This window comes from Ambystoma mexicanum, chromosome 2q (genome assembly GCF_040938575.1).
Source record: "Ambystoma mexicanum isolate Mex_15411 chromosome 2q, UKY_AmexF1_1, whole genome shotgun sequence".
NCBI lineage: Eukaryota > Metazoa > Chordata > Amphibia > Caudata > Ambystomatidae > Ambystoma > Ambystoma mexicanum.
The window spans coordinates 721,513,176-721,584,609 of NC_090924.1; positions in this window are offsets into that span (position 1 = coordinate 721,513,176).

The window sequence follows — 71,434 nt, forward strand, 5'->3', positions numbered from 1 at the left end:
CATGGCAATATCAAAGGTGCTGTGATGTTTCACAGAGATGGGGTGCACCTTTCCAAAACAGGCATGGAGCTGTTCATTGGAAACATAATGGATTTTGCCCAGACGCTATTTTAGGGGGGGGGTTGCCCAGTGACTGATGGACGCACTGGAAGATGTGAAAAGTGAATAAAAATGGTAGTAAGTATGTTGGCAGTGAGACTTCCACTTTCTAGCAATTGTTTGCATTCATGGCATGTCAAAGCATTCAGTATGTTTCGGCTACTTATTTCTTAGGTACCCATCACTACTTGCTTCAGCCTACATCAATTTGCTTGGCCTTGCAATAATTTTGTCCTTGTGAGCTTTACCCTTACAATAGACACCCCTATGTGAATGAGCAGGTGTTTTTGTAAAAAGTGTGCCAGCAGTTGCCCGGAAGGGCCAGCCGTGTACTTTATTTATCTTCCCTTTCTGCTTCTTCATTGCCTATGGCTTTTCAACTCACCCAATCACTAATACGTTGCATGGTTCCTTCTCACCCCGATTTCCCATCCACAAGCATCCCATGGAGGAGGGCATGGTGCAAAGCATGTTGGCTATTTCTGAATAAGTAGTGTGGCTGAAATCCTCGTCCCCACGCTTGTATTTCTGTACAGTTTAGCGGAATAGTACATTGTCCATAGATTTTTTGTTCTCTTTCTTTTAGGTGCAGGTGTGTTGTAGCTGTCTACCCACTTGTAGGAAAGCAGTCAGCTGGTCCTTAGCATTTCACGTGAGTGTTTGCAAAGTACTACTCCGTTTATTGTAACGTGCAGGGAGTATGTCATATTGCAGAGGGCTGCTACAGTTTGTGAGCAAAGTCTGGACCTTTTGGTGTACTTGTGTGGAGTAGGTTTGTGGCACTGAATACCACTTACTGTGCTACGTTCCATACTTTCAGAAGCACACATACTTCTTGTTTCAGTCTTCATCTGGTCTTTGGGCAGTGAAGGGTTCCATAGCGAAGGTACTCATGGCTTCTCGGCGATCAATGTCTGGTGCGGAGGCATTAGCTGCAGTGATGGAGTCTGGCTCAAAGCAAGGCACAGATGTGTACATGCATTCTGAAACAGATAGTGCTTCTGAGGGGCAGGAGGGAAGTGATTGGGGAAGTGAGATGGCCATTGACGAAAGTCCCTCCTCCCACTCATCATCGTCATCATCTGATGATGAAGAGGAAGGAAGAGTGCGTCCACCTTTCCGCACACTTCCCACACGCAGGGGACCTGTAAGGGGGAGGGGACGTGCAAGACGGCCACGCAATGTGGCAGTTCCTGACATGACTCAAGAGTCGCTCTGGGTGCCTCCAGCAATGGCTCAGCCTGTTGTGCCCCCTTTCACTGGTATATCAGGGTGCACAGTGAATACAGAAGGTTTTAAGCCTATTGATTTTTTCAACCTTTTTGTTGATGATGGGTTCATTGCAGATGTGGTTCAGCAAACCAATTTAAACGCTGCACAGTTCATGAGGTCAAGGGGTCCCACTCTGAAACCCCACTCCAGAGCACAAGCATGGGTACCCACAAACGATGTTGAAATGAGACAGTTTTGGGGTCTCATTTTGCTCATGGGAATTGGACACAAGCCGTCTGTCGCAATATACTGGTCTACTGTAGGACCACTTTATTGCCCGTTTTTTTCAGCTACCATGTGCAGAAATTGCTTTCAAGCACTGCACCGTATGTTGCTCTTCAATGACAACTCGGCAGCATTACCCAAAACGGACCCAAACTTTGATAGGTTGTTCAAATTGAAGCCATTTCTGGACCACTTCACTCACCGGTTTGCAGAGGTGTATGTTCCTAGCCAGAACATATCCATTGATGAATCGTTGGAGTTGTTCAAAGGTCGCCTTGTATTAGGCAATACATTCCTAGCAAGAGATCACGATATGGGATTAAAATGTACATGTTGTGTGAAAGTACCACTGGGTATGTCAGCAGCATGAGAGTCTACACCGGTAAAGACTCTACCCTAAACCCTCCGGGCTGCCCAGCCCATTTAGGGACAAGTGAGAAGATTGTTTGGGATCTTCTCACACCATGACTCCACAAGGGACATCATTTGTAAGTAGACAATTTCTACACTGGGATTCCACTGTTCAAGGAATTGTTCAATGTGGGCACACTGGCATGCGGTACAATCCGCAGTAACCGCAAAGGCTTCCCCGACAACTTGTGTGTAAGAAGTTGGCCAAGGGACAATGTATGGCATTGCGGCAGGATGAATTGTTAGCAGTGAAATTCTGCGACAAAAGGGATGTGTACATGCTAAGTACTATTCATGATGAAAGTACTTCAGCTGTCCCTCTGCGCAGGCAGACTCAGCAAGTGTTGAAGCTCAATTGCATTCTGGATTACAACAAGTACATGGGTGGAGTAGACAAAAATGACCAAGTGCTTGAGTCATACCACGCTGAACGCAAGTCGCGTTTCTGGTACAAAAAGTTAGCCACACACACTGTGCATATGGCAACGTACAATGCTTATGTGGTGTACCGTGCAACTACTGCAGAAAACAAGCTCTCCTTTTTGGATTTTGAATTAGAAATTGTTCAATCGCTGGCTAATGTTCATGTACAAATTCCCTCCTTTCCAGAGGTCGAAGATGTGGCCAGATTGCAAGAGCGACACTTTGGTGATTATGTTCCTCCCACTGCCACGAAGGCACAACCGTACCGAAAATGTAAGGTGTGTACAAAACAAGGAAAGAGGAAGGATACTCGGGTGTACTGTCCCCAATGCCCTTCCCAGCCTGCCCTCTGCTTTCAGCCTTGTTTCCTTTTGTATCATACAAAGGAAAATTATTGGGAGATCGACTGATTTCCGAAAATGCCCATCATTCCTTGAAAGGGACCCTTAGCCACTGAAATCGTGCATGTCTTGTAAAGGAATGGCACTCTTGCACCCTGCCCTGGAGGTGTACCTTCAATGAAAATGCAACAGGATGTCAACTCACTTCACTTGATTTAGCGTGCATTCACGAGCATCGCTAGTCCTGCTTCCTCCACTTGAGGCCTGCCTTGGAAAGGCAACCACAGCCATAGCTTTCCCTTGAGGCCTGCCAAGAAAATGTACATCAGTCTAGATCCCTCAGCTCAAAGCGTGACTTGCAAAGGAACGCTAATCAGGCTCCTTCCATTGGAGGCGTGCCTACGAAATAGTAATCATTATGAGTCCCTGTACTTGAGTTGTGCCATGCGGGTCTTTCCCCTTTGGCGTGCTTTGGCAAGCAATGCTAGTCCTGCTCCCTCCACTTGAGGCCTGCCTGGGAAAGAGACATCACCCCCGGTACCTTTCACTTCAGGTCTGCCTCGTAAGGAAAAGGCAGTCTAGCTCCCTCTGCGCGTGGTGTGCCTTGCAAAGTAACGCAATGCTTGTTTCTTCCAAAGCAGGCACATCTTGGAAAGAAATGCCACTCTAGCTCCCTCCACTTGAGGTGTGCCTTGGAGTAGGTGGGGACAGCACTCTGCTTTACTCCCCCTTGGCGTGCTTTGGCAAGCAATGCTAGTCCTGCCCCCTCCACTTGAGGCCTGCCTGGGAAAGAGACATCACCCCCGGTACCTTTCACTTCAGGTTTGCCTCGTAAGGAAAAGGCAGTCTAGCTCCCTCTGCACGTGATGTGCCTTGCAAAGTAACGCAATGCTTGTTTCTTCCAAAGCAGGCACATCTTGGAAAGAAATGCCACTCTAGCTCCCTCCACTTGAGGTGTGCCTTGGAGTAGGTGGGGACAGCACTCTGCTTTACTCCCCTTTGGCGTGCTTTGGCAAGCAATGCTAGTCCTGCCCCCTCCACTTGCCTGGGAAAGAGACATCACCCCCGGTACCTTTCACTTCAGGTTTGCCTCATAAGGAAAAGGCAGTCTAGCTCCCTCTGCGCGTGGTGTGCCTTGCAAAGTAACGCAATGCTTGTTTCTTCCAAAGCAGGCACATCTTGGAAAGAAATGCCACTCTAGCTCCCTCCACTTGAGGTGTGCCTTGGAGTAGGTGGGGACAGCACTCTGCTTTACTCCCCTTTGGCGTGCTTTGGCAAGCAATGCTAGTCCTGCCCCCTCCACTTGAGGCCTGCCTGGGAAAGAGACATCACCCCCGGTACCTTTCACTTCAGGTCTGCCTCGTAAGGAAAAGGCAGTCTAGCTCCCTCTGCGCGTGGTGTGCCTTGCAAAGTAACGCAATGCTTGTTTCTTCCAAAGCAGGCACATCTTGGAAAGAAATGCCACTCTAGCTCCCTTCACTTGAGGTGTGCCTTGGAGTAGGTGGGGACAGCACTCTGCTTTACTCCCCTTTGGCGTGCTTTGGCAAGCAATGCTAGTCCTGTCCCCTCCACTTGAGGCCTGCCTGGGAAAGAGACATCACCCTCGGTACCTTTTACTTCAGGTCTGCCTCATAAGGAAAAGGCAGTCTAGCTCCCTCTGCGTGTGGTGTGCCTTGCAAAGTAACGCAATGCTTGTTTCGTCCAAAGCAGTTGCATCTTGGAAAGGAATGCCACTCCACCGCCTCTAGTTGAGGCGGGCCATGGAGAAGAAGGGTGGAGCACTCTGGGTCACTCCCCTATGGGAGTGCAGCTTGCTCCTGTTCGGAATTGCCTTACAAAAAAAAACGTCTGGAAAACCCCATCCGCTTCCGGCGTACTTTGGACATGGAACCGAAATCTGGCTCCTTCCACCTAAGGTTTGGCAAGCTAAGAAAGGCCAGTCCCGCTCCCTCTACTCAAGCCGTGCGTTGTGGAAGACCAGAACACCATTCAGGTTCCCTCCACTCAAGGGGTGTCTTTTCAAATAATATACGCCACTTTGGCTCCCTCCCTTGAGGTCTAAGTGTCATGAAAGTGGTACTTGGACACCAACTATATGGCAGCGGTGTCTTGCATACCTCGTAAGATCCTGCCTTGTTTATTGTTTTACTGCGAGTAATGTTATGTGTGGTGTAAGTGACACGTCTTCTGTAGGAATTAATTGGATATGATTGGTGTGTGAATTAGGTAAAGATACAAACAACATGCAGATGCAATTTCTGTCAATGGACTTTTCCAGCACTGCCGAAATGATTGTCATGTTGCAGGGTGGCTGTTTTGTGTGGGTACGGTGGAACATAAGAATGTTTCCCCATAGTTGCTATGGGCATACTCTAGCTGGTGTGGAATATAACGCCTATAGGGCAGGTTAGGGAATTGAGCCAGTATGCACTTGCTATCACTGTCCACATGTGATTGCCGGCACATAAAGTTTGCATGCAGACACAGTTGCTATGAAATTGATGCCAAATGATAGTTAAGATATTGCTAGAGACACAGTTGCATTGTACACACATGTCCACGTGGTATAAGTGTGTAGATATGCTCATGTGTAGATACACTTGCTCTGGTGCAACTGCTGAAATGGATGCCAACTGACTGCAGACACGAAAGGGATACGAATGGCCAGTGATCCGGTGGGTGCCTTGTCGTGGCATCACTGCTCACAAGGATAAACCTTCTTGAGCTACACAAGGAGGTTTGTCCTTGTGCTAAATCCCACCTTGCGTGTCTAACTGCATTGTGTCTGGTATGTATGGGAAGTGTGAGGAAAGGTGCATGTGAAATGGCTTACTACCAGTACTTTACTGTTTCCTAAGCGCACTACAGCGAAGTTACTATACAAAACATGTACCCATTGTCACTCAGGTACCACACCTGCACACAAGAGGTCAGCCTCTCATTGGGACACGTGTGGCGATGCAGGAAGGTAGGCCACGTGTTGTTGGCGGTGTGTTTCGGTGAGTGGCCAGAGGGAAATATCTGAGAATTGTCTGCATTTCCAGCCAATTTCAGATACATTTCCCTGTGTGCACTCAACGAAACACGTCGCCACCAACAGATGTCATACCTTCTCGTGTTCCCACAGGTGTCCCGACGAAAATGGTACCTCACATGTGTGGGTGCAACTACCGGGGGCGCAAAAGGAAAGGGTTAACCGACTGTGAACCCCAAGCCTTTCGCCACAGCACAATTTGTTCATGTGGGCAACCTACAGATTTGGGCCTAGGGTGTCGAAGCCAGCAAGGAAAACAGGGAACCCCATGCATTTCCCAAAAGAGGACACCCGTGGGAATGCACAGAGGTCTGACTTGCGCGAAGCGGCCCAGAAGTTTTTACCCAGAACCCCAGACAAAGTGAACATTGTGTTTTTTCCCCACCAAATATCACACTTTGTCGGGGATTGTGGCTAATAAAAACTGGGGCAATTTGCGCAAGGCAGACCACTGTGGATTCCCACAGGTGTCCTCTTTTGGGAAATGCATGGGTTTCCCTGTTTCCCTTGCTGGCTGCGACACCCTAGGCCCAAATCTGTAGGTTGCCCACATGAACAAAATGGGCAGTGGCGAATGACTTGGGGTTCCCAGTCGGTTACCCTTTTCCTTTTGCGCCCCCGGTAGGTGCACCCACACATGTGAGGTACCATTTTCATCGGGACACGTGTGGGGACGCGGAAAGGTAGGCCACGTGTTGTTGGCGGTGTGTTTCGGTGGGTGGCCAGAGCGAAATGTCTGAGAATTGTCTTAATTTCCGGCCAATTTCAGAGACAATTCCCTGTGTCCACTCACCGAAACACGTCGCCAACAGCAGGTGTCATACCTTCTCATGTTTCCACAGGTGTCCCGACGAAAACGGTACCTCACATGTGATGGGTGCACCTACCTGGCCGCCAAGGGGAAAGCCTAAAACACAAGTAACCCCAAGTCTGTTTTCAGAGGGAAATCTCAGACATTCTGCTGACCGGCACAATGTACAGATATGGGCTTTGGGTGTCCAAGCCACCGAGGAAAACAGGGAACCCCATGCATTTTCGAAAAGAGGACACCTGTGGGAATCCGCAGAGGTATGATTTGCGCACGTCACCCCAGATTTTTTTACCCAGACACCCCTGCAAAGTCCGAAATGTGGGGAAAAAAACACTTTTTCCGCACATTTCGCTCAACACACCCATGGAAACACGCCCCCAACAACACATGGCCTACCGTCACGCGTTCCCACAGGTGTCCCGATGAAAACGGTACCTCACATGTGTGGGTGCACCTACCTGGCCGCCAAGGGGAAAGCCTAAAACAAAAGTAACCCCAAGTCTGTTTTCAGAGGGAAATCTCAGACATTCTGCCGACCGGCACAACGTACAGATATGGGAATCCGCAGAGGTATGATTTGCGCACATCGCCCCAGAATTTATTACCCAGACACCCCCGCATAGTCCGAAATGTGCCCCTGACTTTGCGGGGGTGTCTGGTTAATAAATTCTGGGGCGATGTGCGCAAATCATACCTCTGCGGATTCCCACGGATGTCCTCTTTTCGGAAATGCATGGGGCTCCCTGTTTTCCTCGGTGGCTTGGACACCCGAGGGCCATATCTGTACGTTGTGACGGTCGGCAGAATGTCTGAGATTTCCCTCTGAAAACAGACTTGGGGTTACTTGCGTTTTAGGCTTTCCCCTTGGCGGCCAGGTAGGTGCACCCACACATGTGAGGTACCATTTTCATTGGGACACCTGTGGGAACGCGTGACGGTAGGCCATGTGTTGTTGGGGGCGTGTTTCGATGGGTGCGTCGAGCGAAATGTGCGGAAAAAGCGTTTTTTTCCCCACATTTCGGACTTTGCAGGGGTGTCTGGGTAAAAAAATCTGGGGCGATGTGCGCAAATCATACCTCTGCGGATTCCCACGGGTGTTCTCTTTTCGAAAATGCATGGGGTTCCCTGTTTTCCTCGGTGGCTTGGACACCCGAGGCCCATATCTGTACTTTGTGCCGGTTGGCAGAATGTCTGAGATTGCCCTCTGAAAACAGACTTGGGGTTACTTGTGTTTTAGGCTTTCCCCTTGGCGGCCAGGTAGGTGCACCCACACATGTGAGGTACCGTTTTCATTGGGACAACTGTAGGAACGCGTGACGGTAGGCCATGTGTTGTTGGGGGCGTGTTTCCATGGGTGCGTCGAGCGAAATGTGCGGAAAAAGCGTTTTTTTCCCCACATTTCGGACTTTGCAGGGGTGTCTGGGTAAAAAAATCTGGGGCGATGTGCGCAAATCATACCTCTGCGGATTCCCACGGGTGTCCCCTTTTCGAAAATGCATGGGGTTCCTGTTTTCCTCGGTGGCTTGGACACCCGAGGCCCATATCTGTACGTTGTGCCGGTTGGCAGAATGTCTGAGATTGCCCTCTGAAAACAGACTTGGGGTTACTTGTGTTTTAGGCTTTCCCCTTGGCGGCCAGGTAGGTACACCCTCACATGTGAGGTACCGTTTTCATCGGGACACCTGTGGGAAAGCGTGACAGTAGGCCATGTGTTGTTGGGGGCGTGTTTCCATGGGTGCGTCGAGCGAAATGTGCGGAAAAAGCGTTTTTTCCCCCACTTTTCAGACTTTGCAGGGGTGTCTGGGTAAAAAAATCTGGGGCGATGTGCACAAATCTTACCTCTGCGGATTCCCACGGGCGTCCCCTTTTCGAAAATGCATGGGGTTCCCTGTTTTCCTCGGTGGCTTGGACACCCGAGGCCCATAGCTGTACGTTGTGCCGGTCGGCAGAATGTCTGAGATTTCCCTCTGAAAACAGACTTGGGGTTACTTGTGTTTTAGGCTTTCCCCTTGGCGGCCAGGTAGGTGCACCCACACATGTGAGGTACCGTTTTCATCGGGACACCTGTAGGAACGCGTGACGGTAGGCCATGTGTTGTTGGGGGCGTGTTTCCATGGGTGCGTCGAGCGAAATGTGCGGAAAAAGCGTTTTTTCCCCCACTTTTCGGACTTTGCAGGGGTGTCTGGGTAAAAAATCTGGGGCGATGTGCACAAATCTTACCTCTGCGGATTCCCACGGGTGTCCCCTTTTCGAAAATGCATGGGGTTCCCTGTTTTCCTCGGTGGCTTGGACACCCGAGGCCCATATCTGTACGTTGTGCCAGTCGGCAGAATGTCTGAGATTTCCCTCTGAAAACAGACTTGGGGTTACTTGTGTTTTAGGCTTTCCCCTTGGCGGCCAGGTAGGTGCACCCACACATGTGAGGTACCGTTTTCATCGGGACACCGGTAGGAACGCGTGAGGTAGGCCATGTGTTGTTGGGGGCGTGTTTCGATGGGTGCGTCGAGCGAAATGTGCGGAAAAAGCGTTTTTTCCCCCACATTTCGGAATTTGCAGGGGTGTCTGGTTAAACAAATCTGGGTTGATGTGCGCAAATCATACCTCTGCGGATTCCCACGGGTATCCCCTTTTCGAAAATGCATGGGGTTCCCTGTTTTCCTCGGTGGCTTGGACACCCGAGGCCCATATCTGTACGTTGTGCCGGTCGGCAGAATGTCTGACATCTCCCTCTGAAAACAGACTTGGGGTTACTTGTGTTTTAGGCTTTCCCCTTGGTGGCCAGGTAGGTGCACCCACACATGTGAGGTACCATTTTCATCGGGACACCTGTGGGAAGGCTTGACTGTAGGCCATGTGTTGTTGGGGGCGTGTTTCGATGGGTACGCCGAGCGAAATGTGCGGAAAAAGCATTTTTTTACCCACATTTCGGACTTTGCAGGGGTGTCTGGGTAAAAAAATCTGGGGCGATGTGCGCAAATCATACCTCTGCGGATTCCCAGGGGTGTCCCCTTTTCGAAAATGCATGGGGTTCCCTGTTTTCCTCGGTGGCTCGGACACCCGAGGCCCATATCTGTACGTTGTGCCGGTCGGCAGAATGTCTGAGATTTCCCTCTGAAAACAGACTTGGGGTTACTTGCGTTTTAGGCTTTCCCCTTGGCGGCCAGGTAGGTGCACCCACACATGTGAGGTACCGTTTTCATTGGGACACCTGTGGGAACGCGTGACGGTAGGCCATGTGTTGTTGGGGGCGTGTTTCGATGGGTGCGTCGAGCGAAATGTGCGGAAAAAGCGTTTTTTTCCCCACATTTCGGACTTTGCAGGGGTGTCTGGGTAAAAAAATCTAGGGCGATGTGCGCAAATCATACCTCTGCGGATTCCCACGGGTGTCCCCTTTTCGAAAATGCATGGGGTTCCCTGTTTTCCTCGGTGGCTCGGACACCCGAGGCCCATATCTGTACGTTGTGCCGGTCGGCAGAATGTCTGAGATTTCCCTCTGAAAACAGACTTGGGGTTACTTGTGTTTTAGGCTTTCTCCTTGGCGGCCAGGTAGGTGCACCCACACATGTGAGGTACCGTTTTCATCGGGACACCTGTGGGAACGCGTGACGGTAGGCCATGTGTTGTTGGGGGCGTGTTTCGATGGGGGCGTCGAGCAAAATGTGCGGAAAAAGCATTTTTTTCCCCACATTTCGGACTTTGCAGGGGTGTCTGGGTAAAAAAATCTGGGGCGATGTGCGCAAATCACACCTCTGCGGATTCCCACGGGTGTCCCCTTTTCAAAAATGCATGGGGTTCCTGTTTTCCTCGGTGGCTTGGACACCCGAGGCCCATATCTGTACGTTGTGCCGGTCGGCAGAATGTCTGAGATTTCCCTCTGAAAACAGACTTGGGGTTACTTGTGTTTTAGGCTTTCCCCTTGGCGGCCAAGTAGGTGCACCCACACATGTGAGGTACCGTTTTCATCGGGACACCGGTAGGAACGCGTGAGGTAGGCCATGTGTTGTTGGGGGCGTGTTTCGATGGGTGCGTCGAGCGAAATGTGCGGAAAAAGCGTTTTTTCCCCCACATTTCGGAATTTGCAGGGGTGTCTGGTTAAACAAATCTGGGTTGATGTGCGCAAATCATACCTCTGCGGATTCCCACGGGTATCCCCTTTTCGAAAATGCATGGGGTTCCCTGTTTTCCTCGGTGGCTTGGACACCCGAGGCCCATATCTGTACGTTGTGCCGGTCGGCAGAATGTCTGACATCTCCCTCTGAAAACAGACTTGGGGTTACTTGTGTTTTAGGCTTTCCCCTTGGTGGCCAGGTAGGTGCACCCACACATGTGAGGTACCATTTTCATCGGGACACCTGTGGGAAGGCTTGACTGTAGGCCATGTGTTGTTGGGGGCGTGTTTCGATGGGTACGCCGAGCGAAATGTGCGGAAAAAGCATTTTTTTACCCACATTTCGGACTTTGCAGGGGTGTCTGGGTAAAAAAATCTGGGGCGATGTGCGCAAATCATACCTCTGCGGATTCCCAGGGGTGTCCCCTTTTCGAAAATGCATGGGGTTCCCTGTTTTCCTCAGTGGCTTGGACACCTGAGGCCCATATCTGTACGTTGTGCCGGTCGGCAGAATGTCTGAGATTTCCCTCTGAAAACAGACTTGGGATTACTTGTGTTTTAGGCTTTCCCCTTGGCGGCCAGGTAGGTGCACCCACACATATGAGGTACCGTTTTCATCGGGACACCTGTGGGAACGCGTGACGGTAGGCCATGTGTTGTTGGGGGCGTGTTTCGATGGGTGCGTCGAGCGAAATGTGCGGAAAAAGCGTTTTTTTCCCCACATTTCGGACTTTGCAGGGGTGTCTGGGTAAAAAAATCTGAGGCGATGTGCACAAATCTTACCTCTGCGAATTCCCACGGGTGTCCCCTTTTCGAAAATGCATGGGGTTCCCTGTTTTCCTCGGTGGCTTGGACACCCGAGGCCCATAGCTGTACGTTGTGCCGGTCGGCAGAATGTCTGAGATTTCCCTCTGAAATCAGACTTGGGGTTACTTGTGTTTTAGGCTTTCCCCTTGGCGGCCAGGTAGGTGCACCCACACATGTGAGGTACCGTTTTCATCGGGACACCTGTGGGAACGCGTGACGGTAGGCCATGTGTTGTTGGGGGCGTGTTTCAATGGGTGCGTCGAGCAAAATGTGCGGAAAAAGCGTTTTTTTCCCCACATTTCGGACTTTGCAGGGGTGTCTGGGTAAAAAAATCTTGGGCGATGTGGGAAAATCATACCTCTGCGGATTCCCACGGGTATCCCCTTTTCGAAAATGCATGGGGTTCCCTGTTTTCCTCGGTGGCTTGGACACCCGAGGCCCATATCTGTACGTGGTGCCGGTCGGCAGAATGTCTGACATTTCACTCTGAAAACAGACTTGGGGTTACTTGTGTTTTAGGCTTTCCCCTTGGTGGCCAGGTAGGTGCACCCACACATGTGAGGTACCGTTTTCATCGGGACACCTGTGGGAACGCGTGACGGTAGGCCATGTGTTGTTGGGAGCGTGTTTCGATGGGTGCGTCGAGCGTAATGTGCGGAAAAAGCATTTTTTTCCCCACATTTCGGAATTTGCAGGGGTGTCTGGGTAAAAAAATCTGGGGCGATGTGCGCAAATCATACCTCTGCGGATTCCCACGGGTGTCCCCTTTTAGAAAATGCATGGGGTTCCCTGTTTTCCTCAGTGGCTTGGTCACCCGAGGCCCATATCTGTACGTTGTGCCGGTCGGCAGAATGTCTGAGATTTCCCTCTGAAAACAGACTTGGGGTTACTTGTGTTTTAGGCTTTCCCCTTGGCGGCCAGGTAGCTGCACCCACACATATGAGGTACCGTTTTCATCGGGACACCTGTGGGAACGCGTGACGGTAGGCCAAGTGTTGTTGGGGGCGTGTTTCGATGGGTGCGTCGAGCGAAATGTGCGGAAAAAGAATTTTTTTCCCCACATTTCAGACTTTGCAGGGGTGTCTGGGTAAAAAAATCTGGGGCGATGTGCACAAATCTTACCTCTGCGGATTCCCACGGGTGTCCCCTTTTCGAAAATGCATGGGGTTTCCTGTTTTCCTTGGTGGCTTGGACACCCGAGGCCCATATCTGTACGTTGTGCCGGTCGGCAGAATGTTTGAGATTTCCCTCTGAAAACAGACTTGGGGTTACTTGTGTTTTAGGCTTTCCCCTTGGCGGCCAGGTAGGTGCACCCACACATGTGAGGTACCATTTTCATCGGGACACCTGTGGGAACGCGTGACGGTAGGCCATGTGTTGTTGGGGGCGTGTTTCGATGGGTGCGTCGAGCAAAATGTGCGGAAAAAGCGTTTTTTCCCCACATTTCGGACTTTGCAGGGGTGTCTGGGTAAAAAAATCTGGGGCGATGTGCGCAAATCATACCTCTGCGGATTCCCATGGGTATCCCCTTTTCGAAAATGCATGGGGTTACCTGTTTTCCTCGGTGGCTTGGACACCCGAGGCCCATATCTGTACGTTGTGCCGGTCGGCAGAATGTCTGAGATTTCCCTCTGAAAACAGACTTGGGGTTACTTGTGTTTTAGGCTTTCCCCTTGGCGGCCAAGTAGGTGCACCCACACATGTGAGATACCGTTTTCATTGGACACCTGTGGGAACGCGTGACGGTAGGCCATATGTTGTTGGGGGCGTGTTTCCATGGGTGCGTCGAGCGAAATGTGCGGAAAAAGCGTTTTTTTCCCCACATTTCGGACTTTGCAGGGGTGTCTGGGTATAAAAAACTGGGGCGATGTGCGCAAATCATACCTCTGCGGATTCCCACGGGTGTCCCCTTTTCGAAAATGCATGGGGTTCCGTGTTTTCCTCGGTGGCTTGGACACCCGAGGCCCATATCTGTACGTTGTGCCGGTCGGCAGAATGTCTGAGATTTCCCTCTGAAAACAGACTTGGGGTTACTTGTGTCTTAGGCTTTCCCCTTGGTGGCCAGGTAGGTGCACCCACACATGTGAGGTACCGTTTTCATCGGGACACCTGTGGGAAGGCGTGACGGTAGGCCATGTGTTGTTGGGGGTGTGTTTCGATGGGTGCGTCGAGCAAAATGTGCGGGAAAAGCATTTTTTTCCCCACATTTCGGACTTTGCGGGGGTGTCTGGGTAAAAAAATCTGGGGCGATGTGCGCAAATCATACCTCTGCGGATTCCCACGGGTGTCCTCTTTTCGGAAATGCATGGGGTTCCCTGTTTTCCTCGGTGGCTTGGACACCCGAGGGCCATATCTGTACGTTGTGCCGGTCGGCAGAATGTCTGAGATTTCCCTCTGAAAACAGACTTGGGGTTACTTGCGTTTTAGGCTTTCCCCTTGGCGGCCAGGTAGGTGCACCCACACATGTGAGGTACCGTTTTCATTGGGACACCTGTGGGAACGCGTGACGGTAGGTCATGTGTTGTTGGGGGCGTGTTTCGATGGGTGCGTCGAGCGAAATGTGCGGAAAAAGCGTTTTTTTCCCCACATTTCGGACTTTGCAGGGGTGTCTGGGTAAAAAAATCTAGGGCGATGTGCGCAAATCATACCTCTGCGGATTCCCACGGGTGTCCCCTTTTCGAAAATGCATGGGGTTCCCTGTTTTCCTCGGTGGCTCGGACACCCGAGGCCCATATCTGTACGTTGTGCCGGTCGGCAGAATGTCTGAGATTTCCCTCTGAAAACAGACTTGGGGTTACTTGTGTTTTAGGCTTTCTCCTTGGCGGCCAGGTAGGTGCACCCACACATGTGAGGTACCGTTTTCATCGGGACACCTGTGGGAACGCGTGACGGTAGGCCATGTGTTGTTGGGGGCGTGTTTCGATGGGGGCGTCGAGCAAAATGTGCGGAAAAAGCATTTTTTTCCCCACATTTCGGACTTTGCAGGGGTGTCTGGGTAAAAAAATCTGGGGCGATGTGCGCAAATCACACCTCTGCGGATTCCCACGGGTGTCCCCTTTTCAAAAATGCATGGGGTTCCTGTTTTCCTCGGTGGCTTGGACACCCGAGGCCCATATCTGTACGTTGTGCCGGTCGGCAGAATGTCTGAGATTTCCCTCTGAAAACAGACTTGGGGTTACTTGTGTTTTAGGCTTTCCCCTTGGCGGCCAAGTAGGTGCACCCACACATGTGAGGTACCGTTTTCATTGGGACACCTGTGGGAACGCGTGACGGTAGGCCATGTGTTGTTGGGGGCGTGTTCCCATGGGTGCGTCGAGCGAAATGTGCGGAAAAAGCATTTTTTTCCCCACATTTCGGACTTTGCAGGGGTGTCTGGGTAAAAAAATCTGGGGCGATGTGCGCAAATCATACCTCTGCGGATTCCCACGGGTGTCCCCTTTTAGAAAATGCATGGGGTTCCCTGTTTTCCTCAGTGGCTTGGACACCCGAGGCCCATATCTGTACGTTGTGCCGGTCGGCAGAATGTCTGAGATTTCCCTCTGAAAACAGACTTGGGGTTACTTGTGTTTTAGGCTTTCCCCTTGGCGGCCAGGTAGGTGCACCCACACATATGAGGTACCGTTTTCATCGGGACACCTGTGGGAATGCGTGACGGTAGGCCAAGTGTTGTTGGGGGCGTGTTTCGATGGGTGCGTCGAGCGAAATGTGCGGAAAAAGCATTTTTTTCCCCACATTTCGGACTTTGCAGGGGTGTCTGGGTAAAAAAATCTGGGGCGATGTGCACAAATCTTACCTCTGCGGATTCCCACGGGTGTCCCCTTTTCGAAAATGCATGGGGTTCCCTGTTTTCCTTGGTGGCTTGGACACCCGAGGCCCATATCTGTACGTTGTGCCGGTCGGCAGAATGTCTGAGATTTCCCTCTGAAAACAGACTTGGGGTTACTTGTGTTTTAGGCTTTCCCCTTGGCGGCCAGGTAGGTGCACCCACACATGTGAGGTACCGTTTTCATCGGGACACCTGTGGGAACGCGTGACGGTAGGCCATGTGTTGTTGGGGGCATGTTTCGATGGGTGCGTCGAGCAAAATGTGCGGAAAAAGCGTTTTTTCCACACATTTCGGACTTTGCAGGGGTGTCTGGGTAAAAAAATCTGGGGCGATGTGCGCAAATCATACCTCTGCGGATTCCCACGGGTATCCCCTTTTCGAAAATGCATGGGGTTCCCTGTTTTCCTCGGTGGCTTGGACACCCGAGGCCCATATCTGTACGTTGTGCCGGTCGGCAGAATGTCTGAGATTTCCCTCTGAAAACAGACTTGGGGTTACTTGTGTTTTAGGCTTTCCCCTTGGCGGCGAAGTAGGTGCACCCACACATGTGAGGTACCGTTTTCATTGGGACACCTGTGGGAACGCGTGACGGTAGGCCATGTGTTGTTGGGGGCGTGTTTCCATGGGTGCGTCGAGCGAAATGTGCGGAAAAAGCGTTTTTTTCCCCACATTTCGGACTTTGCAGGGGTGTCTGGGTATAAAAAACTGGGGCGATGTGCGCAAATCATACCTCTGCGGATTCCCACGGGTGTCCCCTTTTCGAAAATGCATGGGGTTCCGTGTTTTCCTCGGTGGCTTGGACACCCGAGGCCCATATCTGTACGTTGTGCCGGTCGGCAGAATGTCTGAGATTTCCCTCTGAAAACAGACTTGGGGTTACTTGTGTTTTAGGCTTTCCCCTTGGTGGCCAGGTAGGTGCACCCACACATGTGAGGTACCGTTTTCATCGGGACACCTGTGGGAAGGCGTGACGGTAGGCCATGTATTGTTGGGGGTGTGTTTCGATGGGTGCGTCGAGCAAAATGTGCGGAAAAAGCATTTTTTCCCCACATTTCGGACTTTGCGGGGGTGTCTGGGTAAAAAAATCTGGGGCGATGTGCGCAAATCATACCTCTGCGGATTCCCACGGGTGTCCTCTTTTCGGAAATGCATGGGTTTCCCTGTTTTCCTCGGTGGCTTGGACACCCGAGGGCCATATCTGTACGTTGTGCCGGTCGGCAGAATGTCTGAGATTTCCCTCTGAAAACAGACTTGGGGTTACTTGCGTTTTAGGCTTTCCCCTTGGCGGCCAGGTAGGTGCACCCACACATGTGAGGTACCGTTTTCATTGGGACACCTGTGGGAACGCGTGACGGTAGGCCATGTGTTGTTGGGGGCGTGTTTCGATGGGTGCGTCGAGCGAAATGTGCGGAAAAAGCGTTTTTTTCCCCACATTTCGGACTTTGCAGGGGTGTCTGGGTAAAAAAATCTAGGGCGATGTGCGCAAATCATACCTCTGCGGATTCCCACGGGTGTCCCCTTTTCGAAAATGCATGGGGTTCCCTGTTTTCCTCGGTGGCTTGGACACCCGAGGCCCATATCTGTACGTTGTGCCGGTCGGCAGAATGTCTGAGATTTCCCTCTGAAAACAGCCTTGGGGTTACTTGTGTTTTAGGCTTTCCCCTTGGCGGCCAGGTAGGTTCACCCACACATATGAGGTACCGTTTTCATCGGGACACCTGTGGGAACGCGTGACGGTAGGCCATGTGTTGTTGTGGGCGTGTTTCGATGGGTGCGTCGAGTGAAATTTGCGGTAAAAGCGTTTTTTTCCCCACATTTCGGACTTTGCAGGGGTGTCTGGGTAAAAAAATCTGGGGCGATGTGCACAAATCTTACCTCTGCAGATTCCCACGGGTGTCCCCTTTTCGAAAATGCATGGGGTTCCCTGTTTTCCTCGGTGGCTCGGACACCCGAGGCCCATATCTGTACGTTGTGCCGGTCGGCAGAATGTCTGAGATTTCCCTCTGAAAACAGACTTGGGGTTACTTGTGTTTTAGGCTTTCTCCTTGGCGGCCAGGTAGGTGCACCCACACATGTGAGGTACCGTTTTCATCGGGACACCTGTGGGAACGCGTGACGGTAGGCCATGTGTTGTTGGGGGCGTGTTTCGATGGGGGCGTCGAGCAAAATGTGCGGAAAAAGCATTTTTTTCCCCACATTTCGGACTTTGCAGGGGTGTCTGGGTAAAAAAATCTGGGGCGATGTGCGCAAATCACACCTCTGCGGATTCCCACGGGTGTCCCCTTTTCAAAAATGCATGGGGTTCCCTGTTTTCCTCGGTGGCTTGGACACCCGAGGCCCATATCTGTACGTTGTGCCGGTCGGCAGAATGTCTGAGATTTCCCTCTGAAATCAGACTTGGGGTTACTTGTGTTTTAGGCTTTCCCCTTGGCGGCCAGGTAGGTGCACCCACACATGTGAGGTACCGTTTTCATCGGGACACCTGTGGGAATGCGTGACGGTAGGCCATGTGTTGTTGGGGGCGTGTTTCAATGGGTGCGTCGAGCAAAATGTGCGGAAAAAGCGTTTTTTTCCCCACATTTCGGACTTTGCAGGGGTGTCTGGGTAAAAAAATCTTGGGCGATGTGGGAAAATCATACCTCTGCGGATTCCCACGGGTATCCCCTTTTCGAAAATGCATGGGGTTCCCTGTTTTCCTCGGTGGCTTGGACACCCGAGGCCCATATCTGTACGTGGTGCCGGTCGGCAGAATGTCTGACATTTCACTCTGAAAACAGACTTGGGGTTACTTGTGTTTTAGGCTTTCCCCTTGGTGGCCAGGTAGGTGCACCCACACATGTGAGGTACCGTTTTCATCGGGACACCTGTGGGAACGCGTGACGGTAGGCCATGTGTTGTTGGGAGCGTGTTTCGATGGGTGCGTCGAGCGTAATGTGCGGAAAAAGCATTTTTTTCCCCACATTTCGGAATTTGCAGGGGTGTCTGGGTAAAAAAATCTGGGGCGATGTGCGCAAATCATACCTCTGCGGATTCCCACGGGTGTCCCCTTTTAGAAAATGCATGGGGTTCCCTGTTTTCCTCAGTGGCTTGGTCACCCGAGGCCCATATCTGTACGTTGTGCCGGTCGGCAGAATGTCTGAGATTTCCCTCTGAAAACAGACTTGGGGTTACTTGTGTTTTAGGCTTTCCCCTTGGCGGCCAGGTAGCTGCACCCACACATATGAGGTACCGTTTTCATCGGGACACCTGTGGGAACGCGTGACGGTAGGCCAAGTGTTGTTGGGGGCGTGTTTCGATGGGTGCGTCGAGCGAAATGTGCGGAAAAAGCATTTTTTTCCCCACATTTCAGACTTTGCAGGGGTGTCTGGGTAAAAAAATCTGGGGCGATGTGCACAAATCTTACCTCTGCGGATTCCCACGGGTGTCCCCTTTTCGAAAATGCATGGGGTTTCCTGTTTTCCTTGGTGGCTTGGACACCCGAGGCCCATATCTGTACGTTGTGCCGGTCGGCAGAATGTTTGAGATTTCCCTCTGAAAACAGACTTGGGGTTACTTGTGTTTTAGGCTTTCCCCTTGGCGGCCAGGTAGGTGCACCCACACATGTGAGGTACCATTTTCATCGGGACACCTGTGGGAACGCGTGACGGTAGGCCATGTGTTGTTGGGGGCGTGTTTCGATGGGTGCGTCGAGCAAAATGTGCGGAAAAAGCGTTTTTTCCCCACATTTCGGACTTTGCAGGGGTGTCTGGGTAAAAAAATCTGGGGCGATGTGCGCAAATCATACCTCTGCGGATTCCCATGGGTATCCCCTTTTCGAAAATGCATGGGGTTACCTGTTTTCCTCGGTGGCTTGGACACCCGAGGCCCATATCTGTACGTTGTGCCGGTCGGCAGAATGTCTGAGATTTCCCTCTGAAAACAGACTTGGGGTTACTTGTGTTTTAGGCTTTCCCCTTGGCGGCCAAGTAGGTGCACCCACACATGTGAGATACCGTTTTCATTGGACACCTGTGGGAACGCGTGACGGTAGGCCATATGTTGTTGGGGGCGTGTTTCCATGGGTGCGTCGAGCGAAATGTGCGGAAAAAGCGTTTTTTTCCCCACATTTCGGACTTTGCAGGGGTGTCTGGGTATAAAAAACTGGGGCGATGTGCGCAAATCATACCTCTGCGGATTCCCACGGGTGTCCCCTTTTCGAAAATGCATGGGGTTCCGTGTTTTCCTCGGTGGCTTGGACACCCGAGGCCCATATCTGTACGTTGTGCCGGTCGGCAGAATGTCTGAGATTTCCCTCTGAAAACAGACTTGGGGTTACTTGTGTCTTAGGCTTTCCCCTTGGTGGCCAGGTAGGTGCACCCACACATGTGAGGTACCGTTTTCATCGGGACACCTGTGGGAAGGCGTGACGGTAGGCCATGTGTTGTTGGGGGTGTGTTCTGATGGGTGCGTCGAGCAAAATGTGCGGGAAAAGCATTTTTTTCCCCACATTTCGGACTTTGCGGGGGTGTCTGGGTAAAAAAATCTGGGGCGATGTGCGCAAATCATACCTCTGCGGATTCCCACGGGTGTCCTCTTTTCGGAAATGCATGGGGTTCCCTGTTTTCCTCGGTGGCTTGGACACCCGAGGGCCATATCTGTACGTTGTGCCGGTCGGCAGAATGTCTGAGATTTCCCTCTGAAAACAGACTTGGGGTTACTTGCGTTTTAGGCTTTCCCCTTGGCGGCCAGGTAGGTGCACCCACACATGTGAGGTACCGTTTTCATTGGGACACCTGTGGGAACGCGTGACGGTAGGCCATGTGTTGTTGGGGGCGTGTTTCGATGGGTGCGTCGAGCGAAATATGAGGAAAAAGCGTTTTTTTCCCCACATTTCGGACTTTGCAGGGGTGTCTGGGTAAAAAAATCTAGGGCGATGTGCGCAAATCATACCTCTGCGGATTCCCACGGGTGTCCCCTTTTCGAAAATGCATGGGGTTCCCTGTTTTCCTCGGTGGCTCGGACACCCGAGGCCCATATCTGTACGTTGTGCCGGTCGGCAGAATGTCTGAGATTTCCCTCTGAAAACAGACTTGGGGTTACTTGTGTTTTAGGCTTTCTCCTTGGCGGCCAGGTAGGTGCACCCACACATGTGAGGTACCGTTTTCATCGGGACACCTGTGGGAACGCGTGACGGTAGGCCATGTGTTGTTGGGGGCGTGTTTCGATGGGGGCGTCGAGCAAAATGTGCGGAAAAAGCATTTTTTTCCCCACATTTCGGACTTTGCAGGGGTGTCTGGGTAAAAAAATCTGGGGCGATGTGCGCAAATCACACCTCTGCGGATTCCCACGGGTGTCCCCTTTTCAAAAATGCATGGGGTTCCTGTTTTCCTCGGTGGCTTGGACACCCGAGGCCCATATCTGTACGTTGTGCCGGTCGGCAGAATGTCTGAGATTTCCCTCTGAAAACAGACTTGGGGTTACTTGTGTTTTAGGCTTTCCCCTTGGCGGCCAAGTAGGTGCACCCACACATGTGAGGTACCGTTTTCATTGGGACACCTGTGGGAACGCGTGACGGTAGGCCATGTGTTGTTGGGGGCGTGTTCCCATGGGTGCGTCGAGCGAAATGTGCGGAAAAAGCGTTTTTTTCCCCACATTTCGGACTTTGCAGGGGTGTCTGGGTAAAAAAATCTGGGGCGATGTGCGCAAATCATACCTCTGCGGATTCCCACGGGTGTCCCCTTTTAGAAAATGCATGGGGTTCCCTGTTTTCCTCAGTGGCTTGGACACCCGAGGCCCATATCTGTACGTTGTGCCGGTCGGCAGAATGTCTGAGATTTCCCTCTGAAAACAGACTTGGGGTTACTTGTGTTTTAGGCTTTCCCCTTGGCGGCCAGGTAGGTGCACCCACACATATGAGGTACCGTTTTCATCGGGACACCTGTGGGAATGCGTGACGGTAGGCCAAGTGTTGTTGGGGGCGTGTTTCGATGGGTGCGTCGAGCGAAATGTGCGGAAAAAGCATTTTTTTCCCCACATTTCGGACTTTGCAGGGGTGTCTGGGTAAAAAAATCTGGGGCGATGTGCACAAATCTTACCTCTGCGGATTCCCACGGGTGTCCCCTTTTCGAAAATGCATGGGGTTCCCTGTTTTCCTTGGTGGCTTGGACACCCGAGGCCCATATCTGTACGTTGTGCCGGTCGGCAGAATGTCTGAGATTTCCCTCTGAAAACAGACTTGGGGTTACTTGTGTTTTAGGCTTTCCCCTTGGCGGCCAGGTAGGTGCACCCACACATGTGAGGTACCGTTTTCATCGGGACACCTGTGGGAACGCGTGACGGTAGGCCATGTGTTGTTGGGGGCATGTTTCGATGGGTGCGTCGAGCAAAATGTGCGGAAAAAGCGTTTTTTCCACACATTTCGGACTTTGCAGGGGTGTCTGGGTAGAAAAATCTGGGGCGATGTGCGCAAATCATACCTCTGCGGATTCCCACGGGTATCCCCTTTTCGAAAATGCATGGGGTTCCCTGTTTTCCTCGGTGGCTTGGACACCCGAGGCCCATATCTGTACGTTGTGCCGGTCGGCAGAATGTCTGAGATTTCCCTCTGAAAACAGACTTGGGGTTACTTGTGTTTTAGGCTTTCCCCTTGGCGGCGAAGTAGGTGCACCCACACATGTGAGGTACCGTTTTCATTGGGACACCTGTGGGAACGCGTGACGGTAGGCCATGTGTTGTTGGGGGCGTGTTTCCATGGGTGCGTCGAGCGAAATGTGCGGAAAAAGCGTTTTTTTCCCCACATTTCGGACTTTGCAGGGGTGTCTGGGTATAAAAAACTGGGGCGATGTGCGCAAATCATACCTCTGCGGATTCCCACGGGTGTCCCCTTTTCGAAAATGCATGGGGTTCCGTGTTTTCCTCGGTGGCTTGGACACCCGAGGCCCATATCTGTACGTTGTGCCGGTCGGCAGAATGTCTGAGATTTCCCTCTGAAAACAGACTTGGGGTTACTTGTGTTTTAGGCTTTCCCCTTGGTGGCCAGGTAGGTGCACCCACACATGTGAGGTACCGTTTTCATCGGGACACCTGTGGGAAGGCGTGACGGTAGGCCATGTATTGTTGGGGGTGTGTTTCGATGGGTGCGTCGAGCAAAATGTGCGGAAAAAGCATTTTTTTCCCCACATTTCGGACTTTGCGGGGGTGTCTGGGTAAAAAAATCTGGGGCGATGTGCGCAAATCATACCTCTGCGGATTCCCACGGGTGTCCTCTTTTCGGAAATGCATGGGTTTCCCTGTTTTCCTCGGTGGCTTGGACACCCGAGGGCCATATCTGTACGTTGTGCCGGTCGGCAGAATGTCTGAGATTTCCCTCTGAAAACAGACTTGGGGTTACTTGCGTTTTAGGCTTTCCCCTTGGCGGCCAGGTAGGTGCACCCACACATGTGAGGTACCGTTTTCATTGGGACACCTGTGGGAACGCGTGACGGTAGGCCATGTGTTGTTGGGGGCGTGTTTCGATGGGTGCGTCGAGCGAAATGTGCGGAAAAAGCGTTTTTTTCCCCACATTTCGGACTTTGCAGGGGTGTCTGGGTAAAAAAATCTAGGGCGATGTGCGCAAATCATACCTCTGCGGATTCCCACGGGTGTCCCCTTTTCGAAAATGCATGGGGTTCCCTGTTTTCCTCGGTGGCTTGGACACCCGAGGCCCATATCTGTACGTTGTGCCGGTCGGCAGAATGTCTGAGATTTCCCTCTGAAAACAGCCTTGGGGTTACTTGTGTTTTAGGCTTTCCCCTTGGCGGCCAGGTAGGTTCACCCACACATATGAGGTACCGTTTTCATCGGGACACCTGTGGGAACGCGTGACGGTAGGCCATGTGTTGTTGTGGGCGTGTTTCGATGGGTGCGTCGAGTGAAATTTGCGGTAAAAGCGTTTTTTTCCCCACATTTCGGACTTTGCAGGGGTGTCTGGGTAAAAAAATCTGGGGCGATGTGCACAAATCTTACCTCTGCAGATTCCCACGGGTGTCCCCTTTTCGAAAATGCATGGGGTTCCCTGTTTTCCTCGGTGGCTCGGACACCCGAGGCCCATATCTGTACGTTGTGCCGGTCGGCAGAATGTCTGAGATTTCCCTCTGAAAACAGACTTGGGGTTACTTGTGTTTTAGGCTTTCTCCTTGGCGGCCAGGTAGGTGCACCCACACATGTGAGGTACCGTTTTCATCGGGACACCTGTGGGAACGCGTGACGGTAGGCCATGTGTTGTTGGGGGCGTGTTTCGATGGGGGCGTCGAGCAAAATGTGCGGAAAAAGCATTTTTTTCCCCACATTTCGGACTTTGCAGGGGTGTCTGGGTAAAAAAATCTGGGGCGATGTGCGCAAATCACACCTCTGCGGATTCCCACGGGTGTCCCCTTTTCAAAAATGCATGGGGTTCCCTGTTTTCCTCGGTGGCTTGGACACCCGAGGCCCATATCTGTACGTTGTGCCGGTCGGCAGAATGTCTGAGATTTCCCTCTGAAAACAGACTTGGGGTTACTTGTGTTTTAGGCTTTCCCCTTGGCGGCCAAGTAGGTGCACCCACACATGTGAGGTACCATTTTCATTAGGACACCTGTGGGAACGCGTGACGGTAGGCCATATGTTGTTGGGGGCGTGTTCCCATGGGTGCGTCGAGCGAAATGTGCGGAAAAAGCGTTTTTTTCCCCACATTTCGGACTTTGCAGGGGTGTCTGGGTAAAAAAATCTGGGGCGATGTGCGCAAATCATACCTCTGCGGATTCCCACGGGTGTCCCCTTTTAGAAAATGCATGGGGTTCCCTGTTTTCCTCGGTGGCTTGGACACCCGAGGCCCATATCTGTACGTTGTGCCGGTCGGCAGAATGTCTGAGATTTCCCTCTGAAAACAGACTTGGGGTTACTTGTGTTTTAGGCTTTCCCCTTGGTGGCCAGGTAGGTGCACCCACACATGTGAGGTACCGTTTTCATCGGGACACCTGTGGGAACGCGTGACGGTAGGCCATGTGTTGTTGGGAGCGTGTTTCGATGGGTGCGTCGAGCGTAATGTGCGGAAAAAGCATTTTTTTCCCCACATTTCGGAATTTGCAGGGGTGTCTGGGTAAAAAAATCTGGGGCGATGTGCGCAAATCATACCTCTGCGGATTCCCACGGGTGTCCCCTTTTAGAAAATGCATGGGGTTCCCTGTTTTCCTCAGTGGCTTGGTCACCCGAGGCCCATATCTGTACGTTGTGCCGGTCGGCAGAATGTCTGAGATTTCCCTCTGAAAACAGACTTGGGGTTACTTGTGTTTTAGGCTTTCCCCTTGGCGGCCAGGTAGCTGCACCCACACATATGAGGTACCGTTTTCATCGGGACACCTGTGGGAACGCGTGACGGTAGGCCAAGTGTTGTTGGGGGCGTGTTTCGATGGGTGCGTCGAGCGAAATGTGCGGAAAAAGCATTTTTTTCCCCACATTTCAGACTTTGCAGGGGTGTCTGGGTAAAAAAATCTGGGGCGATGTGCACAAATCTTACCTCTGCGGATTCCCACGGGTGTCCCCTTTTCGAAAATGCATGGGGTTTCCTGTTTTCCTTGGTGGCTTGGACACCCGAGGCCCATATCTGTACGTTGTGCCGGTCGGCAGAATGTTTGAGATTTCCCTCTGAAAACAGACTTGGGGTTACTTGTGTTTTAGGCTTTCCCCTTGGCGGCCAGGTAGGTGCACCCACACATGTGAGGTACCATTTTCATCGGGACACCTGTGGGAACGCGTGACGGTAGGCCATGTGTTGTTGGGGGCGTGTTTCGATGGGTGCGTCGAGCAAAATGTGCGGAAAAAGCGTTTTTTCCCCACATTTCGGACTTTGCAGGGGTGTCTGGGTAAAAAAATCTGGGGCGATGTGCGCAAATCATACCTCTGCGGATTCCCATGGGTATCCCCTTTTCGAAAATGCATGGGGTTACCTGTTTTCCTCGGTGGCTTGGACACCCGAGGCCCATATCTGTACGTTGTGCCGGTCGGCAGAATGTCTGAGATTTCCCTCTGAAAACAGACTTGGGGTTACTTGTGTTTTAGGCTTTCCCCTTGGCGGCCAAGTAGGTGCACCCACACATGTGAGATACCGTTTTCATTGGACACCTGTGGGAACGCGTGACGGTAGGCCATATGTTGTTGGGGGCGTGTTTCCATGGGTGCGTCGAGCGAAATGTGCGGAAAAAGCGTTTTTTTCCCCACATTTCGGACTTTGCAGGGGTGTCTGGGTATAAAAAACTGGGGCGATGTGCGCAAATCATACCTCTGCGGATTCCCACGGGTGTCCCCTTTTCGAAAATGCATGGGGTTCCGTGTTTTCCTCGGTGGCTTGGACACCCGAGGCCCATATCTGTACGTTGTGCCGGTCGGCAGAATGTCTGAGATTTCCCTCTGAAAACAGACTTGGGGTTACTTGTGTCTTAGGCTTTCCCCTTGGTGGCCAGGTAGGTGCACCCACACATGTGAGGTACCGTTTTCATCGGGACACCTGTGGGAAGGCGTGACGGTAGGCCATGTGTTGTTGGGGGTGTGTTTCGATGGGTGCGTCGAGCAAAATGTGCGGGAAAAGCATTTTTTTCCCCACATTTCGGACTTTGCGGGGGTGTCTGGGTAAAAAAATCTGGGGCGATGTGCGCAAATCATACCTCTGCGGATTCCCACGGGTGTCCTCTTTTCGGAAATGCATGGGGTTCCCTGTTTTCCTCGGTGGCTTGGACACCCGAGGGCCATATCTGTACGTTGTGCCGGTCGGCAGAATGTCTGAGATTTCCCTCTGAAAACAGACTTGGGGTTACTTGCGTTTTAGGCTTTCCCCTTGGCGGCCAGGTAGGTGCACCCACACATGTGAGGTACCGTTTTCATTGGGACACCTGTGGGAACGCGTGACGGTAGGCCATGTGTTGTTGGGGGCGTGTTCCCATGGGTGCGTCGAGCGAAATGTGCGGAAAAAGCGTTTTTTTCCCCACATTTCGGACTTTGCAGGGGTGTCTGGGTAAAAAAATCTGGGGCGATGTGCGCAAATCATACCTCTGCGGATTCCCACGGGTGTCCCCTTTTAGAAAATGCATGGGGTTCCCTGTTTTCCTCAGTGGCTTGGACACCCGAGGCCCATATCTGTACGTTGTGCAGGTCGGCAGAATGTCTGAGATTTCCCTCTGAAAACAGACTTGGGGTTACTTGTGTTTTAGGCTTTCCCCTTGGCGGCCAGGTAGGTGCACCCACACATATGAGGTACCGTTTTCATCGGGACACCTGTGGGAATGCGTGACGGTAGGCCAAGTGTTGTTGGGGGCGTGTTTCGATGGGTGCGTCGAGCGAAATGTGCGGAAAAAGCATTTTTTTCCCCACATTTCGGACTTTGCAGGGGTGTCTGGGTAAAAAAATCTGGGGCGATGTGCACAAATCTTACCTCTGCGGATTCCCACGGGTGTCCCCTTTTCGAAAATGCATGGGGTTCCCTGTTTTCCTTGGTGGCTTGGACACCCGAGGCCCATATCTGTACGTTGTGCCGGTCGGCAGAATGTCTGAGATTTCCCTCTGAAAACAGACTTGGGGTTACTTGTGTTTTAGGCTTTCCCCTTGGCGGCCAGGTAGGTGCACCCACACATGTGAGGTACCGTTTTCATCGGGACACCTGTGGGAACGCGTGACGGTAGGCCATGTGTTGTTGGGGGCATGTTTCGATGGGTGCGTCGAGCAAAATGTGCGGAAAAAGCGTTTTTTCCACACATTTCGGACTTTGCAGGGGTGTCTGGGTAGAAAAATCTGGGGCGATGTGCGCAAATCATACCTCTGCGGATTCCCACGGGTATCCCCTTTTCGAAAATGCATGGGGTTCCCTGTTTTCCTCGGTGGCTTGGACACCCGAGGCCCATATCTGTACGTTGTGCCGGTCGGCAGAATGTCTGAGATTTCCCTCTGAAAACAGACTTGGGGTTACTTGTGTTTTAGGCTTTCCCCTTGGCGGCGAAGTAGGTGCACCCACACATGTGAGGTACCGTTTTCATTGGGACACCTGTGGGAACGCGTGACGGTAGGCCATGTGTTGTTGGGGGCGTGTTTCCATGGGTGCGTCGAGCGAAATGTGCGGAAAAAGCGTTTTTTTCCCCACATTTCGGACTTTGCAGGGGTGTCTGGGTATAAAAAACTGGGGCGATGTGCGCAAATCATACCTCTGCGGATTCCCACGGGTGTCCCCTTTTCGAAAATGCATGGGGTTCCGTGTTTTCCTCGGTGGCTTGGACACCCGAGGCCCATATCTGTACGTTGTGCCGGTCGGCAGAATGTCTGAGATTTCCCTCTGAAAACAGACTTGGGGTTACTTGTGTTTTAGGCTTTCCCCTTGGTGGCCAGGTAGGTGCACCCACACATGTGAGGTACCGTTTTCATCGGGACACCTGTGGGAAGGCGTGACGGTAGGCCATGTATTGTTGGGGGTGTGTTTCGATGGGTGCGTCGAGCAAAATGTGCGGAAAAAGCATTTTTTTCCCCACATTTCGGACTTTGCGGGGGTGTCTGGGTAAAAAAATCTGGGGCGATGTGCGCAAATCATACCTCTGCGGATTCCCACGGGTGTCCTCTTTTCGGAAATGCATGGGTTTCCCTGTTTTCCTCGGTGGCTTGGACACCCGAGGGCCATATCTGTACGTTGTGCCGGTCGGCAGAATGTCTGAGATTTCCCTCTGAAAACAGACTTGGGGTTACTTGTGTTTTAGGCTTTCCCCTTGGCGGCCAGGTAGGTGCACCCACACATGTGAGGTACCGTTTTCATCGGGACACCTGTGGGAACGCGTGACGGTAGGCCATGTGTTGTTGGGGGCGTGTTTCGATGGGTGCGTCGAGCGAAATGTGCGGAAAAAGCGTTTTTTTCCCCACATTTCGGACTTTGCAGGGGTGTCTGGGTAAAAAAATCTGAGGCGATGTGCACAAATCTTACCTCTGCGAATTCCCACGGGTGTCCCCTTTTCGAAAATGCATGGGGTTCCCTGTTTTCCTCGGTGGCTTGGACACCCGAGGCCCATAGCTGTACGTTGTGCCGGTCGGCAGAATGTCTGAGATTTCCCTCTGAAATCAGACTTGGGGTTACTTGTGTTTTAGGCTTTCCCCTTGGCGGCCAGGTAGGTGCACCCACACATGTGAGGTACCGTTTTCATCGGGACACCTGTGGGAACGCGTGACGGTAGGCCATGTGTTGTTGGGGGCGTGTTTCAATGGGTGCGTCGAGCAAAATGTGCGGAAAAAGCGTTTTTTTCCCCACATTTCGGACTTTGCAGGGGTGTCTGGGTAAAAAAATCTTGGGCGATGTGGGAAAATCATACCTCTGCGGATTCCCACGGGTATCCCCTTTTCGAAAATGCATGGGGTTCCCTGTTTTCCTCGGTGGCTTGGACACCCGAGGCCCATATCTGTACGTGGTGCCGGTCGGCAGAATGTCTGACATTTCACTCTGAAAACAGACTTGGGGTTACTTGTGTTTTAGGCTTTCCCCTTGGTGGCCAGGTAGGTGCACCCACACATGTGAGGTACCGTTTTCATCGGGACACCTGTGGGAACGCGTGACGGTAGGCCATGTGTTGTTGGGAGCGTGTTTCGATGGGTGCGTCGAGCGTAATGTGCGGAAAAAGCATTTTTTTCCCCACATTTCGGAATTTGCAGGGGTGTCTGGGTAAAAAAATCTGGGGCGATGTGCGCAAATCATACCTCTGCGGATTCCCACGGGTGTCCCCTTTTAGAAAATGCATGGGGTTCCCTGTTTTCCTCAGTGGCTTGGTCACCCGAGGCCCATATCTGTACGTTGTGCCGGTCGGCAGAATGTCTGAGATTTCCCTCTGAAAACAGACTTGGGGTTACTTGTGTTTTAGGCTTTCCCCTTGGCGGCCAGGTAGCTGCACCCACACATATGAGGTACCGTTTTCATCGGGACACCTGTGGGAACGCGTGACGGTAGGCCAAGTGTTGTTGGGGGCGTGTTTCGATGGGTGCGTCGAGCGAAATGTGCGGAAAAAGAATTTTTTTCCCCACATTTCAGACTTTGCAGGGGTGTCTGGGTAAAAAAATCTGGGGCGATGTGCACAAATCTTACCTCTGCGGATTCCCACGGGTGTCCCCTTTTCGAAAATGCATGGGGTTTCCTGTTTTCCTTGGTGGCTTGGACACCCGAGGCCCATATCTGTACGTTGTGCCGGTCGGCAGAATGTTTGAGATTTCCCTCTGAAAACAGACTTGGGGTTACTTGTGTTTTAGGCTTTCCCCTTGGCGGCCAGGTAGGTGCACCCACACATGTGAGGTACCATTTTCATCGGGACACCTGTGGGAACGCGTGACGGTAGGCCATGTGTTGTTGGGGGCGTGTTTCGATGGGTGCGTCGAGCAAAATGTGCGGAAAAAGCGTTTTTTCCCCACATTTCGGACTTTGCAGGGGTGTCTGGGTAAAAAAATCTGGGGCGATGTGCGCAAATCATACCTCTGCGGATTCCCATGGGTATCCCCTTTTCGAAAATGCATGGGGTTACCTGTTTTCCTCGGTGGCTTGGACACCCGAGGCCCATATCTGTACGTTGTGCCGGTCGGCAGAATGTCTGAGATTTCCCTCTGAAAACAGACTTGGGGTTACTTGTGTTTTAGGCTTTCCCCTTGGCGGCCAAGTAGGTGCACCCACACATGTGAGATACCGTTTTCATTGGACACCTGTGGGAACGCGTGACGGTAGGCCATATGTTGTTGGGGGCGTGTTTCCATGGGTGCGTCGAGCGAAATGTGCGGAAAAAGCGTTTTTTTCCCCACATTTCGGACTTTGCAGGGGTGTCTGGGTATAAAAAACTGGGGCGATGTGCGCAAATCATACCTCTGCGGATTCCCACGGGTGTCCCCTTTTCGAAAATGCATGGGGTTCCGTGTTTTCCTCGGTGGCTTGGACACCCGAGGCCCATATCTGTACGTTGTGCCGGTCGGCAGAATGTCTGAGATTTCCCTCTGAAAACAGACTTGGGGTTACTTGTGTCTTAGGCTTTCCCCTTGGTGGCCAGGTAGGTGCATCCACACATGTGAGGTACCGTTTTCATCGGGACACCTGTGGGAAGGCGTGACGGTAGGCCATGTGTTGTTGGGGGTGTGTTTCGATGGGTGCGTCGAGCAAAATGTGCGGGAAAAGCATTTTTTTCCCCACATTTCGGACTTTGCGGGGGTGTCTGGGTAAAAAAATCTGGGGCGATGTGCACAAATCATACCTCTGCGGATTCCCACGGGTGTCCTCTTTTCGGAAATGCATGGGGTTCCCTGTTTTCCTCGGTGGCTTGGACACCCGAGGGCCATATCTGTACGTTGTGCCGGTCGGCAGAATGTCTGAGATTTCCCTCTGAAAACAGACTTGGGGTTACTTGCGTTTTAGGCTTTCCCCTTGGCGGCCAGGTAGGTGCACCCACACATGTGAGGTACCGTTTTCATTGGGACACCTGTGGGAACGCGTGACGGTAGGCCATGTGTTGTTGGGGGCGTGTTTCGATGGGTGCGTCGAGCGAAATGTGCGGAAAAAGCGTTTTTTTCCCCACATTTCGGACTTTGCAGGGGTGTCTGGGTAAAAAAATCTAGGGCGATGTGCGCAAATCATACCTCTGCGGATTCCCACGGGTGTCCCCTTTTCGAAAATGCATGGGGTTCCCTGTTTTCCTCGGTGGCTCGGACACCCGAGGCCCATATCTGTACGTTGTGCCGGTCGGCAGAATGTCTGAGATTTCCCTCTGAAAACAGACTTGGGGTTACTTGTGTTTTAGGCTTTCTCCTTGGCGGCCAGGTAGGTGCACCCACACATGTGAGGTACCGTTTTCATCGGGACACCTGTGGGAACGCGTGACGGTAGGCCATGTGTTGTTGGGGGCGTGTTTCGATGGGGGCGTCGAGCAAAATGTGCGGAAAAAGCATTTTTTTCCCCACATTTCGGACTTTGCAGGGGTGTCTGGGTAAAAAAATCTGGGGCGATGTGCGCAAATCACACCTCTGCGGATTCCCACGGGTGTCCCCTTTTCAAAAATGCATGGGGTTCCTGTTTTCCTCGGTGGCTTGGACACCCGAGGCCCATATCTGTACGTTGTGCCGGTCGGCAGAATGTCTGAGATTTCCCTCTGAAAACAGACTTGGGGTTACTTGTGTTTTAGGCTTTCCCCTTGGCGGCCAAGTAGGTGCACCCACACATGTGAGGTACCGTTTTCATTGGGACACCTGTGGGAACGCGTGACGGTAGGCCATGTGTTGTTGGGGGCGTGTTCCCATGGGTGCGTCGAGCGAAATGTGCGGAAAAAGCGTTTTTTTCCCCACATTTCGGACTTTGCAGGGGTGTCTGGGTAAAAAAATCTGGGGCGATGTGCGCAAATCATACCTCTGCGGATTCCCACGGGTGTCCCCTTTTAGAAAATGCATGGGGTTCCCTGTTTTCCTCAGTGGCTTGGACACCCGAGGCCCATATCTGTACGTTGTGCCGGTCGGCAGAATGTCTGAGATTTCCCTCTGAAAACAGACTTGGGGTTACTTGTGTTTTAGGCTTTCCCCTTGGCGGCCAGGTAGGTGCACCCACACATATGAGGTACCGTTTTCATCGGGACACCTGTGGGAATGCGTGACGGTAGGCCAAGTGTTGTTGGGGGCGTGTTTCGATGGGTGCGTCGAGCGAAATGTGCGGAAAAAGCATTTTTTTCCCCACATTTCGGACTTTGCAGGGGTGTCTGGGTAAAAAAATCTGGGGCGATGTGCACAAATCTTACCTCTGCGGATTCCCACGGGTGTCCCCTTTTCGAAAATGCATGGGGTTCCCTGTTTTCCTTGGTGGCTTGGACACCCGAGGCCCATATCTGTACGTTGTGCCGGTCGGCAGAATGTCTGAGATTTCCCTCTGAAAACAGACTTGGGGTTACTTGTGTTTTAGGCTTTCCCCTTGGCGGCCAGGTAGGTGCACCCACACATGTGAGGTACCGTTTTCATCGGGACACCTGTGGGAACGCGTGACGGTAGGCCATGTGTTGTTGGGGGCATGTTTCGATGGGTGCGTCGAGCAAAATGTGCGGAAAAAGCGTTTTTTCCACACATTTCGGACTTTGCAGGGGTGTCTGGGTAAAAAAATCTGGGGCGATGTGCGCAAATCATACCTCTGCGGATTCCCACGGGTATCCCCTTTTCGAAAATGCATGGGGTTCCCTGTTTTCCTCGGTGGCTTGGACACCCGAGGCCCATATCTGTACGTTGTGCCGGTCGGCAGAATGTCTGAGATTTCCCTCTGAAAACAGACTTGGGGTTACTTGTGTTTTAGGCTTTCCCCTTGGCGGCGAAGTAGGTGCACCCACACATGTGAGGTACCGTTTTCATTGGGACACCTGTGGGAACGCGTGACGGTAGGCCATGTGTTGTTGGGGGCGTGTTTCCATGGGTGCGTCGAGCGAAATGTGCGGAAAAAGCGTTTTTTTCCCCACATTTCGGACTTTGCAGGGGTGTCTGGGTATAAAAAACTGGGGCGATGTGCGCAAATCATACCTCTGCGGATTCCCACGGGTGTCCCCTTTTCGAAAATGCATGGGGTTCCGTGTTTTCCTCGGTGGCTTGGACACCCGAGGCCCATATCTGTACGTTGTGCCGGTCGGCAGAATGTCTGAGATTTCCCTCTGAAAACAGACTTGGGGTTACTTGTGTTTTAGGCTTTCCCCTTGGTGGCCAGGTAGGTGCACCCACACATGTGAGGTACCGTTTTCATCGGGACACCTGTGGGAAGGCGTGACGGTAGGCCATGTATTGTTGGGGGTGTGTTTCGATGGGTGCGTCGAGCAAAATGTGCGGAAAAAGCATTTTTTTCCCCACATTTCGGACTTTGCGGGGGTGTCTGGGTAAAAAAATCTGGGGCGATGTGCGCAAATCATACCTCTGCGGATTCCCACGGGTGTCCTCTTTTCGGAAATGCATGGGTTTCCCTGTTTTCCTCGGTGGCTTGGACACCCGAGGGCCATATCTGTACGTTGTGCCGGTCGGCAGAATGTCTGAGATTTCCCTCTGAAAACAGACTTGGGGTTACTTGCGTTTTAGGCTTTCCCCTTGGCGGCCAGGTAGGTGCACCCACACATGTGAGGTACCGTTTTCATTGGGACACCTGTGGGAACGCGTGACGGTAGGCCATGTGTTGTTGGGGGCGTGTTTCGATGGGTGCGTCGAGCGAAATGTGCGGAAAAAGCGTTTTTTTCCCCACATTTCGGACTTTGCAGGGGTGTCTGGGTAAAAAAATCTAGGGCGATGTGCGCAAATCATACCTCTGCGGATTCCCACGGGTGTCCCCTTTTCGAAAATGCATGGGGTTCCCTGTTTTCCTCGGTGGCTTGGACACCCGAGGCCCATATCTGTACGTTGTGCCGGTCGGCAGAATGTCTGAGATTTCCCTCTGAAAACAGCCTTGGGGTTACTTGTGTTTTAGGCTTTCCCCTTGGCGGCCAGGTAGGTTCACCCACACATATGAGGTACCGTTTTCATCGGGACACCTGTGGGAACGCGTGACGGTAGGCCATGTGTTGTTGTGGGCGTGTTTCGATGGGTGCGTCGAGTGAAATTTGCGGTAAAAGCGTTTTTTTCCCCACATTTCGGACTTTGCAGGGGTGTCTGGGTAAAAAAATCTGGGGCGATGTGCACAAATCTTACCTCTGCAGATTCCCACGGGTGTCCCCTTTTCGAAAATGCATGGGGTTCCCTGTTTTCCTCGGTGGCTCGGACACCCGAGGCCCATATCTGTACGTTGTGCCGGTCGGCAGAATGTCTGAGATTTCCCTCTGAAAACAGACTTGGGGTTACTTGTGTTTTAGGCTTTCTCCTTGGCGGCCAGGTAGGTGCACCCACACATGTGAGGTACCGTTTTCATCGGGACACCTGTGGGAACGCGTGACGGTAGGCCATGTGTTGTTGGGGGCGTGTTTCGATGGGGGCGTCGAGCAAAATGTGCGGAAAAAGCATTTTTTTCCCCACATTTCGGACTTTGCAGGGGTGTCTGGGTAAAAAAATCTGGGGCGATGTGCGCAAATCACACCTCTGCGGATTCCCACGGGTGTCCCCTTTTCAAAAATGCATGGGGTTCCCTGTTTTCCTCGGTGGCTTGGACACCCGAGGCCCATATCTGTACGTTGTGCCGGTCGGCAGAATGTCTGAGATTTCCCTCTGAAATCAGACTTGGGGTTACTTGTGTTTTAGGCTTTCCCCTTGGCGGCCAGGTAGGTGCACCCACACATGTGAGGTACCGTTTTCATCGGGACACCTGTGGGAACGCGTGACGGTAGGCCATGTGTTGTTGGGGGCGTGTTTCAATGGGTGCGTCGAGCAAAATGTGCGGAAAAAGCGTTTTTTTCCCCACATTTCGGACTTTGCAGGGGTGTCTGGGTAAAAAAATCTTGGGCGATGTGGGAAAATCATACCTCTGCGGATTCCCACGGGTATCCCCTTTTCGAAAATGCATGGGGTTCCCTGTTTTCCTCGGTGGCTTGGACACCCGAGGCCCATATCTGTACGTGGTGCCGGTCGGCAGAATGTCTGACATTTCACTCTGAAAACAGACTTGGGGTTACTTGTGTTTTAGGCTTTCCCCTTGGTGGCCAGGTAGGTGCACCCACACATGTGAGGTACCGTTTTCATCGGGACACCTGTGGGAACGCGTGACGGTAGGCCATGTGTTGTTGGGAGCGTGTTTCGATGGGTGCGTCGAGCGTAATGTGCGGAAAAAGCATTTTTTTCCCCACATTTCGGAATTTGCAGGGGTGTCTGGGTAAAAAAATCTGGGGCGATGTGCGCAAATCATACCTCTGCGGATTCCCACGGGTGTCCCCTTTTAGAAAATGCATGGGGTTCCCTGTTTTCCTCAGTGGCTTGGTCACCCGAGGCCCATATCTGTACGTTGTGCCGGTCGGCAGAATGTCTGAGATTTCCCTCTGAAAACAGACTTGGGGTTACTTGTGTTTTAGGCTTTCCCCTTGGCGGCCAGGTAGCTGCACCCACACATATGAGGTACCGTTTTCATCGGGACACCTGTGGGAACGCGTGACGGTAGGCCAAGTGTTGTTGGGGGCGTGTTTCGATGGGTGCGTCGAGCGAAATGTGCGGAAAAAGCATTTTTTTCCCCACATTTCAGACTTTGCAGGGGTGTCTGGGTAAAAAAATCTGGGGCGATGTGCACAAATCTTACCTCTGCGGATTCCCACGGGTGTCCCCTTTTCGAAAATGCATGGGGTTTCCTGTTTTCCTTGGTGGCTTGGACACCCGAGGCCCATATCTGTACGTTGTGCCGGTCGGCAGAATGTTTGAGATTTCCCTCTGAAAACAGACTTGGGGTTACTTGTGTTTTAGGCTTTCCCCTTGGCGGCCAGGTAGGTGCACCCACACATGTGAGGTACCATTTTCATCGGGACACCTGTGGGAACGCGTGACGGTAGGCCATGTGTTGTTGGGGGCGTGTTTCAATGGGTGCGTCGAGCAAAATGTGCGGAAAAAGCGTTTTTTTCCCCACATTTCGGACTTTGCAGGGGTGTCTGGGTAAAAAAATCTTGGGCGATGTGGGAAAATCATACCTCTGCGGATTCCCACGGGTATCCCCTTTTCGAAAATGCATGGGGTTCCCTGTTTTCCTCGGTGGCTTGGACACCCGAGGCCCATATCTGTACGTGGTGCCGGTCGGCAGAATGTCTGACATTTCACTCTGAAAACAGACTTGGGGTTACTTGTGTTTTAGGCTTTCCCCTTGGTGGCCAGGTAGGTGCACCCACACATGTGAGGTACCGTTTTCATCGGGACACCTGTGGGAACGCGTGACGGTAGGCCATGTGTTGTTGGGAGCGTGTTTCGATGGGTGCGTCGAGCGTAATGTGCGGAAAAAGCATTTTTTTCCCCACATTTCGGAATTTGCAGGGGTGTCTGGGTAAAAAAATCTGGGGCGATGTGCGCAAATCATACCTCTGCGGATTCCCACGGGTGTCCCCTTTTAGAAAATGCATGGGGTTCCCTGTTTTCCTCAGTGGCTTGGTCACCCGAGGCCCATATCTGTACGTTGTGCCGGTCGGCAGAATGTCTGAGATTTCCCTCTGAAAACAGACTTGGGGTTACTTGTGTTTTAGGCTTTCCCCTTGGCGGCCAGGTAGCTGCACCCACACATATGAGGTACCGTTTTCATCGGGACACCTGTGGGAACGCGTGACGGTAGGCCAAGTGTTGTTGGGGGCGTGTTTCGATGGGTGCGTCGAGCGAAATGTGCGGAAAAAGCATTTTTTTCCCCACATTTCAGACTTTGCAGGGGTGTCTGGGTAAAAAAATCTGGGGCGATGTGCACAAATCTCACCTCTGCGGATTCCCACGGGTGTCCCCTTTTCGAAAATGCATGGGGTTTCCTGTTTTCCTTGGTGGCTTGGACACCCGAGGCCCATATCTGTACGTTGTGCCGGTCGGCAGAATGTTTGAGATTTCCCTCTGAAAACAGACTTGGGGTTACTTGTGTTTTAGGCTTTCCCCTTGGCGGCCAGGTAGGTGCACCCACACATGTGAGGTACCATTTTCATCGGGACACCTGTGGGAACGCGTGACGGTAGGCCATGTGTTGTTGGGGGCGTGTTTCGATGGGTGCGTCGAGCAAAATGTGCGGAAAAAGCGTTTTTTCCCCACATTTCGGACTTTGCAGGGGTGTCTGGGTAAAAAAATCTGGGGCGATGTGTGCAAATCATACCTCTGCGGATTCCCATGGGTATCCCCTTTTCGAAAATGCATGGGGTTACCTGTTTTCCTCGGTGGCTTGGACACCCGAGGCCCATATCTGTACGTTGTGCCGGTCGGCAGAATGTCTGAGATTTCCCTCTGAAAACAGACTTGGGGTTACTTGTGTTTTAGGCTTTCCCCTTGGCGGCCAAGTAGGTGCACCCACACATGTGAGATACCGTTTTCATTGGACACCTGTGGGAACGCGTGACGGTAGGCCATATGTTGTTGGGGGCGTGTTTCCATGGGTGCGTCGAGCGAAATGTGCGGAAAAAGCGTTTTTTTCCCCACATTTCGGACTTTGCAGGGGTGTCTGGGTATAAAAAACTGGGGCGATGTGCGCAAATCATACCTCTGCGGATTCCCACGGGTGTCCCCTTTTCGAAAATGCATGGGGTTCCGTGTTTTCCTCGGTGGCTTGGACACCCGAGGCCCATATCTGTACGTTGTGCCGGTCGGCAGAATGTCTGAGATTTCCCTCTGAAAACAGACTTGGGGTTACTTGTGTCTTAGGCTTTCCCCTTGGTGGCCAGGTAGGTGCACCCACACATGTGAGGTACCGTTTTCATCGGGACACCTGTGGGAAGGCGTGACGGTAGGCCATGTGTTGTTGGGGGTGTGTTTCGATGGGTGCGTCGAGCAAAATGTGCGGGAAAAGCATTTTTTTCCCCACATTTCGGACTTTGCGGGGGTGTCTGGGTAAAAAAATCTGGGGCGATATGCGCAAATCATACCTCTGCGGATTCCCACGGGTGTCCTCTTTTCGGAAATGCATGGGGTTCCCTGTTTTCCTCGGTGGCTTGGACACCCGAGGGCCATATCTGTACGTTGTGCCGGTCGGCAGAATGTCTGAGATTTCCCTCTGAAAACAGACTTGGGGTTACTTGCGTTTTAGGCTTTCCCCTTGGCGGCCAGGTAGGTGCACCCACACATGTGAGGTACCGTTTTCATTGGGACACCTGTGGGAACGCGTGACGGTAGGCCATGTGTTGTTGGGGGCGTGTTTCGATGGGTGCGTCGAGCGAAATATGAGGAAAAAGCGTTTTTTTCCCCACATTTCGGACTTTGCAGGGGTGTCTGGGTAAAAAAATCTAGGGCGATGTGCGCAAATCATACCTCTGCGGATTCCCACGGGTGTCCCCTTTTCGAAAATGCATGGGGTTCCCTGTTTTCCTCGGTGGCTCGGACACCCGAGGCCCATATCTGTACGTTGTGCCGGTCGGCAGAATGTCTGAGATTTCCCTCTGAAAACAGACTTGGGGTTACTTGTGTTTTAGGCTTTCTCCTTGGCGGCCAGGTAGGTGCACCCACACATGTGAGGTACCGTTTTCATCGGGACACCTGTGGGAACGCGTGACGGTAGGCCATGTGTTGTTGGGGGCGTGTTTCGATGGGGGCGTCGAGCAAAATGTGCGGAAAAAGCATTTTTTTCCCCACATTTCGGACTTTGCAGGGGTGTCTGGGTAAAAAAATCTGGGGCGATGTGCGCAAATCACACCTCTGCGGATTCCCACGGGTGTCCCCTTTTCAAAAATGCATGGGGTTCCTGTTTTCCTCGGTGGCTTGGACACCCGAGGCCCATATCTGTACGTTGTGCCGGTCGGCAGAATGTCTGAGATTTCCCTCTGAAAACAGACTTGGGGTTACTTGTGTTTTAGGCTTTCCCCTTGGCGGCCAAGTAGGTGCACCCACACATGTGAGGTACCGTTTTCATTGGGACACCTGTGGGAACGCGTGACGGTAGGCCATGTGTTGTTGGGGGCGTGTTCCCATGGGTGCGTCGAGCGAAATGTGCGGAAAAAGCGTTTTTTTCCCCACATTTCGGACTTTGCAGGGGTGTCTGGGTAAAAAAATCTGGGGCGATGTGCGCAAATCATACCTCTGCGGATTCCCACGGGTGTCCCCTTTTAGAAAATGCATGGGGTTCCCTGTTTTCCTCAGTGGCTTGGACACCCGAGGCCCATATCTGTACGTTGTGCCGGTCGGCAGAATGTCTGAGATTTCCCTCTGAAAACAGACTTGGGGTTACTTGTGTTTTAGGCTTTCCCCTTGGCGGCCAGGTAGGTGCACCCACACATATGAGGTACCGTTTTCATCGGGACACCTGTGGGAATGCGTGACGGTAGGCCAAGTGTTGTTGGGGGCGTGTTTCGATGGGTGCGTCGAGCGAAATGTGCGGAAAAAGCATTTTTTTCCCCACATTTCGGACTTTGCAGGGGTGTCTGGGTAAAAAAATCTGGGGCGATGTGCACAAATCTTACCTCTGCGGATTCCCACGGGTGTCCCCTTTTCGAAAATGCATGGGGTTCCCTGTTTTCCTTGGTGGCTTGGACACCCGAGGCCCATATCTGTACGTTGTGCCGGTCGGCAGAATGTCTGAGATTTCCCTCTGAAAACAGACTTGGGGTTACTTGTGTTTTAGGCTTTCCCCTTGGCGGCCAGGTAGGTGCACCCACACATGTGAGGTACCGTTTTCATCGGGACACCTGTGGGAACGCGTGACGGTAGGCCATGTGTTGTTGGGGGCATGTTTCGATGGGTGCGTCGAGCAAAATGTGCGGAAAAAGCGTTTTTTCCACACATTTCGGACTTTGCAGGGGTGTCTGGGTAGAAAAATCTGGGGCGATGTGCGCAAATCATACCTCTGCGGATTCCCACGGGTATCCCCTTTTCGAAAATGCATGGGGTTCCCTGTTTTCCTCGGTGGCTTGGACACCCGAGGCCCATATCTGTACGTTGTGCCGGTCGGCAGAATGTCTGAGATTTCCCTCTGAAAACAGACTTGGGGTTACTTGTGTTTTAGGCTTTCCCCTTGGCGGCGAAGTAGGTGCACCCACACATGTGAGGTACCGTTTTCATTGGGACACCTGTGGGAACGCGTGACGGTAGGCCATGTGTTGTTGGGGGCGTGTTTCCATGGGTGCGTCGAGCGAAATGTGCGGAAAAAGCGTTTTTTTCCCCACATTTCGGACTTTGCAGGGGTGTCTGGGTATAAAAAACTGGGGCGATGTGCGCAAATCATACCTCTGCGGATTCCCACGGGTGTCCCCTTTTCGAAAATGCATGGGGTTCCGTGTTTTCCTCGGTGGCTTGGACACCCGAGGCCCATATCTGCACGTTGTGCCGGTCGGCAGAATGTCTGAGATTTCCCTCTGAAAACAGACTTGGGGTTACTTGTGTTTTAGGCTTTCCCCTTGGTGGCCAGGTAGGTGCACCCACACATGTGAGGTACCGTTTTCATCGGGACACCTGTGGGAAGGCGTGACGGTAGGCCATGTATTGTTGGGGGTGTGTTTCGATGGGTGCGTCGAGCAAAATGTGCGGAAAAAGCATTTTTTTCCCCACATTTCGGACTTTGCGGGGGTGTCTGGGTAAAAAAATCTGGGGCGATGTGCGCAAATCATACCTCTGCGGATTCCCACGGGTGTCCTCTTTTCGGAAATGCATGGGTTTCCCTGTTTTCCTCGGTGGCTTGGACACCCGAGGCCCATATCTGTACGTTGTGCCGGTCGGCAGAATGTCTGAGATTTCCCTCTGAAAACAGCCTTGGGGTTACTTGTGTTTTAGGCTTTCCCCTTGGCGGCCAGGTAGGTTCACCCACACATATGAGGTACCGTTTTCATCGGGACACCTGTGGGAACGCGTGACGGTAGGCCATGTGTTGTTGTGGGCGTGTTTCGATGGGTGCGTCGAGTGAAATTTGCGGTAAAAGCGTTTTTTTCCCCACATTTCGGACTTTGCAGGGGTGTCTGGGTAAAAAAATCTGGGGCGATGTGCACAAATCTTACCTCTGCAGATTCCCACGGGTGTCCCCTTTTCGAAAATGCATGGGGTTCCCTGTTTTCCTCGGTGGCTCGGACACCCGAGGCCCATATCTGTACGTTGTGCCGGTCGGCAGAATGTCTGAGATTTCCCTCTGAAAACAGACTTGGGGTTACTTGTGTTTTAGGCTTTCTCCTTGGCGGCCAGGTAGGTGCACCCACACATGTGAGGTACCGTTTTCATCGGGACACCTGTGGGAACGCGTGACGGTAGGCCATGTGTTGTTGGGGGCGTGTTTCGATGGGGGCGTCGAGCAAAATGTGCGGAAAAAGCATTTTTTTCCCCACATTTCGGACTTTGCAGGGGTGTCTGGGTAAAAAAATCTGGGGCGATGTGCGCAAATCACACCTCTGCGGATTCCCACGGGTGTCCCCTTTTCAAAAATGCATGGGGTTCCCTGTTTTCCTCGGTGGCTTGGACACCCGAGGCCCATATCTGTACGTTGTGCCGGTCGGCAGAATGTCTGAGATTTCCCTCTGAAAACAGACTTGGGGTTACTTGTGTTTTAGGCTTTCCCCTTGGCGGCCAAGTAGGTGCACCCACACATGTGAGGTACCATTTTCATTAGGACACCTGTGGGAACGCGTGACGGTAGGCCATATGTTGTTGGGGGCGTGTTCCCATGGGTGCGTCGAGCGAAATGTGCGGAAAAAGCGTTTTTTTCCCCACATTTCGGACTTTGCAGGGGTGTCTGGGTAAAAAAATCTGGGGCGATGTGCGCAAATCATACCTCTGCGGATTCCCACGGGTGTCCCCTTTTAGAAAATGCATGGGGTTCCCTGTTTTCCTCGGTGGCTTGGACACCCGAGGCCCATATCTGTACGTTGTGCCGGTCGGCAGAATGTCTGAGATTTCCCTCTGAAAACAGACTTGGGGTTACTTGTGTTTTAGGCTTTCCCCTTGGTGGCCAGGTAGGTGCACCCACACATGTGAGGTACCGTTTTCATCGGGACACCTGTGGGAACGCGTGACGGTAGGCCATGTGTTGTTGGGAGCGTGTTTCGATGGGTGCGTCGAGCGTAATGTGCGGAAAAAGCATTTTTTTCCCCACATTTCGGAATTTGCAGGGGTGTCTGGGTAAAAAAATCTGGGGCGATGTGCGCAAATCATACCTCTGCGGATTCCCACGGGTGTCCCCTTTTAGAAAATGCATGGGGTTCCCTGTTTTCCTCAGTGGCTTGGTCACCCGAGGCCCATATCTGTACGTTGTGCCGGTCGGCAGAATGTCTGAGATTTCCCTCTGAAAACAGACTTGGGGTTACTTGTGTTTTAGGCTTTCCCCTTGGCGGCCAGGTAGCTGCACCCACACATATGAGGTACCGTTTTCATCGGGACACCTGTGGGAACGCGTGACGGTAGGCCAAGTGTTGTTGGGGGCGTGTTTCGATGGGTGCGTCGAGCGAAATGTGCGGAAAAAGCATTTTTTTCCCCACATTTCAGACTTTGCAGGGGTGTCTGGGTAAAAAAATCTGGGGCGATGTGCACAAATCTTACCTCTGCGGATTCCCACGGGTGTCCCCTTTTCGAAAATGCATGGGGTTTCCTGTTTTCCTTGGTGGCTTGGACACCCGAGGCCCATATCTGTACGTTGTGCCGGTCGGCAGAATGTTTGAGATTTCCCTCTGAAAACAGACTTGGGGTTACTTGTGTTTTAGGCTTTCCCCTTGGCGGCCAGGTAGGTGCACCCACACATGTGAGGTACCATTTTCATCGGGACACCTGTGGGAACGCGTGACGGTAGGCCATGTGTTGTTGGGGGCGTGTTTCGATGGGTGCGTCGAGCAAAATGTGCGGAAAAAGCGTTTTTTCCCCACATTTCGGACTTTGCAGGGGTGTCTGGGTAAAAAAATCTGGGGCGATGTGCGCAAATCATACCTCTGCGGATTCCCATGGGTATCCCCTTTTCGAAAATGCATGGGGTTACCTGTTTTCCTCGGTGGCTTGGACACCCGAGGCCCATATCTGTACGTTGTGCCGGTCGGCAGAATGTCTGAGATTTCCCTCTGAAAACAGACTTGGGGTTACTTGTGTTTTAGGCTTTCCCCTTGGCGGCCAAGTAGGTGCACCCACACATGTGAGATACCGTTTTCATTGGACACCTGTGGGAACGCGTGACGGTAGGCCATATGTTGTTGGGGGCGTGTTTCCATGGGTGCGTCGAGCGAAATGTGCGGAAAAAGCGTTTTTTTCCCCACATTTCGGACTTTGCAGGGGTGTCTGGGTATAAAAAACTGGGGCGATGTGCGCAAATCATACCTCTGCGGATTCCCACGGGTGTCCCCTTTTCGAAAATGCATGGGGTTCCGTGTTTTCCTCGGTGGCTTGGACACCCGAGGCCCATATCTGTACGTTGTGCCGGTCGGCAGAATGTCTGAGATTTCCCTCTGAAAACAGACTTGGGGTTACTTGTGTCTTAGGCTTTCCCCTTGGTGGCCAGGTAGGTGCACCCACACATGTGAGGTACCGTTTTCATCGGGACACCTGTGGGAAGGCGTGACGGTAGGCCATGTGTTGTTGGGGGTGTGTTTCGATGGGTGCGTCGAGCAAAATGTGCGGGAAAAGCATTTTTTTCCCCACATTTCGGACTTTGCGGGGGTGTCTGGGTAAAAAAATCTGGGGCGATGTGCGCAAATCATACCTCTGCGGATTCCCACGGGTGTCCTCTTTTCGGAAATGCATGGGGTTCCCTGTTTTCCTCGGTGGCTTGGACACCCGAGGGCCATATCTGTACGTTGTGCCGGTCGGCAGAATGTCTGAGATTTCCCTCTGAAAACAGACTTGGGGTTACTTGCGTTTTAGGCTTTCCCCTTGGCGGCCAGGTAGGTGCACCCACACATGTGAGGTACCGTTTTCATTGGGACACCTGTGGGAACGCGTGACGGTAGGCCATGTGTTGTTGGGGGCGTGTTCCCATGGGTGCGTCGAGCGAAATGTGCGGAAAAAGCGTTTTTTTCCCCACATTTCGGACTTTGCAGGGGTGTCTGGGTAAAAAAATCTGGGGCGATGTGCGCAAATCATACCTCTGCGGATTCCCACGGGTGTCCCCTTTTAGAAAATGCATGGGGTTCCCTGTTTTCCTCAGTGGCTTGGACACCCGAGGCCCATATCTGTACGTTGTGCCGGTCGGCAGAATGTCTGAGATTTCCCTCTGAAAACAGACTTGGGGTTACTTGTGTTTTAGGCTTTCCCCTTGGCGGCCAGGTAGGTGCACCCACACATATGAGGTACCGTTTTCATCGGGACACCTGTGGGAATGCGTGACGGTAGGCCAAGTGTTGTTGGGGGCGTGTTTCGATGGGTGCGTCGAGCGAAATGTGCGGAAAAAGCATTTTTTTCCCCACATTTCGGACTTTGCAGGGGTGTCTGGGTAAAAAAATCTGGGGCGATGTGCACAAATCTTACCTCTGCGGATTCCCACGGGTGTCCCCTTTTCGAAAATGCATGGGGTTCCCTGTTTTCCTTGGTGGCTTGGACACCCGAGGCCCATATCTGTACGTTGTGCCGGTCGGCAGAATGTCTGAGATTTCCCTCTGAAAACAGACTTGGGGTTACTTGTGTTTTAGGCTTTCCCCTTGGCGGCCAGGTAGGTGCACCCACACATGTGAGGTACCGTTTTCATCGGGACACCTGTGGGAACGCGTGACGGTAGGCCATGTGTTGTTGGGGGCATGTTTCGATGGGTGCGTCGAGCAAAATGTGCGGAAAAAGCGTTTTTTCCACACATTTCGGACTTTGCAGGGGTGTCTGGGTAGAAAAATCTGGGGCGATGTGCGCAAATCATACCTCTGCGGATTCCCACGGGTATCCCCTTTTCGAAAATGCATGGGGTTCCCTGTTTTCCTCGGTGGCTTGGACACCCGAGGCCCATATCTGTACGTTGTGCCGGTCGGCAGAATGTCTGAGATTTCCCTCTGAAAACAGACTTGGGGTTACTTGTGTTTTAGGCTTTCCCCTTGGCGGCGAAGTAGGTGCACCCACACATGTGAGGTACCGTTTTCATTGGGACACCTGTGGGAACGCGTGACGGTAGGCCATGTGTTGTTGGGGGCGTGTTTCCATGGGTGCGTCGAGCGAAATGTGCGGAAAAAGCGTTTTTTTCCCCACATTTCGGACTTTGCAGGGGTGTCTGGGTATAAAAAACTGGGGCGATGTGCGCAAATCATACCTCTGCGGATTCCCACGGGTGTCCCCTTTTCGAAAATGCATGGGGTTCCGTGTTTTCCTCGGTGGCTTGGACACCCGAGGCCCATATCTGTACGTTGTGCCGGTCGGCAGAATGTCTGAGATTTCCCTCTGAAAACAGACTTGGGGTTACTTGTGTTTTAGGCTTTCCCCTTGGTGGCCAGGTAGGTGCACCCACACATGTGAGGTACCGTTTTCATCGGGACACCTGTGGGAAGGCGTGACGGTAGGCCATGTATTGTTGGGGGTGTGTTTCGATGGGTGCGTCGAGCAAAATGTGCGGAAAAAGCATTTTTTTCCCCACATTTCGGACTTTGCGGGGGTGTCTGGGTAAAAAAATCTGGGGCGATGTGCGCAAATCATACCTCTGCGGATTCCCACGGGTGTCCTCTTTTCGGAAATGCATGGGTTTCCCTGTTTTCCTCGGTGGCTTGGACACCCGAGGGCCATATCTGTACGTTGTGCCGGTCGGCAGAATGTCTGAGATTTCCCTCTGAAAACAGACTTGGGGTTACTTGCGTTTTAGGCTTTCCCCTTGGCGGCCAGGTAGGTGCACCCACACATGTGAGGTACCGTTTTCATTGGGACACCTGTGGGAACGCGTGACGGTAGGCCATGTGTTGTTGGGGGCGTGTTTCGATGGGTGCGTCGAGCGAAATGTGCGGAAAAAGCGTTTTTTTCCCCACATTTCGGACTTTGCAGGGGTGTCTGGGTAAAAAAATCTAGGGCGATGTGCGCAAATCATACCTCTGCGGATTCCCACGGGTGTCCCCTTTTCGAAAATGCATGGGGTTCCCTGTTTTCCTCGGTGGCTTGGACACCCGAGGCCCATATCTGTACGTTGTGCCGGTCGGCAGAATGTCTGAGATTTCCCTCTGAAAACAGCCTTGGGGTTACTTGTGTTTTAGGCTTTCCCCTTGGCGGCCAGGTAGGTTCACCCACACATATGAGGTACCGTTTTCATCGGGACACCTGTGGGAACGCGTGACGGTAGGCCATGTGTTGTTGTGGGCGTGTTTCGATGGGTGCGTCGAGTGAAATTTGCGGTAAAAGCGTTTTTTTCCCCACATTTCGGACTTTGCAGGGGTGTCTGGGTAAAAAAATCTGGGGCGATGTGCACAAATCTTACCTCTGCAGATTCCCACGGGTGTCCCCTTTTCGAAAATGCATGGGGTTCCCTGTTTTCCTCGGTGGCTCGGACACCCGAGGCCCATATCTGTACGTTGTGCCGGTCGGCAGAATGTCTGAGATTTCCCTCTGAAAACAGACTTGGGGTTACTTGTGTTTTAGGCTTTCTCCTTGGCGGCCAGGTAGGTGCACCCACACATGTGAGGTACCGTTTTCATCGGGACACCTGTGGGAACGCGTGACGGTAGGCCATGTGTTGTTGGGGGCGTGTTTCGATGGGGGCGTCGAGCAAAATGTGCGGAAAAAGCATTTTTTTCCCCACATTTCGGACTTTGCAGGGGTGTCTGGGTAAAAAAATCTGGGGCGATGTGCGCAAATCACACCTCTGCGGATTCCCACGGGTGTCCCCTTTTCAAAAATGCATGGGGTTCCCTGTTTTCCTCGGTGGCTTGGACACCCGAGGCCCATATCTGTACGTTGTGCCGGTCGGCAGAATGTCTGAGATTTCCCTCTGAAAACAGACTTGGGGTTACTTGTGTTTTAGGCTTTCCCCTTGGCGGCCAAGTAGGTGCACCCACACATGTGAGGTACCATTTTCATTAGGACACCTGTGGGAACGCGTGACGGTAGGCCATATGTTGTTGGGGGCGTGTTCCCATGGGTGCGTCGAGCGAAATGTGCGGAAAAAGCTTTTTTTTCCCCACATTTCGGACTTTGCAGGGGTGTCTGGGTAAAAAAATCTGGGGCGATGTGCGCAAATCATACCTCTGCGGATTCCCACGGGTGTCCCCTTTTAGAAAATGCATGGGGTTCCCTGTTTTCCTCGGTGGCTTGGACACCCGAGGCCCATATCTGTACGTTGTGCCGGTCGGCAGAATGTCTGAGATTTCCCTCTGAAAACAGACTTGGGGTTACTTGTGTTTTAGGCTTTCCCCTTGGTGGCCAGGTAGGTGCACCCACACATGTGAGGTACCGTTTTCATCGGGACACCTGTGGGAACGCGTGACGGTAGGCCATGTGTTGTTGGGAGCGTGTTTCGATGGGTGCGTCGAGCGTAATGTGCGGAAAAAGCATTTTTTTCCCCACATTTCGGAATTTGCAGGGGTGTCTGGGTAAAAAAATCTGGGGCGATGTGCGCAAATCATACCTCTGCGGATTCCCACGGGTGTCCCCTTTTAGAAAATGCATGGGGTTCCCTGTTTTCCTCAGTGGCTTGGTCACCCGAGGCCCATATCTGTACGTTGTGCCGGTCGGCAGAATGTCTGAGATTTCCCTCTGAAAACAGACTTGGGGTTACTTGTGTTTTAGGCTTTCCCCTTGGCGGCCAGGTAGCTGCACCCACACATATGAGGTACCGTTTTCATCGGGACACCTGTGGGAACGCGTGACGGTAGGCCAAGTGTTGTTGGGGGCGTGTTTCGATGGGTGCGTCGAGCGAAATGTGCGGAAAAAGCATTTTTTTCCCCACATTTCAGACTTTGCAGGGGTGTCTGGGTAAAAAAATCTGGGGCGATGTGCACAAATCTTACCTCTGCGGATTCCCACGGGTGTCCCCTTTTCGAAAATGCATGGGGTTTCCTGTTTTCCTTGGTGGCTTGGACACCCGAGGCCCATATCTGTACGTTGTGCCGGTCGGCAGAATGTTTGAGATTTCCCTCTGAAAACAGACTTGGGGTTACTTGTGTTTTAGGCTTTCCCCTTGGCGGCCAGGTAGGTGCACCCACACATGTGAGGTACCATTTTCATCGGGACACCTGTGGGAACGCGTGACGGTAGGCCATGTGTTGTTGGGGGCGTGTTTCGATGGGTGCGTCGAGCAAAATGTGCGGAAAAAGCGTTTTTTCCCCACATTTCGGACTTTGCAGGGGTGTCTGGGTAAAAAAATCTGGGGCGATGTGCGCAAATCATACCTCTGCGGATTCCCATGGGTATCCCCTTTTCGAAAATGCATGGGGTTACCTGTTTTCCTCGGTGGCTTGGACACCCGAGGCCCATATCTGTACGTTGTGCCGGTCGGCAGAATGTCTGAGATTTCCCTCTGAAAACAGACTTGGGGTTACTTGTGTTTTAGGCTTTCCCCTTGGCGGCCAAGTAGGTGCACCCACACATGTGAGATACCGTTTTCATTGGACACCTGTGGGAACGCGTGACGGTAGGCCATATGTTGTTGGGGGCGTGTTTCCATGGGTGCGTCGAGCGAAATGTGCGGAAAAAGCGTTTTTTTCCCCACATTTCGGACTTTGCAGGGGTGTCTGGGTATAAAAAACTGGGGCGATGTGCGCAAATCATACCTCTGCGGATTCCCACGGGTGTCCCCTTTTCGAAAATGCATGGGGTTCCGTGTTTTCCTCGGTGGCTTGGACACCCGAGGCCCATATCTGTACGTTGTGCCGGTCGGCAGAATGTCTGAGATTTCCCTCTGAAAACAGACTTGGGGTTACTTGTGTCTTAGGCTTTCCCCTTGGTGGCCAGGTAGGTGCACCCACACATGTGAGGTACCGTTTTCATCGGGACACCTGTGGGAAGGCGTGACGGTAGGCCATGTGTTGTTGGGGGTGTGTTTCGATGGGTGCGTCGAGCAAAATGTGCGGGAAAAGCATTTTTTTCCCCACATTTCGGACTTTGCGGGGGTGTCTGGGTAAAAAAATCTGGGGCGATGTGCGCAAATCATACCTCTGCGGATTCCCACGGGTGTCCTCTTTTCGGAAATGCATGGGGTTCCCTGTTTTCCTCGGTGGCTTGGACACCCGAGGGCCATATCTGTACGTTGTGCCGGTCGGCAGAATGTCTGAGATTTCCCTCTGAAAACAGACTTGGGGTTACTTGCGTTTTAGGCTTTCCCCTTGGCGGCCAGGTAGGTGCACCCACACATGTGAGGTACCGTTTTCATTGGGACACCTGTGGGAACGCGTGACGGTAGGCCATGTGTTGTTGGGGGCGTGTTTCGATGGGTGCGTCGAGCGAAATGTGCGGAAAAAGCGTTTTTTTCCCCACATTTCGGACTTTGCAGGGGTGTCTGGGTAAAAAAATCTAGGGCGATGTGCGCAAATCATACCTCTGCGGATTCCCACGGGTGTCCCCTTTTCGAAAATGCATGGGGTTCCCTGTTTTCCTCGGTGGCTCGGACACCCGAGGCCCATATCTGTACGTTGTGCCGGTCGGCAGAATGTCTGAGATTTCCCTCTGAAAACAGACTTGGGGTTACTTGTGTTTTAGGCTTTCTCCTTGGCGGCCAGGTAGGTGCACCCACACATGTGAGGTACCGTTTTCATCGGGACACCTGTGGGAACGCGTGACGGTAGGCCATGTGTTGTTGGGGGCGTGTTTCGATGGGGGCGTCGAGCAAAATGTGCGGAAAAAGCATTTTTTTCCCCACATTTCGGACTTTGCAGGGGTGTCTGGGTAAAAAAATCTGGGGCGATGTGCGCAAATCACACCTCTGCGGATTCCCACGGGTGTCCCCTTTTCAAAAATGCATGGGGTTCCTGTTTTCCTCGGTGGCTTGGACACCCGAGGCCCATATCTGTACGTTGTGCCGGTCGGCAGAATGTCTGAGATTTCCCTCTGAAAACAGACTTGGGGTTACTTGTGTTTTAGGCTTTCCCCTTGGCGGCCAAGTAGGTGCACCCACACATGTGAGGTACCGTTTTCATTGGGACACCTGTGGGAACGCGTGACGGTAGGCCATGTGTTGTTGGGGGCGTGTTCCCATGGGTGCGTCGAGCGAAATGTGCGGAAAAAGCGTTTTTTTCCCCACATTTCGGACTTTGCAGGGGTGTCTGGGTAAAAAAATCTGGGGCGATGTGCGCAAATCATACCTCTGCGGATTCCCACGGGTGTCCCCTTTTAGAAAATGCATGGGGTTCCCTGTTTTCCTCAGTGGCTTGGACACCCGAGGCCCATATCTGTACGTTGTGCCGGTCGGCAGAATGTCTGAGATTTCCCTCTGAAAACAGACTTGGGGTTACTTGTGTTTTAGGCTTTCCCCTTGGCGGCCAGGTAGGTGCACCCACACATATGAGGTACCGTTTTCATCGGGACACCTGTGGGAATGCGTGACGGTAGGCCAAGTGTTGTTGGGGGCGTGTTTCGATGGGTGCGTCGAGCGAAATGTGCGGAAAAAGCATTTTTTTCCCCACATTTCGGACTTTGCAGGGGTGTCTGGGTAAAAAAATCTGGGGCGATGTGCACAAATCTTACCTCTGCGGATTCCCACGGGTGTCCCCTTTTAGAAAATGCATGGGGTTCCCTGTTTTCCTTGGTGGCTTGGACACCCGAGGCCCATATCTGTACGTTGTGCCGGTCGGCAGAATGTCTGAGATTTCCCTCTGAAAACAGACTTGGGGTTACTTGTGTTTTAGGCTTTCCCCTTGGCGGCCAGGTAGGTGCACCCACACATGTGAGGTACCGTTTTCATCGGGACACCTGTGGGAACGCGTGACGGTAGGCCATGTGTTGTTGGGGGCATGTTTCGATGGGTGCGTCGAGCAAAATGTGCGGAAAAAGCGTTTTTTCCACACATTTCGGACTTTGCAGGGGTGTCTGGGTAAAAAAATCTGGGGCGATGTGCGCAAATCATACCTCTGCGGATTCCCACGGGTATCCCCTTTTCGAAAATGCATGGGGTTCCCTGTTTTCCTCGGTGGCTTGGACACCCGAGGCCCATATCTGTACGTTGTGCCGGTCGGCAGAATGTCTGAGATTTCCCTCTGAAAACAGACTTGGGGTTACTTGTGTTTTAGGCTTTCCCCTTGGCGGCGAAGTAGGTGCATCCACACATGTGAGGTACCGTTTTCATTGGGACACCTGTGGGAACGCGTGACGGTAGGCCATGTGTTGTTGGGGGCGTGTTTCCATGGGTGCGTCGAGCGAAATGTGCGGAAAAAGCGTTTTTTTCCCCACATTTCGGACTTTGCAGGGGTGTCTGGGTATAAAAAACTGGGGCGATGTGCGCAAATCATACCTCTGCGGATTCCCACGGGTGTCCCCTTTTCGAAAATGCATGGAGTTCCGTGTTTTCCTCGGTGGCTTGGACACCCGAGGCCCATATCTGTACGTTGTGCCGGTCGGCAGAATGTCTGAGATTTCCCTCTGAAAACAGACTTGGGGTTACTTGTGTTTTAGGCTTTCCCCTTGGTGGCCAGGTAGGTGCACCCACACATGTGAGGTACCGTTTTCATCGGGACACCTGTGGGAAGGCGTGACGGTAGGCCATGTATTGTTGGGGGTGTGTTTCGATGGGTGCGTCGAGCAAAATGTGCGGAAAAAGCATTTTTTTCCCCACATTTCGGACTTTGCGGGGGTGTCTGGGTAAAAAAATCTGGGGCGATGTGCGCAAATCATACCTCTGCGGATTCCCACGGGTGTCCTCTTTTCGGAAATGCATGGGTTTCCCTGTTTTCCTCGGTGGCTTGGACACCCGAGGGCCATATCTGTACGTTGTGCCGGTCGGCAGAATGTCTGAGATTTCCCTCTGAAAACAGACTTGGGGTTACTTGCGTTTTAGGCTTTCCCCTTGGCGGCCAGGTAGGTGCACCCACACATGTGAGGTACCGTTTTCATTGGGACACCTGTGGGAACGCGTGACGGTAGGCCATGTGTTGTTGGGGGCGTGTTTCGATGGGTGCGTCGAGCGAAATGTGCGGAAAAAGCGTTTTTTTCCCCACATTTCGGACTTTGCAGGGGTGTCTGGGTAAAAAAATCTAGGGCGATGTGCGCAAATCATACCTCTGCGGATTCCCACGGGTGTCCCCTTTTCGAAAATGCATGGGGTTCCCTGTTTTCCTCGGTGGCTTGGACACCCGAGGCCCATATCTGTACGTTGTGCCGGTCGGCAGAATGTCTGAGATTTCCCTCTGAAAACAGCCTTGGGGTTACTTGTGTTTTAGGCTTTCCCCTTGGCGGCCAGGTAGGTTCACCCACACATATGAGGTACCGTTTTCATCGGGACACCTGTGGGAACGCGTGACGGTAGGCCATGTGTTGTTGTGGGCGTGTTTCGATGGGTGCGTCGAGTGAAATTTGCGGTAAAAGCGTTTTTTTCCCCACATTTCGGACTTTGCAGGGGTGTCTGGGTAAAAAAATCTGGGGCGATGTGCACAAATCTTACCTCTGCAGATTCCCACGGGTGTCCCCTTTTCGAAAATGCATGGGGTTCCCTGTTTTCCTCGGTGGCTCGGACACCCGAGGCCCATATCTGTACGTTGTGCCGGTCGGCAGAATGTCTGAGATTTCCCTCTGAAAACAGACTTGGGGTTACTTGTGTTTTAGGCTTTCTCCTTGGCGGCCAGGTAGGTGCACCCACACATGTGAGGTACCGTTTTCATCGGGACACCTGTGGGAACGCGTGACGGTAGGCCATGTGTTGTTGGGGGCGTGTTTCGATGGGGGCGTCGAGCAAAATGTGCGGAAAAAGCATTTTTTTCCCCACATTTCGGACTTTGCAGGGGTGTCTGGGTAAAAAAATCTGGGGCGATGTGCGCAAATCACACCTCTGCGGATTCCCACGGGTGTCCCCTTTTCAAAAATGCATGGGGTTCCCTGTTTTCCTCGGTGGCTTGGACACCCGAGGCCCATATCTGTACGTTGTGCCGGTCGGCAGAATGTCTGAGATTTCCCTCTGAAATCAGACTTGGGGTTACTTGTGTTTTAGGCTTTCCCCTTGGCGGCCAGGTAGGTGCACCCACACATGTGAGGTACCGTTTTCATCGGGACACCTGTGGGAACGCGTGACGGTAGGCCATGTGTTGTTGGGGGCGTGTTTCAATGGGTGCGTCGAGCAAAATGTGCGGAAAAAGCGTTTTTTTCCCCACATTTCGGACTTTGCAGGGGTGTCTGGGTAAAAAAATCTTGGGCGATGTGGGAAAATCATACCTCTGCGGATTCCCACGGGTATCCCCTTTTCGAAAATGCATGGGGTTCCCTGTTTTCCTCGGTGGCTTGGACACCCGAGGCCCATATCTGTACGTGGTGCCGGTCGGCAGAATGTCTGACATTTCACTCTGAAAACAGACTTGGGGTTACTTGTGTTTTAGGCTTTCCCCTTGGTGGCCAGGTAGGTGCACCCACACATGTGAGGTACCGTTTTCATCGGGACACCTGTGGGAACGCGTGACGGTAGGCCATGTGTTGTTGGGAGCGTGTTTCGATGGGTGCGTCGAGCGTAATGTGCGGAAAAAGCATTTTTTTCCCCACATTTCGGAATTTGCAGGGGTGTCTGGGTAAAAAAATCTGGGGCGATGTGCGCAAATCATACCTCTGCGGATTCCCACGGGTGTCCCCTTTTAGAAAATGCATGGGGTTCCCTGTTTTCCTCAGTGGCTTGGTCACCCGAGGCCCATATCTGTACGTTGTGCCGGTCGGCAGAATGTCTGAGATTTCCCTCTGAAAACAGACTTGGGGTTACTTGTGTTTTAGGCTTTCCCCTTGGCGGCCAGGTAGCTGCACCCACACATATGAGGTACCGTTTTCATCGGGACACCTGTGGGAACGCGTGACGGTAGGCCAAGTGTTGTTGGGGGCGTGTTTCGATGGGTGCGTCGAGCGAAATGTGCGGAAAAAGCATTTTTTCCCCACATTTCAGACTTTGCAGGGGTGTCTGGGTAAAAAAATCTGGGGCGATGTGCACAAATCTTACCTCTGCGGATTCCCACGGGTGTCCCCTTTTCGAAAATGCATGGGGTTTCCTGTTTTCCTTGGTGGCTTGGACACCCGAGGCCCATATCTGTACGTTGTGCCGGTCGGCAGAATGTTTGAGATTTCCCTCTGAAAACAGACTTGGGGTTACTTGTGTTTTAGGCTTTCCCCTTGGCGGCCAGGTAGGTGCACCCACACATGTGAGGTACCATTTTCATCGGGACACCTGTGGGAACGCGTGACGGTAGGCCATGTGTTGTTGGGGGCGTGTTTCGATGGGTGCGTCGAGCAAAATGTGCGGAAAAAGCGTTTTTTCCCCACATTTCGGACTTTGCAGGGGTGTCTGGGTAAAAAAATCTGGGGCGATGTGCGCAAATCATACCTCTGCGGATTCCCATGGGTATCCCCTTTTCGAAAATGCATGGGGTTACCTGTTTTCCTCGGTGGCTTGGACACCCGAGGCCCATATCTGTACGTTGTGCCGGTCGGCAGAATGTCTGAGATTTCCCTCTGAAAACAGACTTGGGGTTACTTGTGTTTTAGGCTTTCCCCTTGGCGGCCAAGTAGGTGCACCCACACATGTGAGATACCGTTTTCATTGGACACCTGTGGGAACGCGTGACGGTAGGCCATATGTTGTTGGGGGCGTGTTTCCATGGGTGCGTCGAGCGAAATGTGCGGAAAAAGCGTTTTTTTCCCCACATTTCGGACTTTGCAGGGGTGTCTGGGTATAAAAAACTGGGGCGATGTGCGCAAATCATACCTCTGCGGATTCCCACGGGTGTCCCCTTTTCGAAAATGCATGGGGTTCCGTGTTTTCCTCGGTGGCTTGGACACCCGAGGCCCATATCTGTACGTTGTGCCGGTCGGCAGAATGTCTGAGATTTCCCTCTGAAAACAGACTTGGGGTTACTTGTGTCTTAGGCTTTCCCCTTGGTGGCCAGGTAGGTGCACCCACACATGTGAGGTACCGTTTTCATCGGGACACCTGTGGGAAGGCGTGACGGTAGGCCATGTGTTGTTGGGGGTGTGTTTCGATGGGTGCGTCGAGCAAAATGTGCGGGAAAAGCATTTTTTTCCCCACATTTCGGACTTTGCGGGGGTGTCTGGGTAAAAAAATCTGGGGCGATGTGCGCAAATCATACCTCTGCGGATTCCCACGGGTGTCCTCTTTTCGGAAATGCATGGGGTTCCCTGTTTTCCTCGGTGGCTTGGACACCCGAGGGCCATATCTGTACGTTGTGCCGGTCGGCAGAATGTCTGAGATTTCCCTCTGAAAACAGACTTGGGGTTACTTGCGTTTTAGGCTTTCCCCTTGGCGGCCAGGTAGGTGCACCCACACATGTGAGGTACCGTTTTCATTGGGACACCTGTGGGAACGCGTGACGGTAGGCCATGTGTTGTTGGGGGCGTGTTTCGATGGGTGCGTCGAGCGAAATATGAGGAAAAAGCGTTTTTTTCCCCACATTTCGGACTTTGCAGGGGTGTCTGGGTAAAAAAATCTAGGGCGATGTGCGCAAATCATACCTCTGCGGATTCCCACGGGTGTCCCCTTTTCGAAAATGCATGGGGTTCCCTGTTTTCCTCGGTGGCTCGGACACCCGAGGCCCATATCTGTACGTTGTGCCGGTCGGCAGAATGTCTGAGATTTCCCTCTGAAAACAGACTTGGGGTTACTTGTGTTTTAGGCTTTCTCCTTGGCGGCCAGGTAGGTGCACCCACACATGTGAGGTACCGTTTTCATCGGGACACCTGTGGGAACGCGTGACGGTAGGCCATGTGTTGTTGGGGGCGTGTTTCGATGGGGGCGTCGAGCAAAATGTGCGGAAAAAGCATTTTTTTCCCCACATTTCGGACTTTGCAGGGGTGTCTGGGTAAAAAAATCTGGGGCGATGTGCGCAAATCACACCTCTGCGGATTCCCACGGGTGTCCCCTTTTCAAAAATGCATGGGGTTCCTGTTTTCCTCGGTGGCTTGGACACCCGAGGCCCATATCTGTACGTTGTGCCGGTCGGCAGAATGTCTGAGATTTCCCTCTGAAAACAGACTTGGGGTTACTTGTGTTTTAGGCTTTCCCCTTGGCGGCCAAGTAGGTGCACCCACACATGTGAGGTACCGTTTTCATTGGGACACCTGTGGGAACGCGTGACGGTAGGCCATGTGTTGTTGGGGGCGTGTTCCCATGGGGGCGTCGAGCGAAATGTGCGGAAAAAGCGTTTTTTTCCCCACATTTCGGACTTTGCAGGGGTGTCTGGGTAAAAAAATCTGGGGCGATGTGCGCAAATCATACCTCTGCGGATTCCCACGGGTGTCCCCTTTTAGAAAATGCATGGGGTTCCCTGTTTTCCTCAGTGGCTTGGACACCCGAGGCCCATATCTGTACGTTGTGCCGGTCGGCAGAATGTCTGAGATTTCCCTCTGAAAACAGACTTGGGGTTACTTGTGTTTTAGGCTTTCCCCTTGGCGGCCAGGTAGGTGCACCCACACATATGAGGTACCGTTTTCATCGGGACACCTGTGGGAATGCGTGACGGTAGGCCAAGTGTTGTTGGGGGCGTGTTTCGATGGGTGCGTCGAGCGAAATGTGCGGAAAAAGCATTTTTTTCCCCACATTTCGGACTTTGCAGGGGTGTCTGGGTAAAAAAATCTGGGGCGATGTGCACAAATCTTACCTCTGCGGATTCCCACGGGTGTCCCCTTTTCGAAAATGCATGGGGTTCCCTGTTTTCCTTGGTGGCTTGGACACCCGAGGCCCATATCTGTACGTTGTGCCGATCGGCAGAATGTCTGAGATTTCCCTCTGAAAACAGACTTGGGGTTACTTGTGTTTTAGGCTTTCCCCTTGGCGGCCAGGTAGGTGCACCCACACATGTGAGGTACCGTTTTCATCGGGACACCTGTGGGAACGCGTGACGGTAGGCCATGTGTTGTTGGGGGCATGTTTCGATGGGTGCGTCGAGCAAAATGTGCGGAAAAAGCGTTTTTTCCACACATTTCGGACTTTGCAGGGGTGTCTGGGTAGAAAAATCTGGGGCGATGTGCGCAAATCATACCTCTGCGGATTCCCACGGGTATCCCCTTTTCGAAAATGCATGGGGTTCCCTGTTTTCCTCGGTGGCTTGGACACCCGAGGCCCATATCTGTACGTTGTGCCGGTCGGCAGAATGTCTGAGATTTCCCTCTGAAAACAGACTTGGGGTTACTTGTGTTTTAGGCTTTCCCCTTGGCGGCGAAGTAGGTGCACCCACACATGTGAGGTACCGTTTTCATTGGGACACCTGTGGGAACGCGTGACGGTAGGCCATGTGTTGTTGGGGGCGTGTTTCCATGGGTGCGTCGAGCGAAATGTGCGGAAAAAGCGTTTTTTTCCCCACATTTCGGACTTTGCAGGGGTGTCTGGGTATAAAAAACTGGGGCGATGTGCGCAAATCATACCTCTGCGGATTCCCACGGGTGTCCCCTTTTCGAAAATGCATGGGGTTCCGTGTTTTCCTCGGTGGCTTGGACACCCGAGGCCCATATCTGTACGTTGTGCCGGTCGGCAGAATGTCTGAGATTTCCCTCTGAAAACAGACTTGGGGTTACTTGTGTTTTAGGCTTTCCCCTTGGTGGCCAGGTAGGTGCACCCACACATGTGAGGTACCGTTTTCATTGGGACACCTGTGGGAAGGCGTGACGGTAGGCCATGTATTGTTGGGGGTGTGTTTCGATGGGTGCGTCGAGCAAAATGTGCGGAAAAAGCATTTTTTTCCCCACATTTCGGACTTTGCGGGGGTGTCTGGGTAAAAAAATCTGGGGCGATGTGCGCAAATCATACCTCTGCGGATTCCCACGGGTGTCCTCTTTTCGGAAATGCATGGGTTTCCCTGTTTTCCTCGGTGGCTTGGACACCCGAGGGCCATATCTGTACGTTGTGCCGGTCGGCAGAATGTCTGAGATTTCCCTCTGAAAACAGACTTGGGGTTACTTGCGTTTTAGGCTTTCCCCTTGGCGGCCAGGTAGGTGCACCCACACATGTGAGGTACCGTTTTCATTGGGACACCTGTGGGAACGCGTGACGGTAGGCCATGTGTTGTTGGGGGCGTGTTTCGATGGGTGCGTCGAGCGAAATGTGCGGAAAAAGCGTTTTTTTCCCCACATTTCGGACTTTGCAGGGGTGTCTGGGTAAAAAAATCTAGGGCGATGTGCGCAAATCATACCTCTGCGGATTCCCACGGGTGTCCCCTTTTCGAAAATGCATGGGGTTCCCTGTTTTCCTCGGTGGCTTGGACACCCGAGGCCCATATCTGTACGTTGTGCCGGTCGGCAGAATGTCTGAGATTTCCCTCTGAAAACAGCCTTGGGGTTACTTGTGTTTTAGGCTTTCCCCTTGGCGGCCAGGTAGGTTCACCCACACATATGAGGTACCGTTTTCATCGGGACACCTGTGGGAACGCGTGACGGTAGGCCATGTGTTGTTGTGGGCGTGTTTCGATGGGTGCGTCGAGTGAAATTTGCGGTAAAAGCGTTTTTTTCCCCACATTTCGGACTTTGCAGGGGTGTCTGGGTAAAAAAATCTGGGGCGATGTGCACAAATCTTACCTCTGCAGATTCCCACGGGTGTCCCCTTTTCGAAAATGCATGGGGTTCCCTGTTTTCCTCGGTGGCTCGGACACCCGAGGCCCATATCTGTACGTTGTGCCGGTCGGCAGAATGTCTGAGATTTCCCTCTGAAAACAGACTTGGGGTTACTTGTGTTTTAGGCTTTCTCCTTGGCGGCCAGGTAGGTGCACCCACACATGTGAGGTACCGTTTTCATCGGGACACCTGTGGGAACGCGTGACGGTAGGCCATGTGTTGTTGGGGGCGTGTTTCGATGGGGGCGTCGAGCAAAATGTGCTGAAAAAGCATTTTTTTCCCCACATTTCGGACTTTGCAGGGGTGTCTGGGTAAAAAAATCTGGGGCGATGTGCGCAAATCACACCTCTGCGGATTCCCACGGGTGTCCCCTTTTCAAAAATGCATGGGGTTCCCTGTTTTCCTCGGTGGCTTGGACACCCGAGGCCCATATCTGTACGTTGTGCCGGTCGGCAGAATGTCTGAGATTTCCCTCTGAAAACAGACTTGGGGTTACTTGTGTTTTAGGCTTTCCCCTTGGCGGCCAAGTAGGTGCACCCACACATGTGAGGTACCATTTTCATTAGGACACCTGTGGGAACGCGTGACGGTAGGCCATATGTTGTTGGGGGCGTGTTCCCATGGGTGCGTCGAGCGAAATGTGCGGAAAAAGCGTTTTTTTCCCCACATTTCGGACTTTGCAGGGGTGTCTGGGTAAAAAAATCTGGGGCGATGTGCGCAAATCATACCTCTGCGGATTCCCACGGGTGTCCCCTTTTAGAAAATGCATGGGGTTCCCTGTTTTCCTCGGTGGCTTGGACACCCGAGGCCCATATCTGTACGTTGTGCCGGTCGGCAGAATGTCTGAGATTTCCCTCTGAAAACAGACTTGGTGTTACTTGTGTTTTAGGCTTTCCCCTTGGCGGCCAAGTAGGTGCACCCACACATGTGAGGTACCGTTTTCATTGGGACACCTGTGGGAACGCGTGACGGTAGGCCATGTGTTGTTGGGGGCGTGTTTCCATGGGTGCGTCGAGCGAAATGTGCGGAAAAAGCGTTTTTTTCCCCACATTTCGGACTTTGCAGGGGTGTCTGGGTATAAAAAACTGGGGCGATGTGCGCAAATCATACCTCTGCGGATTCCCACGGGTGTCCTCTTTTCGGAAATGCATGGGGTTCCCTGTTTTCCTCGGTGGCTTGGACACCCGAGGGCCATATCTGTACGTTGTGCCGGTCGGCAGAATGTCTGAGATTTCCCTCTGAAAACAGACTTGGGGTTACTTGCGTTTTAGGCTTTCCCCTTGGCGGCCAGGTAGGTGCACCCACACATGTGAGGTACCGTTTTCATTGGGACACCTGTGGGAACGCGTGACGGTAGGCCATGTGTTGTTGTGGGCGTGTTTCGATGGGTGCGTCGAGCGAAATTTGCGGTAAAAGCGTTTTTTTCCCCACATTTCGGACTTTGCAGGGGTGTCTGGGTAAAAAAATCTGGGGCGATGTGCACAAATCTTACCTCTGCAGATTCCCACGGGTGTCCCCTTTTCGAAAATGCATGGGGTTCCCTGTTTTCCTCGGTGGCTCGGACACCCGAGGCCCATATCTGTACGTTGTGCCGGTCGGCAGAATGTCTGAGATTTCCCTCTGAAAACAGACTTGGGGTTACTTGTGTTTTAGGCTTTCTCCTTGGCGGCCAAGTAGGTGCACCCACACATGTGAGGTACCGTTTTCATCGGGACACCTGTGGGAACGCGTGACGGTAGGCCATGTGTTGTTGGGGGCCTGTTTCGATGGGGGCGTCGAGCAAAATGTGCGGAAAAAGCATTTTTTTCCCCACATTTCGGACTTTGCAGGGGTGTCTGGGTAAAAAAATCTGGGGCGATGTGCGCAAATCACACCTCTGCGGATTCCCACGGGTGTCCCCTTTTCAAAAATGCATGGGGTTCCCTGTTTTCCTCGGTGGCTTGGACACCCGAGGCCCATATCTGTACGTTGTGCCGGTCGGCAGAATGTCTGAGATTTCCCTCTGAAAACAGACTTGGGGTTACTTGTGTTTTAGGCTTTCCCCTTGGCGGCCAAGTAGGTGCACCCACACATGTGAGGTACCGTTTTCATTGGGACACCTGTGGGAACGCGTGACGGTAGGCCATGTGTTGTTGGGGGCGTGTTTCCATGGGTGCGTCGAGCGAAATGTGCGGAAAAAGCATTTTTTTCCCCACATTTCGGACTTTGCGGGGGTGTCTGGGTAAAAAAATCTAGGGCGATGTGCGCAAATCATACCTCTGCGGATTCCCACGGGTGTCCTCTTTTCGGAAATGCATGGGGTTCCCTGTTTTCCTCGGTGGCTTGGACACCCGAGGGCCATATCTGTACGTTGTGACGGTCGGCAGAATGTCTGAGATTTCCCTCTGAAAACAGACTTGGGGTTACTTGCGTTTTAGGCTTTCCCCTTGGCGGCCAGGTAGGTGCACCCACACATGTGAGGTACCATTTTCATTGGGACACCTGTGGGAACGCGTGACGGTAGGCCATGTGTTGTTGGGGGCGTGTTTCGATGGGTGCGTTGAGCGAAATGTGCGGAAAAAGCGTTTTTTTCCCCACATTTCGGACTTTGCAGGGGTGTCTGGGTAAAAAAATCTGGGGCGATGTGCACAAATCTTACCTCTGCAGATTCCCACGGGTGTCCCCTTTTCGAAAATGCATGGGGTTCCCTGTTTTCCTCGGTGGCTCGGACACCCGAGGCCCATATCTGTACGTTGTGCCGGTCGGCAGAATGTCTGAGATTTCCCTCTGAAAACAGACTTGGGGTTACTTGTGTTTTAGGCTTTCTCCTTGGCGGCCAGGTAGGTGCACCCACACATGTGAGGTACCGTTTTCATCGGGACACCTGTGGGAACGCGTGACGGTAGGCCATGTGTTGTTGGGGGCCTGTTTCGATGGGGGCGTCGAGCAAAATGTGCGGAAAAAGCATTTTTTTCCCCACATTTCGGACTTTGCAGGGGTGTCTGGGTAAAAAAATCTGGGGCGATGTGCGCAAATCACACCTCTGCGGATTCCCACGGGTGTCGCCTTTTCAAAAATGCATGGGGTTCCCTGTTTTCCTCGGTGGCTTGGACACCCGAGGCCCATATCTGTACGTTGTGCCGGTCGGCAGAATGTCTGAGATTTCCCTCTGAAAACAGCCTTGGGGTTACTTGTGTTTTAGGCTTTCCCCTTGGCGGCCAGGTAGGTGCACCCACACATATGAGGTACCGTTTGCATCGGGACACCTGTGGGAACGCGTGACGGTAGGCCATGTGTTGTTGTGGGCGTGTTTCGATGGGTGCGTCGAGCGAAATTTGCGGTAAAAGCGTTTTTTTCCCCACATTTCGGACTTTGCAGGGGTGTCTGGGTAAAAAAATCTGGGGCGATGTGCACAAATCTTACCTCTGCAGATTCCCACGGGTGTCCCCTTTTTGAAAATGCATGGGGTTCCCTGTTTTCCTCGGTGGCTCGGACACCCGAGGCCCATATCTGTACGTTGTGCCGGTCGGCAGAATGTCTGAGATTTCCCTCTGAAAACAGACTTGGGGTTACTTGTGTTTTAGGCTTTCCCCTTGGCGGCCAAGTAGGTGCACCCACACATGTGAGGTACCGTTTTCATTGGGACACCTGTGGGAACGCGTGACGGTAGGCCATGTGTTGTTGGGGGCGTGTTTCCATGGGTGCGTCGAGCGAAATGTGCGGAAAAAGCGTTTTTTTCCCCACATTTCGGACTTTGCAGGGGTGTCTGGGTAAAAAAATCTGGGGCGATGTGCGCAAATCATACCTCTGTGGATTCCCACGGGTGTCCCCTTTTCGAAAATGCATGGGGTTCCGTGTTTTCCTCGGTGGCTTGGACACCCGAGGCCCATATCTGTACGTTGTGCCGGTCGGCAGAATGTCTGAGATTTCCCTCTGAAAACAGACTTGGGGTTACTTGTGTTTTAGGCTTTCCCCTTGGCGGCCAAGTAGGTACACCCACACATGTGAGGTACCGTTTTCATTGGGACACCTGTGGGAACGCGTGACGGTAGGCCATGTGTTGTTGGGGGCGTGTGTCCATGGGTGCGTCGAGCGAAATGTGCGGAAAAAGCGTTTTTTTTCCCCACATTTCGGACTTTGCAGGGGTGTCTGGGTAAAAAAATCTGGGGCGATGTGCGCAAATCATACCTCTGTGGATTCCCACGGGTGTCCCCTTTTCGAAAATGCATGGGGTTCCGTGTTTTCCTCGGTGGCTTGGACACCCGAGGCCCATATCTGTACGTTGTGCCGGTCGGCAGAATGTCTGACATTTCCCTCTGAAAACAGACTTGGGGTTACTTGTGTTTTAGGCTTTCCCCTTGGCGGCCAGGTAGGTGCACCCACACATGTGAGGTACCGTTTTCATCGGGACACCTGTGGGAACGCGTGACGGTAGGCCATGTGTTGTTGGGGGTGTGTTTCGATGGGTGCGTCGAGCGAAATGTGCGGAAAAAGCATTTTTTTCCCCACATTTCGGACTTTGCGGGGGTGTCTGGGTAAAAAAATCTGGGGCGATGTGCGCAAATCATACCTCTGCGGATTCCCACGGGTGTCCCCTTTTCGAAAATGCATGGGGTTCCCTGTTTTCCTCGGTGGCTTGGACACCCGAGGCCCATATCTGTACGTTGTGCCGGTCGGCAGAATGTCTGACATTTCCCTCTGAAAACAGACTTGGGGTTACTTGTGTTTTAGGCTTTCCCCTTGGTGGCCAGGTAGGTGCACCCACACATGTGAGGTACCGTTTTCATCGGGACACCTGTGGGAAGGCGTGACGGTAGGCCATGTATTGTTGGGGGTGTGTTTCGATGGGTGCGTCGAGCAAAATGTGCGGAAAAAGCATTTTTTTCCCCACATTTCGGACTTTGCGGGGGTGTCTGGGTAAAAAAATCTGGGGCGATGTGCGCAAATCATACCTCTGCGGATTCCCACGGGTGTCCTCTTTTCGGAAATGCATGGGGTTCCCTGTTTTCCTCGGTGGCTTGGACACCCGAGGGCCATATCTGTACGTTGTGCCGGTCGGCAGAATGTCTGAGATTTCCCTCTGAAAACAGACTTGGGGTTACTTGCGTTTTAGGCTTTCCCCTTGGCGGCCAGGTAGGTGCACCCACACATGTGAGGTACCGTTTTCATTGGGACACCTGTGGGAACGCGTGACGGTAGGCCATGTGTTGTTGTGGGCGTGTTTCGATGGGTGCGTCGAGCGAAATCTGCGGTAAAAGCGTTTTTTTCCCCACATTTCGGACTTTGCAGGGGTGTCTGGGTAAAAAAATCTGGGGCGATGTGCACAAATCTTACCTCTGCAGATTCCCACGGGTGTCCCCTTTTCGAAAATGCATGGGGTTCCCTGTTTTCCTCGGTGGCTCGGACACCCGAGGCCCATATCTGTACGTTGTGCCGGTCGGCAGAATGTCTGAGATTTCCCTCTGAAAACAGACTTGGGGTTACTTGTGTTTTAGGCTTTCTCCTTGGCGGCCAGGTAGGTGCACCCACACATGTGAGGTACCGTTTTCATCGGGACACCTGTGGGAACGCGTGACGGTAGGCCATGTGTTGTTGGGGGCCTGTTTCGATGGGGGCGTCGAGCAAAATGTGCGGAAAAAGCATTTTTTTCCCCACATTTCGGACTTTGCAGGGGTGTCTGGGTAAAAAAATCTGGGGCGATGTGCGCAAATCACACCTCTGCGGATTCCCACGGGTGTCCCCTTTTCAAAAATGCATGGGGTTCCCTGTTTTCCTCGGTGGCTTGGACACCCGAGGCCCATATCTGTACGTTGTGCCGGTCGGCAGAATGTCTGAGATTTCCCTCTGAAAACAGACTTGGGGTTACTTGTGTTTTAGGCTTTCCCCTTGGCGGCCAAGTAGGTGCACCCACACATGTGAGGTACCGTTTTCATTGGGACACCTGTGGGAACGCGTGACGGTAGGCCATGTGTTGTTGGGGGCGTGTTTCCATGGGTGCGTCGAGCGAAATGTGCGGAAAAAGCGTTTTTTCCCCCACATTTCGGACTTTGCAGGGGTGTCTGGGTAAAAAAATCTGGGGCGATGTGCGCAAATCATACCTCTGTGGATTCCCACGGGTGTCCCCTTTTCGAAAATGCATGGGGTTCCCTGTTTTCCTTGGTGGCTTGGACACCCGAGGCCCATATCTGTACGTTGTGCCGGTCAGCAGAATGTCTGACATTTCTCTCTGAAAACAGACTTGGGGTTACTTGTGTTTTAGGCTTTCCCCTTGGTGGCCAGGTAGGTGCACCCACACATGTGAGGTACCGTTTTCATTGGGACACCTGTGGGAACGCATGACGGTAGGCCATGTGTTGTTGGGGGTGTGTTTCGATGGGTGCGTTGAGCAAAATGTGCGGAAAAAGCATTTTTTTCCCCACATTTCGGACTTTGCGGGGGTGTCTGGGTAAAAAAATCTGGGGCGATGTGCGCAAATCATACCTCTGCGGATTCCCACGGGTGTCCTCTTTTCGGAAATGCATGGGGTTCCCTGTTTTCCTCGGTGGCTTGGACACCCGAGGGCCATATCTGTACGTTGTGACGGTCGGCAGAATGTCTGAGATTTCCCTCTGAAAACAGACTTGGGGTTACTTGCGTTTTAGGCTTTCCCCTTGGCGGCCAGGTAGGTGCACCCACACATGTGAGGTACCATTTTCATTGGGACACCTGTGGGAACGCGTGACGGTAGGCCATGTGTTGTTGGGGGCGTGTTTCGATGGGTGCGTTGAGCGAAATGTGCGGAAAAAGCGTTTTTTTCCCCACATTTCGGACTTTGCAGGGGTGTCTGGGTAAAAAAATCTAGGGCGATGTGCGCAAATCATACCTCTGCGGATTCCCACGGGTGTCCCCTTTTCGAAAATGCATGGGGTTCCCTGTTTTCCTCGGTGGCTTGGACACCCGAGGCCCATATCTGTACGTTGTGCCGGTCGGCAGAATGTCTGAGATTTCCCTCTGAAAACAGCCTTGGGGTTACTTGTGTTTTAGGCTTTCTCCTTGGCGGCCAGGTAGGTGCACCCACACATGTGAGGTACCGTTTTCATCGGGACACCTGTGGGAACGCGTGAAGGTAGGCCATGTGTTGTTGTGGGCGTGTTTCGATGGGTGCGTCGAGCGAAATTTGCGGTAAAAGCGTTTTTTTCCCCACATTTCGGACTTTGCAGGGGTGTCTGGGTAAAAAAATCTGGGGCGATGTGCACAAATCTTACCTCTGCAGATTCCCACGGGTGTCCCCTTTTTGAAAATGCATGGGGTTCCCTGTTTTCCTCGGTGGCTCGGACACCCGAGGCCCATATCTGTACGTTGTGCCGGTCGGCAGAATGTCTGAGATTTCCCTCTGAAAACAGACTTGGGGTTACTTGTGTTTTAGGCTTTCTCCTTGGCGGCCAGGTAGGTGCACCCACACATGTGAGGTACCGTTTTCATCGGGACACCTGTGGGAACGCGTGAAGGTAGGCCATGTGTTTTTGGGGGCGTGTTTCGATTGGGGCGTCGAGCAAAATGTGCAGAAAAAGCATTTTTTTCCCCACATTTCGGACTTTGCAGGGGTGTCTGGGTAATAAAATCTGGGGCGATGTGCGCAAATCACACCTCTGCGGATTCCCACGGGTGTCCCCTTTTCAAAAATGCATGGGGTTCCCTGTTTTCCTCGGTGGCTTGGACACCCGAGGCCCATATCTGTACGTTGTGCCGGTCGGCAGAATGTCTGAGATTTCCCTCTGAAAACAGACTTGGGGTTACTTGTGTTTTAGGCTTTCCCCTTGGCGGCCAAGTAGGTGCACCCACACATGTGAGGTACCGTTTTCATTGGGACACCTGTGGGAACGCGTGACGGTAGGCCATGTGTTGTTGGGGGCGTGTTTCCATGGGTGCGTCGAGCGAAATGTGCGGAAAAAGCGTTTTTTTCCCCACATTTCGGACTTTGCAGGGGTGTCTGGGTAAAAAAATCTGGGGCGATGTGCGCAAATCATACCTCTGTGGATTCCCACGGGTGTCCCCTTTTCGAAAATGCATGGGGTTCCGTGTTTTCCTCGGTGGCTTGGACACCCGAGGCCCATATCTGTACGTTGTGCCGGTCGGCAGAATGTCTGACATTTCCCTCTGAAAACAGACTTGGGGTTACTTGTGTTTTAGGCTTTCCCCTTGGCGGCCAGGTAGGTGCACCCACACATGTGAGGTACCGTTTTCATCGGGACACCTGTGGGAACGCGTGACGGTAGGCCATGTGTTGTTGGGGGTGTGTTTCGATGGGTGCGTCGAGCGAAATGTGCGGAAAAAGCATTTTTTTCCCCACATTTCGGACTTTGCGGGGGTGTCTGGGTAAAAAAATCTGGGGCGATGTGCGCAAATCATACCTCTGCGGATTCCCACGGGTGTCCCCTTTTCGAAAATGCATGGGGTTCCCTGTTTTCCTCGGTGGCTTGGACACCCGAGGCCCATATCTGTACGTTGTGCCGGTCGGCAGAATGTCTGACATTTCCCTCTGAAAACAGACTTGGGGTTACTTGTGTTTTAGGCTTTCCCCTTGGCGGCCAGGTATGTGCACCCACACATGTGAGGTACCGTTTTCATCGGGACACCTGTGGGAACGCGTGACGGTAGGCCATGTGTTGTTGGGGGTGTGTTTCGATGGGTGCGTCGAGCGAAATGTGCGGAAAAAGCGTTTTTTTTCCCCACATTTCGGACTTTGCAGGGGTGTCTGGGTATAAAAAACTGGGGCGATGTGCGCAAATCATACCTCTGCGGATTCCCACGGGTGTCCCCTTTTCGAAAATGCATGGGGTTCCGTGTTTTCCTCGGTGGCTTGGACACCCGAGGCCCATATCTGTACGTTGTGCCGGTCGGCAGAATGTCTGAGATTTCCCTCTGAAAACAGACTTGGGGTTACTTGTGTTTTAGGCTTTCCCCTTGGTGGCCAGGTAGGTGCACCCACACATGTGAGGTACCGTTTTCATCGGGACACCTGTGGGAACGCGTGACGGTAGGCCATGTGTTGTTGGGGGTGTGTTTCGATGGGTGCGTCGAGCAAAATGTGCGGAAAAAGCATTTTTTTCCCCACATTTCGGACTTTGCGGGGGTGTCTGGGTAAAAAAATCTGGGGCGATGTGCGCAAATCATACCTCTGCGGATTCCCACAGGTGTCCTCTTTTCGGAAATGCATGGGGTTCCCTGTTTTCCTCGGTGGCTTGGACACCCGAGGGCCATATCTGTACGTTGTGCCGGTCGGCAGAATGTCTGAGATTTCCCTCTGAAAACAGACTTGGGGTTACTTGCGTTTTAGGCTTTCCCCTTGGCGGCCAGGTAGGTGCACCCACACATGTGAGGTACCGTTTTCATTGGGACACCTGTGGGAACGCGTGACGGTAGGCCATGTGTTGTTGGGGGCGTGTTTCGATGGGTGCGTCGAGCGAAATGTGCGGAAAAAGCTTTTTTTTCCCCACATTTCGGACTTTGCAGGGGTGTCTGGGTAAAAAAATCTAGGGCGATGTGCGCAAATCATACCTCTGCGGATTCCCACGGGTGTCCCCTTTTCGAAAATGCATGGGGTTCCCTGTTTTCCTCAGTGGCTTGGACACCCGAGGCCCATATCTGTACGTTGTGCCGGTCGGCAGAATGTCTGAGATTTCCCTCTGAAAACAGCCTTGGGGTTACTTGTGTTTTAGGCTTTCCCCTTGGCGGCCAGGTAGGTGCACCCACACATATGAGGTACCGTTTTCATCGGGACACCTGTGGGAACGCGTGACGGTAGGCCATGTGTTGTTGTGGGCGTGTTTCGATGGGTGCGTCGAGTGAAATTTGCGGTAAAATCGTTTTTTTCCCCACATTTCGGACTTTGCAGGGGTGTCTGGGTAAAAAAATCTGGGGCGATGTGCACAAATCTTACCTCTGCAGATTCCCACGGGTGTCCCCTTTTTGAAAATGCATGGGGTTCCCTGTTTTCCTCGGTGGCTCGGACACCCGAGGCCCATATCTGTACGTTGTGCCGGTCGGCAGAATGTCTGAGATTTCCCTCTGAAAACAGACTTGGGGTTACTTGTGTTTTAGGCTTTCTCCTTGGCGGCCAGGTAGGTGCACCCACACATGTGAGGTACCGTTTTCATCGGGACACCTGTGGGAACGCTTGACGGTAGGCCATGTGTTGTTGGGGGCGTGTTTCGATGGGGGCGTCGAGCAAAATGTGCGGAAAAAGCATTTTTTTCCCCACATTTCGGACTTTGCAGGGGTGTCTGGGTAAAAAAATCTGGGGCGATGTGCGCAAATCACACCTCTGCGGATTCCCACGGGTGTCCCCTTTTCAAAAATGCATGGGGTTCCCTGTTTTCCTCGGTGGCTTGGACACCCGAGGCCCATATCTGTACGTTGTGCCGGTCGGCAGAATGTCTGAGATTTCCCTCTGAAAACAGACTTGGGGTTACTTGTGTTTTAGGCTTTCCCCTTGGCGGCCAAGTAGGTGCACCCACACATGTGAGGTACCGTTTTCATTGGGACACCTGTGGGAACGCGTGACGTTAGGCCATGTGTTGTTGGGGGCGTGTTTCCATGGGTGCGTCGAGCGAAATGTGCGGAAAAAGCGTTTTTTTCCCCACATTTCGGACTTTGCAGGGGTGTCTGGGTAAAAAAATCTGGGGCGATGTGCGCAAATCATACCTCTGCGGATTCCCACGGGTGTCCCCTTTTCGGAAATGCATGGGGTTCCCTGTTTTCCTCTGTGGCTTGGACACCCGAGGGCCATATCTGTACGTTGTGCCGGTCGGCAGAATGTCTGAGATTTCCCTCTGAAAACAGACTTGGGGTTACTTGTGTTTTAGGCTTTCCCCTTGGCGGCCAGGTAGGTGCACCCACACATATGAGGTACCGTTTTCATCGGGACACCTGTGGGAACGCGTGACAGTAGGCCATGTGTTGTTGTGGGCGTGTTTCGATGGGTGCGTCGAGTGAAATGTGCGGAAAAAGTGTTTTTTTCCCCACATTTCGGACTTTGCAGGGGTGTCTGGGTAAAAAAATCTGGGGCGATGTGCACAAATCTTACCTCTGCGGATTCCCACGGGTGTCCCCTTTTCGAAAATGCATGGGGTTCCCTGTTTTCCTCGGTGGCTTGGACACCCGAGGCCCATATCTGTACGTTGTGCCGGTCGGCAGAATGTCTGAGATTTCCCTCTGAAAACAGACTTGGGGTTACTTGTGTTTTAGGCTTTCTCCTTGGCGGCCAGGTAGGTGCACCCACACATGTGAGGTACCGTTTTCATCGGGACACCTGTGGGAACGCGTGACGGTAGGCCATGTGTTGTTGGGGGCGTGTTTTGATGGGGGCGTCGAGCAAAATGTGCGGAAAAAGCGTTTTTTTCCCACATTTCGGACTTTGCAGGGGTGTCTGGGTAAAAAAATCTGGGGCGATGTGCGCAAATCATACCTCTGCGGATTCCCACGGGTGACCCCTTCTCGAAAATGCATGGGGTTCCGTGTTTTCCTCGGTGGCTTGGACACCCGAGGCCCATATCTGTACGTTGTGCCGGTCGGCAGAATGTCTGACATTTCCCTCTGAAAACAGACTTGGGGTTACTTGTGTTTTAGTCTTTCCCCTTGGCGGCCAGGTAGGTGCACCCACACATGTGAGGTACCGTTTTCATCGGGACACCTGTGGGAACGCGTGACGGTAGGCCATGTGTTGTTGGGGGTGTGTTTCGATGGGTGCGTCGAGCGAAATGTGCGGAAAAAGCATTTTTTTCCCCACATTTCGGACTTTGCGGGGGTGTCTGGGTAAAAAAATCTGGGGCGATGTGCGCAAATCATACCTCTGCGGATTCCCACGGGTGTCCTCTTTTCGGAAATGCATGGGGTTCCCTGTTTTCCTCGGTGGCTTGGACACCCGAGGGCCATATCTGTACGTTGTGCCGGTCGGCAGAATGTCTGAGATTTCCCTCTGAAAACAGACTTGGGGTTACTTGTGTTTTAGGCTTTCCCCTTGGCGGCGAGGTAGGTGCACCCACACATGTGAGGTACCATTTTCATTGGGACACCTGTGGGAACGCGTGACATTAGTCCATGTGTTGTTGGGGGCATGTTTCGTTGGGTGAGCCGAGCGAAATGTGCGGAAATTGCATATTTTTTCCCACATTTCGGACTTTGCGGGGGTGTCTGGGTAATAAATTCTGGGGCGATTTGGGCATATCATACCTCTGCGGATTCCCACGGGTGTCCTCTTTTCGGAAATGCATGGGGTTCCCTGTTTTCCTCGGTGGCTTGGACACCCTAGGGCCATATCTGTACGTTGTGCCGGTCGGCAGAATGTCTGAGATTTCCCTCTGAAAACAGACTTGGGGTTACTTGTGTTTTAGGCTTTCCCCTTGGCGGCCAGGTAGGTGCACCCACACATGTGAGGTACCGTTTTCATCGGGACACCTGTGGGAACGCGTGACGGTAGGCCATGTGTTGTTGGGGCCGTGTTTCGATGGGTGAGCCGAGCAAAATGTGCGGAAATTGTGTATTTTTTCCCACATTTCGAACTTTGCGGGGGTGTCTGGGTAATAAATTCTGGGGCAATTTGGGCATATCATACCTCTGCGGATTCCCACGGGTGTCCTCTTTCCGGAAATGCATCGGGTTCCCTGTTTTTCTCGGTGGCTTGGACACCCGAGGGCCATATCTGTACATTGTGCCGGTCGGCAGAATGTCTGAGATTTCCCTCTGAAAACAGACTTGGGGTTACTTGTGTTTTAGGCTTTCCCCTTGGCGGCCAGGTAGGTGCACCCACACATGTGAGGTACCGTTTTCATCGGGACACCTGTGGGAACGCGTGACGGTAGGCCATGTGTTGTTGGGGGCGTGTTTCGATGGGTGAGCCGAGCGAAATGTGCGGAAATTGCGTATTTTTCCCCACATTTCGGTCTTTGCGGGGGTGTCTGGGTAATAAATTCTGGGGCAA